The 72,089-nt window shown below is 34.4% G+C and overlaps 4 protein-coding genes and 3 pseudogenes across 4 annotated transcripts; all 7 read right to left on the reverse strand.

Annotated features, from left to right (window-relative positions):
• Positions 1-27,130: 27,130 nt before the first annotated feature.
• Positions 27,131-28,111, reverse strand: LOC138895079 (uncharacterized). The gene has a single exon (XM_070179810.1). The coding sequence runs from the start codon at positions 28,109-28,111 to the stop codon at positions 27,131-27,133; it is 981 nt and encodes a 326-aa protein (XP_070035911.1).
• A 7,669-nt stretch (positions 28,112-35,780) lies between these two features.
• Positions 35,781-36,923, reverse strand: LOC138895080 (uncharacterized). Its single transcript, XM_070179811.1, has one exon. The coding sequence runs from the start codon at positions 36,921-36,923 to the stop codon at positions 35,781-35,783; it is 1,143 nt and encodes a 380-aa protein (XP_070035912.1).
• Positions 36,924-40,122: 3,199 nt separating this feature from the next.
• On the reverse strand, positions 40,123-41,798 carry LOC138895081 (uncharacterized). The gene is made up of 2 exons (XM_070179812.1): positions 40,516-41,798; positions 40,123-40,235 (listed from the first exon to the last, which is right to left on the reverse strand). The coding sequence occupies exons 1-2, from the start codon at positions 41,786-41,788 to the stop codon at positions 40,123-40,125; spliced, it is 1,386 nt and encodes a 461-aa protein (XP_070035913.1). The 5' UTR covers positions 41,789-41,798.
• Positions 41,799-43,767: 1,969 nt separating this feature from the next.
• On the reverse strand, positions 43,768-44,910 carry LOC138895082 (uncharacterized; annotated as a pseudogene).
• A 3,715-nt stretch (positions 44,911-48,625) lies between these two features.
• Positions 48,626-49,861, reverse strand: LOC138895083 (uncharacterized; annotated as a pseudogene).
• A 1,892-nt stretch (positions 49,862-51,753) lies between these two features.
• On the reverse strand, positions 51,754-52,896 carry LOC138895084 (uncharacterized). The gene has a single exon (XM_070179813.1). It carries the CDS (start codon positions 52,894-52,896, stop codon positions 51,754-51,756), a length of 1,143 nt encoding a protein of 380 aa, XP_070035914.1.
• Positions 52,897-56,611: 3,715 nt separating this feature from the next.
• Positions 56,612-57,958, reverse strand: LOC138896396 (uncharacterized; annotated as a pseudogene).
• Between the last annotated feature and the right edge of the window lie 14,131 nt (positions 57,959-72,089).

Raw genomic sequence — 72,089 nt, forward strand, 5'->3', positions numbered from 1 at the left:
TTAACGATATATGTCTAATTTATTAGTTTGTTTGCCTAGCTATGGTGTTAGGTGCCATCACGACCTATAGGTGAAATTGGGTCGTGACAGTTATACAACTCGAGATTAAGATTGTTTCCGGGTAAGCTGAAATCTAGATGGTCAGGACCATTTAGAGTTGTGCAAGTGTTCTCAAGTGGAGCAGTAGAAATTGACTCCGAAGATGGAACGAATAGGTTTAAAGTGAATGGGCAAAGGTTGAAACATTACCTTGGAATGGTGAAAGAAAAAGGGGAGAAAGTTGTGATGTCTTTGGAAGAGCCTCAATATGTGAGCGAAGTGCAATCATGAAAGCCTGCGTCGTGCCGCGACGTTAAATCAGGCGCTTCCTGGGAGGCAACCCATGAATTTTCTGTAATTCATCGTGCCGCGACGTTAAATCAGGCGCTTCTTGGGAGGCAACCCAATATTTTTTCCTTGTTCTTATTTTCACGGTGAAAGTATAGACAGGTCTATTAATGTGCAGGGATAAAATTGTGCGCGATGGAAGGACTCGGGGTGAGGAAATCCATCCGGAGATAGGTAAAATGTGGCTAAATAAGGAAATATTTCGAAGGACAAACGTGCGCGGCCGCGCACCGACCGCGCATGGACCGTGCAATTTTCGAGATCCACTTCCCCATGTTCACGACCGCGCATGGACCGCGCACTGGGCGCCGTTTTTAGGTTATTTCCTTGGTTAATTTTTTTTTAATTATTTCCTTACTAATAATCGACCCCCCCCCCCCCCACTCCCCCTAAAATCTAAATAACAACAAAACAAACCCTCCTCTCTCACAACAAACACACTCCCAAAACCCTCCCTTCTCCCCAATTTCAAAAGCTAAAACCTACTTCCCTTTCCCCCTCTTCCCTACTCAATCACTCCCCAATCTCTATTCCTCACAAGCTTCTTCAGGTAAGTGCCATGGCTTTTATTTTCCCTTTCCTTCAGTTTTTTTCTCTTTTCTTCTTCTCTTTTAATTGTATGGTAGTAGAAGTTGTTGTTGTTATTTTCTTTGCTTGGTATTACTAAGTATACTATTGGTATGTGAGGATAGTGGAATTTCATCTTGTTGGGTTGGATTAAACATTGTTAATATTATGGTGGAATTGAGGTATAATTGGGTGTTTGGGGAAATTGGGGTGAATTTGCACATCAAGTGTTTGTTTAAATGCCACGTTGAGTTCGTGAATGTAATTTGTGACCAATTGTGCGAGTGAAGTCTAAGTAACCGCTATTGGTTCACACATCCCGCCTTGTACTGATAGTGGTATTTGTTTTGTAGGTACTATAATACCCTCAAAGAAAAGACGAACTAATGGTGCCTCTTCTAGTGGTCATGCAGGCTCGTCCCGGGCACGGGCCTCGACCAATGCACCTCAGTGTGGCAGCACAAGGTTTGTATCAAGCTCAGCCCAAGAATGTTTTAGTTAGAAGGCTCCTAAGAAGCCCATACTGTAACGAGGTATTGATAGGGGGTCCATCCAGGTTGATTTCCCCAATATGTATCAGGAGTTGGTTCGGCGCAGGATGGATATTTTCTTTGAAGAACCTGAGGAGGCCAACTTGATGGTTGTACGGGAGTTCTACGCGAACTGCCCTGATCATGAGGACCATATATACAATGTGCGACAAAAGAGTGTTGATGCATCCATAGACGCCCTTAGGAGGGCGTATCGGCTGCCAGTATTTTATGGGGAGGAGGACTATTATGATACGTATAGGCGAGAACCAACCTCCTGGAATCTGTTTTTCAGAATAATCTGTGTGCCAAACAAATACATAGTGTGGGTCACGCCGGGGCGGAAGCTTCATTCAGCCTCACTCACCTTTGGAGGGAAGTATTGGGTTTATATCATCAATAGCCGCCTGCTGCTTTCTTCCAACACCACTGAGGTGAACGGTCCCAGAGCTGCATTGATCTGGTGCTTCATGAATGACCATGATTTTGATATGGCTAAGGTTATTCACGACGAGATGCTCATCTATTGTCCATTGCAGAGGTATGGGTTCTTCTTCCCTTTACTAGTCACTAAACTATGTCGGGCAGCACGGGTGCCGGAGAACAAGAATGTGGATGTAAGAGTAAAAAGAAGAACCAAAGTTCCGGGCAGATAAAGTGACCATTGGAAAGGATCATGTGGTACCTGGCAGAGCTAATAGTGATGAGTCTGATACACAAGAGGAGGGAGATGAAGGGCAGGCTGAGGCCGAGGGAATATCTGTGGTCATAAGGTAGATGCGGATGACAGCCCTAGAACATGAAATGGTAGGGTTACGCACTTCTGTCATGGATTTGGGGACTCGAGTTGATGCACTGGCCACCCAAAATGCAAAATCTGAGAAGAAAATCATGGCTTGGTTGTGTGGGCTGGGGAGAGCGTGTCTTCTCGACCCCAGCACTGTCTCCGATCATGATTGATGTACCAGGGAAGTTCTTTACCTCGTATTTTTTATTTTGTGGCATGGGGACATGTCACCATTTTAAGTGTGGGGTGGGGGATATTTTGTATGTATGTTGTATGTATAGAGTTATGTAGAGTAGTGTAGTTTCGTTAGTTAACATATATAAAAAAAATCAATTTGTCCCAATGATGGATATCATTCGATGGGTTTCTTGAGGGATTCAAGTCAAAGAAAAAAAAACACAAAAAACATTTCTTTTGTTAGGAGTGTATCAATTCCCTCTTGGTTTTTCTTTGGGCCACGGTTCTTTTCCAAGGGTTTCGTTTGAACCGGGTGTAGTTAGTTATTTTTTAAATTTTTTTTTTAGTTAGGAACCCTTGGGCTATGAGCTGAATTGGAAATAGGATCTCTTAACGACGTTATGCCTTGAATATAGTGGGCACTTTAGTGTGACGCTTAGGCTCAATTGTTGATTCTTGTAAGAGTGCCTTAAATTGAATGTTCTTAACTTGGCTTAAGTACCCTGACTAGAGTGTTTTGATGATCCAATCTGGAGTGACTCTTGTTCCATGTGTGTGTGAGGCTTGGTGTATTCTGTGCACTGCATTTGATGCTTAGAACTTGCCCTATGTGTTTGCAAAGCGAAATAATAGTCTTGTTCAGTCTTGGAAGTGATATAGGCACTTCTTTGTTAAGTCATGTATATATTCCACCCACCTAATTATTATGTATCGTAGTTAACCCCTTTGATCATGTAATCCTGTTTCTTTGGCAACCACATTACAAGCCTTCCCCTTTGTTTGAATTAACCATCTATTTGAACCTATTAACCTCTCATGAGCACTTGAATTATTATGAACTGTGTAAAAGTTAAAGTGTGGGGTGGTTGGTTTGGCTTTTGAGTGGAACTAATGAAATAAGGAGAAAGGTGCACTGTTTTGAAAAAGTGAGAGCCACTTGAATTAAAAAAAAATAAAAAATAATAATAATATTCCTTGATAAGTGGTGACTCTTGATGTAATTGTGCTTAAAGAAGTATGGGGTAATATACGTTGATGTGAAGGTGGAGTGTTGGTTTGACATAAGTATGGACTTGAATGTTAAAGTATATGTATTAAAGTGCTTAGGGAGGTGTAGTCACCCTTATATCCAAATATATCTTACCCGACCCGCAGCCTACATTACAACCAAATAAAGTCCTACTTGATCCTAGATTGAATGAGCTCGATTAGTAGAGTAGTACACTACGTGCAAGCCTCTGGAGCATCTTTTGTGGCACAAGAATATCGTTTTTGAGAGTGAGTGAATTCTGTCTATTTTGAAGTCCTTCATTCTGCGTGAATTTTATTGATTGTAGAATGAGTCTATATTGTTGTGAGCAGGCACTTGATTCATGAAGGAAAGGTAATTCTTGACCTCTGCATTGGAGTAAGTTAGGAATATTGCGTGGTGCGTGGGAGTCAACTCTTGAGGTGAAGATGTTACACCATGTGCGCAATCATGTGAAATATTATTGGTGTGATGAGTTAGGGAAGTCGCTTAGTAAAGTTAGGCCTCTGTAGAGTGTGGTTTGATTGCTCGAGGATGAGCAATGGTTTAAGTGTGGGGTATTGATAATAGGCGATAAGTATGTAGTTTAGCTACTATTTGCACTCTAACTTAGCTGCACTTTATTGATATTTGAATGTTAAATGATAACAAATTCCTCTAATTAAGAACTTTATGCTTTGCAGGAGTAATTCCGGGTTATGAGGACGTTAAAGAGTGTTTTGGAGCTAATATGGAGCATTGAAGTCCAATTGGATCATGAAAGAAAAATTCTGCAGAAAATCCTCCAGGTGCGCGGTCTACGCGCGGCCGTGCACTGGCTGCGCATGTCAGACAGAAACTGGCCAAAGTGCGCGGTCAGTGCGCGGCCGCGCACGTGCTTCCGAGAATTTTTGTCCAAGGCCAATTTTGTAATTTGAGAGGCGACTAACCTTGACCTATATGAAGCCCAACTCGCCCAAAAATAGGGTATCACTGTTTTTAGAAGAATTTTGGAGGCAAGAACAAAACGAGAGCAAGACGGAGAATTCTCCTACGAGTTTTTCATCTTCATCTTCTTAATTCCATTGTTGGTTATGACTTTTTATATTGTAATCTTTCATAGTAGTATGAGTAGCTAAACCCATCATCTAGGGTTGATGGAACTAATTGTTGGATGAAGTCTTGATTACGTTTTGATATAATTGAGCCGTTTTTATTCTATAATTGTTCAACTATGTGTTTCTTGTGATTAATTGAAAGTGCCCTTGATTAATCGTGTCTAGTTGTCTAGTGTTGCTTGAGAAAGAATACTTGGTTAGATTGTTGTTGAACAACGCCACTTTCGAGTAAGTTAAGAGATTAATTACTTGAATTTAAAAGCGGGATTAGAGATAACGAAGCTTTGGTATGATATTTATGAGTTGAACAAATTGTCAACTAGAGTAGTTCGAGAGAATGCTTCTAGTAAATTATCGTAATTGATCGAGAGATAAGCACGGTATGCAAGAACTCATCATCTTTATAGAGTGTTACGACAAGATTATAGCTAACGTGTCAGGAATTAATCTGACAATTGGGGAAATCAATAACCCTAGATTCTTTTACTCTTGAATTCAACTTCATTCTTGCTTATTGATAGTTTTTATTGTCAATTTTCCTTAGTAAAATAATTTATGTTAATTATCAAATAAAATCTTGAACTCTGAAAATTGTCTGAGCTTATCATTAGCGATACTAAAAGTTGTAGCAAATAGGTTAGTTCTATGTGGAATTCGACTCCGGACTCTTGAACCAGATTATTTTTGCAGTGACCGCTTAGTTCTTTTTATAAGGCGTAGCTGGGCGTGATCAACATGCAACCATCTTCACAACAATCAATTCTCATTGACGAAAGTCCTAACTTAGAAACCAATCTCTTTGCCTTATAGAAATCACCAGGTAAGTTGATATTAGGGTCAACTAGTTCACTCATAAGGTTAATGAAAGAGTCCATGGCTGCTTGAGAAATATTCCAATCAGATTTGATACTTAGTAATCTAACTGCAACAGACAGCTCAGAGGGCGGACTTCCTTCACGTAGTGGACGACTAGCTTCCTCTAACTATTCATAAAAACATTTTGCGTCATCATTAGGAGTTTGTTCAGCATTTTCATTGGGCTCACCCCCGAAGTGCATCCCAAAAGCATCCGCAACCATATCCTGAATTCTAGAATCAAGATTTGTATTCTCCACGGACCAACTACTTTTACCAACAACCATGTTATGAAATATCCCACGGCTACCATCGATCTCTCTATGATTAGTCCACACAAAGTAATTCTCTATAAACCCCTTACTATAAAGATGAAGCTTAACTTTCTCTAGTTTTTTAAACTTCATACAATCGCACCTGACACAATGGCACCTAATTACTCATTCACTTTGGTATGGTAGAAATGACATTGCATGTCTAATAAAGTTATCAACCCCTTCTACAAAATCATCCTGCAATCCCCGCCGATTAGGATGATTCCTATTGTACATCCACGTACGATGTTCCATCTATACAAATAAAACAAGAATAAATTAATTTATTCTACAATTATAAATTAATTAAATCTTTTTAGTTAATTAAAGATAATTATTTTTCCTAATTACACCAAAAATTAAATTATATTAAATATAATTAATTATAAACTAAAAGTTCAATTTATATCCTAAAAAGTTCAATTCATATCCAAAAGGTTCAATTTATATCCTAAAAGTTCAATTTATATCCTAAAAAGTTCAATTCACATCCAAAAGGTTCAATTTATATCCTAAAAGTTCAATTTATATCCTAAAAGTTCAATTTATATCCTAAAAGTTCAATTCATATCCAAAAGGTCCAATTTATATCCTACAAGTTCAATTAGTATCCAAAAAGTTCAATTCATATTCTAAAAGTTCAATTCACAAGAACAAATCCTAAAAACTAAAAGTTCAATTCATATCCTACGAGTTTAAACATAAACTAAAAGTTCAATTTATATCCTAAAAATTCAACTGATACCCTAAAGGTTCAATTTATATCCTACAAGTTCAATTCATATCCAAAAAGTTTAATACATATCCTTAAAGTTCAATTCACAAGAACAAATCCTAAAAACTAAAAGTTCAATTCATATCCTACGAGTTTAAACATAAACTAAATGTTAAATTTATATCCTAAAAATTCAACCCATACCCTAAAAGTTCGATTCACAAGAACAAATCCTAAACCCTAGATTCTAACTAAACTATTCAAGACAATACAAAGTTAATAATTCAATTCTAAATAAACTATTCAAGACAATACAAATTCAAAATTGAAACGCTCATCAATTAAAACTAATTCATAACTAATTAACTAATTAACAAAACTAATTAAAACAAGACTTAAACCCTAGATTTCAATAAAATGCAATTAAAACTAATTCATAACTAATTAACAAATCCTAGAATTAACAAAGAAATAAGTTGTAATTCAAACCTAGAATTTTTAGGAGGTGGAGAAGGAGGCAGCGCAGCAGTGGCAGCGGCGATGGCGGTAGCTGGGCGGTGGCGACGCGGGGTGGGGAATGGGATTTGTGTGAGGGAAATAGAGAAGGAGAGGGGAAGGTATTGAGTGAGGAGTTAGGGGAAATTTGGAGAAGAAAGGTAAGAGAAATGGGGGGGAATCCCGTATTTCAATTCTGATTTCAGAATTACCGACTAAAATTGGTCGGTAATTTTGTTCGGTACATTAAGTATTGACCGTTTGACCAAAAACCGACCAACTTTGGTAGGTTTTTAAAAAAAAATAAAACTAAATTGTTTTTGTTTTGTGTTTTTTTCCTTAAAATATTATAAAATATAAAAACAATATTATAAACTATAAGCATTTATTTTATTTAACTATACAATTATTATAAATAATTATAAACTATAAGCATAATCTTTATAAATAATTATATTAACTATTTACTTTTAATAAATTATAATAGCATCTATCTAAGTAAATTTTCTAAGTTATAATTAAGTATATGAGTAATTTCTCTGTCACACACACATATACTATATTGTAATTGATACTAATAACTTCTTTATTCATTCGTTCATCACTAATAATGCATGACATAGATTAATCGATATAGGTCGAGACATTTTGTTTTTACTATTAGTCGATATAGGTCAAACATTTTATTTTTAATATTCATCGATGTATCTAAGAAAGTTATAAGTCGATGAATCAATTTACAAATAGATATATTTGATGATAAATTATATATACTAATTAGGATCTTGTCACGACCCGAAATTCCCACCTTCGGACCGTGATAGCCCCTAATATTTCACTTGCTAGGCAAGCCAACGTTAGAATAATATTAGCCATTTTTAAACAATTTTTAAATTTATTAATAACAGAGAAATAAATGCGGAAGTAATGTCTGAAATGTAGTGAATAATCCATATAAAAAATATAACGGAGTCTAAATACCATCCCAAAATTTGTGTCACAAATGCACGAGCTTTTAGAATAATACCACTAAAGGTATGAATAAAATAAAGCTATCAGAAAGCAAACACACAACTAAAATAAGGTAGACGGGGACTTCAGATCTGCGGACGCCGTGCAGTTATACCTCAAGTCTCCTCTGGTAGCTGAAATCCGAGCAAGTCTATGGTACGCCGCTGGGACCAACTCTGAAATCTGCACAGGAAGTACAAAGTGTAGTATCAGTACAACCAACCCCATGTACTGGTAAGTGTCGAGCCTAACCTCGACGAAGTAGTGACGAGGCTAAGGCAAGTAACTTACATTACCATGCACGCAATAATATTAATAACCACAATAATAGAAATAAATCTGGTAACTCATTCTTATAGTTGAAGTCAACTCAGCAATCATATCCAATTAGTATTTCAATCAATTCTCGTTGCAACGTGCAACCCGCTCCCACAATATATTCATATGCAATTCTGTTGCGGCGTGCAACCCGCTCCTCCAATATATTTATTTTAATCAAGTTTGTTGCGGCGTACAACCCGATCCACCTATATATATATATATCGACTTTTAAGCAAATCTGTTGCGGCGTGCAACCCGATCCACCAATATGGACTTTTAATCAAGTCTATTGTGGCGTACAACTCGATCCCCCAATATGGACTTTTAATAAGTCTGTTGCGGCGTGCAGCCCGATCCCCCAATATAGACTTTTAATAAGTCTGTTGCGGCATGCAACCCGATCCCCCAATATATTCATTTCAATCAATTTTGTTGCGGCGTGCAACCCGCTCCTCCAATATATTCATTTACCAATTCTTATAGAAGAAATTGCCCAAATAAATGCAACGATTAATATAAAATTATAAGACAACAAGCATACAATAATTATGATTTAATTATGAAACAAACAATGACAAATAGTAATTTATTATGGAAATCAGGGAGAAAATAGGCAGTTTAATATTTAATATTTTAAATGTCAAGTAGCAATTAATGCACATAAATCAAATAAGCATGTAGCAATTATTGGAGGAATTCAAGAACTAATATTTGATAAAGAATAGGATAGAAACAATATTTATAACAATTAATTCGTGTATTACAACAATTTAGGATTTTAAAATAATTATGCAAACAATTAATTTGATCACGTATAGACACTCGTCACCTCGCTTATACGTCGTTCATATGCTTTTCACATAACAAATAATTTAAGGGTTTTATTCCCTCAAGTCAAGGTTAATCACGACACTTACCTCGCTTTGCAAATTCCAATAAATTATTCGACCACAGCCTTTTCTTTTGAATTTGTCTCCAAAAGCATCAAATCTATTCACAAACAATTCGATATACTCAATACGAATCATAGGAATTAATTCCATATGAATTTACTAATTTTTCGGATATAAATCTGAAATTTATTTAAATATTCGACAGTGGGACCCACGTCTCAAATCCCAAAAAAACTCACGAAATCCGAACACACGTTCCGCTATGAGTTCAACCATACAAAAATTATCCGATTCCGATGTTAAATGGACCTTCAAATCTTATATTTTCGTTTTTGGAAGATTTTATAAAAATCTGATTTTTCTTCCAAATTTCATGGATTCATGATATAAATGAGTATGGAATCATGAAATATAAATAATATAGGATAAGTAACACTTACCCCAATGTTTTTCCGTAAAAATCGCCCAAGAATCGCCTTACCCGAGCTCAAAAATGGAAAAGAGTTGAAAATGGGACGAATCCCATTTTATAGAACTCAAGTTCTGTTTCTGGGATTTTTTACCCTTCGCGAATGCGGTCAGTGCCTCGCGTTCGCGAAGCACAAATTTCTACTGACCAATTTTACTCTTCGCAAGCTGAGAGAAATAGCTGAGAGAACTGATCCCAGATAAGTACAGGCGATCTAACTAGTCTAGTCAATGTATAATACCTCCACCACCTCCTGGCGGAACCCGTCATCTGAAATACAACAAAATCAACCCCATTAGTCTCAATTATACCCATGTTCCGCAGCACCTCATGGCAGCGTTCAAGATAATCATGTGGGTCCTTAGAAGGTGTACCACTGAAGTGAGCTGGAAAGAGCTTGGTAAACTTATCCAGTCTCAATAAGGCCTCAAAAGACATGACGGGCCTATCACCGGTCCGTGCCGCAACAACTGGATGAACTACCCCAACTGGCGGGGATGCTGGAGCCTGATTCTGGGGAGCCATCTGCTACGGAGCGGGAGAAGTGGGAGTTTCTGCTCCTCCCCCAGCCTATGAGATGGCCGGCGCCACTGGAAATGTACCATTTTGGGCCACGCCCTCCATAAAGACTCACCAACCGGACTAGAGCGTCCTGAAGCACTGGAGTGGCTATGAATCCTTCCGGAACCTGAACTGGTCCAACTGGTACATTCTGAACTGGAACTTCCTCCTGAAGATCCACCTGAGGTTCTACAACAGGTGCAACTGCTCGAGCTCTGGACTGAGCTCTACCTCGGCCTCTAGCACGACCTCGGCCTCGACCTCTACACCTGGCCATAGTTGCCACCGAGGGTTCTGGTCCCTGTCCATCAGTAAAGGTATTACGTGTTCTCACCATCTGCGAGAGAATAAGAGTAGAATGGTTCAATCATCGATGAGAGAATAAAATCACACGACAAAATAAGAAAGAAGTGATATTATTCCTAAACCTCATAGCCTATGAGAGATAAGTACAGACGTCTCTGTACCGATCCTTCAGACTGTACTAAGCTTGCTCGTGACTCGTGAGACCTATGTAACCTAGTTCTCTGATACCAACTGTCACGACCCGAAATTCCCACCTTCGGACCGTGATGGCGCCTAACATTTCACTTGCTAGGCAAGCCAACGTTAGAATAATATTTTCCATTTTAAAACAATATTTAAATTTATTAATAACAGAGAAACAAATGCAGGAGTAAAGTCTGAAATGTAGTGAATAATCCATATAAAACAATATAACAGAGTCTAAATACCATCCTAGAATTGATGTCACAAGTGCACGAGCTTCTTGAATAATACAAATAAAGGTCTGAATAAAATAGAGTTGTCTTAAAGCAAACACACAACTAAAATAAGGTAGACGGGGAATTCAGAACTGCAGACGCCGTGTAGTTATACCTCAAATCTCCTCTGGTAGCTGAAATCCGAGCAAGTCTATGGTACGTTGCTGGGACCAACTCCGAAAACTGCACAAGAAGTGTAGAGTATAGTATCAGTACAACCGATCCCATGTATTGGTAAGTGCCATGTCACGACCCAAAATCCAACTAGTCGTGATGGCACCTAACCCAACCCGTTAGGTAAGCCAACTATTCACTATCCAATTCCAATGTAATTTAACAAGACAATTATTAAAGAAAATATATGAAACCATTACATTTCCCCAAGAACTAGTAGTATAAATCATGAGCTTCTAAGAATAGAGTTTACAAAGCTGATATGAAGTAAATACATCTTCTGTTTGAAAAGTACATAAATAGAGTTTTTATAATCTAAGGCTACCATGAACAAGAGGCAGCAACCATAAGAACGCAGGTACATCTTCAAATTTGGCAACCATCGAGCACAGCAACAACAACAGCCAACATCTGCACGCAATGTGCAGAAGTGTAGTATCAATACAACCGACCCCATGTACTGAGTAAGTAACAAACCTAACCTTAGGTTGAAGGCAGTGACGAGCGTTTACAAGGTCGGGTCCAAAAACCAATAGTCCACAACAGTTCATAACCACGTAAAGCAAATATTACAAGAAATAACTCAGAAATAAAATGCTCACCTAACTCATGATTTCAAAAATATTTCTTCCTTTCAAGTACATCAGTGAAAACCCAAATCATTTACCGAAGTTGCCGAAAGTATGAATAAGTTTGAAAATAATAATTTTTCCCAAAAATCCTTTCAATAATAAAAGAGATATTTCATTTTCTTTCCAGATGTCCCGTGTAAAATAAATGCATCACTATGCCCATCTGTCAAAATGTGTGAGAAAATTATGAATGATGTGATGTTGTACAGCATGAGAAAAATACATCTCTATGCTTGTATGTCATGTGTGCATGCCAATGCGATGAAACTTAGTGATAAAATCATAAATAGCCCCTCGGGCAGACCTCACAACACGCGTATACAGCCCCTCGGGCATACCTCACAATCACTCGTAAACAGCCCATCGGGCATACCTCACCATCACTCATGCCTCCCAGTCACTCAGCATTCGGCACTCGCACTCAGTAGGTACTTGCGCTCACTGGGGGGTGTACAGACTCCGGAGGGGCTCCTACAGCCCAAGCACTATAATCTGCACTGACAACTCACGTGCTACACGGACAACTCGCGTGTTATAATATCATATCAAAATCCGCACGGATAACTCACGTGCCATAATAAGCCAATAAGGCATGCTGCAGGCGGGCAACCCCAATCCATATAATTGTAATAATATATATAAAGCCAAGATGGCCTGCTGCGCCGTGCAGCCCGATCCCAAAAATATCCTCACAATCAGGCCCTCGGCCTCCCTCAGTCATCAATCTCTCCAGTCTCTCTCTCTCATGGGCTCACAATGTCATGAGAATAGCCCAAAATAATGATATGATGTATCAATAAATAACAACAGAGACTGAGATATGAAATGTAATGAAATGAATATGACTGAGTATGAATTTTCAATTCAAAATAAATAACTCACAACAATATGACCTTTGTGGGTCCCAAAATACTAGCACATAGCCTCAACATAATTTTTAATATGCTTTTCAGCTCAATTTCCTTAACACATAAAACCGCATGAAAATGCCAAGATTATTTAACTACAAAATTCCACATAAACAATTATGTCACAATTTCTATAGTGCACGCCCACACGCCCGTCACCTAGCATGTGCGTCACCTCTCAAAAAATCATATAATACATACATTCAGGGTTCATACCCTCAACTCCAAGATTAGAAGAGTTACTTATCTTGAACAAGCCAAATCAAATGCCGAGCAAGCTAAACAGTGCTCCAGAAATCCCATTCTGCGCGTATCAACTTGTGAATGGCTCGAATCTAGTCACAATTAATTTGATTCAGCACACAAAATTTATAGGAATTAATTCCATATCAAAATACTAATATTTTCCATAAAATTTGAAATTATGCCCCAAAAATACCCAAGGGGCTCACGTCTCGAAATCCGATGAAACTCAAAAAATAAGATAACCCATCCAATTACAAGTTCAACCATACTAATTTCACTCAAATCTGACTCCAAATTGATATTCAAACTTGAAAATTTTGTTTTATGACATTATAGAAATTTCCTTCTATTTCTCTTGAATATTAATTAATCTTACACCAAAAATGAAGATTAATTCATGAAATATAACTACAAGGGAGTCAAGAACACTTACCCCAAGTTGTGTGGAAAAATTCCTCTCCAAAATCGTGCAAACCGTGCTCCAAAATCTGAAAAAATGGGTGAAAATGTCGAACCCTCGAACTTAAAGGATTATGTCCAGTCGATCAGCACCTGTGAACAAGATTTGTGCACCTGCGCCTCCGCTTGTACAAGCAAAACGTCGCATTTGCGGACTTCACTCGCCTGCCCAGTTTTCGATAATGCGCGCATGTTCCCGCATCTGCGATCACGCAGGTGCAGAATTTTTCCTCGCACCTGCGACCAATGCCTCACAGCCCTCTGTCCCCATCTGCGCTCCTTCTCGTGCAGGTGCGATTCCGCACCTGCACACCTCACTTCAGCTCACCCCTACTCGCACTTGCGAGCTTGCACCTGCGACTACTTTTCCGCAGGTGCGATTACACCAGAAGGCTTCAGTTCCAACAGTCTTCCAAATTCAAAAATCAATCCGTTAACCATCTGAAACTCACCTGAGGCCCCCGGAACCTCAACCGATTATGTCAACAAGTCCCATAACATAACACGGACCTACTCGAGGCCTCAAAACACACATAACAACATCGAAACAATGAATCACACCTCAATTCGAAATCATTGAACTTTGAAACTTCAAATTCTATATCTTGTGCCGAAACACATCAAATCACGTCCGATTGACCTCAAATTTTGCACACAAGTCACATTCACATTACGGACCTATTCAAATTTCCAGAATCGGATTCCGACCCTGATATCAAAAAGTCAACCCCCCGGTCAAACTTCCCAAAAATTCAACTTTCGGCATTTAAAGCCTAATTCCACTACGGACCTCCATAAAATTTTCCGGACACGCTCCTATGTCCAAAATCACCATACGGAGCTATTGCAATTATCAAAAATCCATTCCGGGGTAGTTTACATATAAGTCGACACACGGTCACCATTTTAACTTAAACTTTAAACCTTGGAACTAAGTGTTCTAAATCATTCCAAAACCTCACCGGGCCCGAACCAATTAACCCCGACAATTCACATAAAAACTGTAAGATACAATTTGTGGAGTAAATTGGGAAGCGAGGTTGTAATACTCAAAACGACCGGTTGGGTCGTTACATGTCGAGCCTAACCTTGATGAAGTAGTGATGAGGCTAAGACAGATCACTTACATTATCCTGTACGCAATAATAGTAATAACCACAATAATAGAAATAATCTGATAACTCATTCATATAGTTGAAGTCAACTCAGCAATCATATCCAATTAGTATTTCAATCAGTTCCCGTTGCAGCGTGCAAACCGCTCCCAAAATATATTCATATGCAATTCTGTTGCGGCGTGCAACCCGCTCCTCTAATATATTTATTTTAATCAAGTCTGTTGCGGCGTGCAATCCGATCCACCAATATATATATATATATATATATCGACTTTTAAGCAAGTCTGTTGAGGCGTGCAACCTAATCCACCAATATAAACTTTTAATCAAGTTTGTTGCGGCGTGCAACCCGATCCCCCAATATGGACTTTTAATAAGTCTGTTGCGATGTGCAACCCGATCCCCCAATATGGATTTTAATAAGTCTGTTACGGCGTGCAACCTGATTCCCCAATATATTCATTTCGATCAATTCCTGTAACGACCAGGCCGGTCGTTTTGAGTATTATAACTCTGTCTCCCTATTTAATGCTCAAATTGTACTTTACAGTTGTTGTGTGAATTACCAGGGTAATTAGTTTGGGTCCGGTGAGGTTTTGGAATGAATTGGAACACTTAGTTCCAAGGTTTAAAACTTAAGTTAAAATAGTGACCGGATGTCGACTTATGTGTAAACGACCTCGGAATGGAGTTTCGATAATTTCAATAGCTCTGTATGGTGATTTTGGATTTAAGAGCGTGTCCGAAAAATTATTTGTAGGTACGTAGAGGAATTTGGCTTGAAATGCCGAAAGTTAAATTTTTGGAAAGTTTGACCGGGGGTTTATCTTTTTGATATCGAGGTCGGAATCCAATTCTGGAAATTGGAATAGCTTTGTTATGTCATTTATGACTTGTGTGCAAAATTTGAAGTCATTTCGGATTGATTTGATGTATTTCGGCACAAGATATAGAATTTGAAAGTTCAAAGTTCATTAGGCTTGAATTGAGGTATGATTCATGTTTTTAGCGTTGTTTGATGTGATTCGAGGCTTCGACTAAGTTCGTATGATATTTTAGGACTTTTTGGTATATTTGGTTGAGGTCCCGAGTGGCTCAGGTGAGTTTCGGAGTGGTTTCGGACTATTTCTAGGCCATTTTAAATTGTTGGATTTAGTCCACAGAGGTGTGAATCGCGATTGCGAACATCAGGTCGCGTTCGCGAAGAGTAAACAGCAGTTTGAGGCGTTGTGAATCGTGATCACGGAAGCTATTTCGTGATCGCGTAGAACAAACCTCTGTTGCACTGACCCGACTTTAAAAGGTTATATCTCGCAACATATAAGGAATTTTAAGATGATTAAAAAATGAAAGTTGTAGTCCTTTGTATCTAGTTTTCAGAAAGGTAAAATATTTGTCATTTGGAGTTGTGTACAAAACGTTATGATGGATACACTCTTGGCTATCTGGGAAGAGTTTGTAAATTCTTTGTTACACAGGGCTGACTTTGGAAGCTTATAGCTCGGAATATATAAGGAATTGGGAGATGAGCAACAAATAAAAGTTATATCCCTTGGTGTCTAGTTTTCAGAAAGCTAAACCAATTGCAATTTGGAGTTTTGTACAAAAGGTTATGACCATTATACTAGAGGTTGTCTGGAAGTGCTGGAAATTTGTTCTTCGCGATCGCGAAAGGAAAATTTTGGGCTGGAATTTTTTGTGCTTCGCGATCGGGAAAAGTAAATGACTGGACAGAAAATAAAATCGTGGGTTTTGGTTTTTTCTTCATTTTCGGATTTTGGAGCTCGGATTGGGCGACTTTGGAGAGGAAATTTTCCATAAAACTTGGGGTAAGTGTTCTTGACTCCCTTGTAATTATATTCCATGAATTAATCTTCGTTTTTGGAGTTAGATTATTGATTTTTCAAGAGAAATTGGAGGAATTTCTACAATTTCATAAAAATGAATTTTCGAGATTTGAACACCGATTCAGAGCCGTGAAATTAGTATGGTTGGACTTGTAATTGGATGGGTTATCGGATTTTGTGAGTTTCGTCGGATTTCGAGACGTGGGCCCCACGGTCGATTTTTGAGCTAAATTTTGGATTTTTGTGAAAAATTAGCATTTTCTTATGGAATTAATTCCAATAAATTTAATTGACTGAATCGAATTAATTGTGGCTAGATTTGAGGCGTTTGGAGGCAAAGGCATATCGGATTAAAGAATTACACGGTTTGAAGTAAGTAACACTTCTAAACTTGGTTCTGAGGGTATGAATCCCCAAATTTGGTATGATATAAATTGTTGAAGGTGACTCACACGATAGGTGACGAACATGTAGACGTGCACCACAGAAATTGTGTCTTGAATAAATCCTGTAAAGTTGTAAAATTAAAGAATCATGTTATTATCTGAACATGTGGCACGTGTTAGAGGAATTTAGCTGAGGCTAGTGATAAAGATCATGTTTAGGCTATGTGCCGATATTTTAGGACCCATGGGGTCGTGATGCTGTTGAATTAATTGTTCTAAATTATACATTTCACACTCAGTAATAATTGTCCAGTGTAAGGATATTTATGGGATTGAGCTGTGCAACGCAGCAGGCCATTTGGCTTTATATATGTTACTATTTTATGGATCGGGGCTGCCCGCCTACAGCAGGCCTTATTGGCTTTACTATTTTATGGATCGGGGCTGCCCGCCTACAGCAGGCCTTATTGGCTTTACTATTTTATGGATCATGACTGCCCACCTGCAGCAGGCCTTATAGGCTTACTATTTTATGGATCGGGGATGCCCGCCTGCAACAGGCCTTATTAACTTTATTATTAAATGGATCGGGGTTGCCCGCCTGCAGCAGGCCTCATTGGCTTTATTATTATACAGATGGACTGCCCGCCTGCAGTAGGCCATATTGGCTTTATATCACGTTTGGGCTGAAGGAGCCCCTCCGAGAGTCTGTACACCCCCCCAGTGAGAGCGGTCGAAATATAGCGCTTGGGCTGAAGGAGCCCCTCCGAAGTCTGTACACCCAAATGAGCGTAGATGATTATATATATTCGGGATGGATTTCCCAAGGCATGGATTTGCCTTACTTACTGCTTATATATATGTTTGGGATAGATTTTCCCAGGGCATGGACTTGTCTTACTTGTTTATATTGTAATGAATTACCTAGATATGGATCTTGTCCGTATCATTTGCATTTGGGGATAAATTATTCAAGGGCTGGATTGGCCTTATACGGTACTGAATGACTGACTGTCAGTCGATGTGTATATATATATACGGGTTGAAACACCCTAGGGTTGGACTGGCCATAAACTGTACCGAGTGATCGAATAATTGGTGACCAGTATCTACAGGAAGTCTTGCTAGTGAGATGTCATATCTCTTATATCATGCAATATTTATCTATTTCACTTGTACTGAGTTTATCTGTTGAACTTGAAAGCATGCCTACATTTCTGTACCATTATTTTTACTGGACTGTACCTGCGGAGCTCAAAATATCCTTAAAATATTGATCAAATTTTATGCCCTTAATTATTTGTTTAACGAAGCAAGTTAAAGGTGAATATAATTGTAATTAATCTATTGAAAACTTTAGATCGAAGTGTAGTTGAAGAATCCGTGTTTGCCAAGAATACGTTTTGCTAATGAGTCTCAATTCTAATAGGAATCCATTGCATCGTTGATGATTTTCTCTATTCCTACTAACAAATTTCATTTTTAGCTTTTAAAACGCTATCTCCCACAAATTGTTCAAGACTCAAATACATCGACGAAGTTTCTTTTTCATCTTCATGATCTTTATCTCCTGCAGGATGGCGTTTTAATCTTCAGGTTATTAAAGCTATTTCTCTATCTTGGATTTTGCCTTTTAACTTTTATTTTTTATTATAAAAAAATCATGTTTTAAATCTTTAGATAATAAAGCAATGTCTATACATTGATTAGTTCCCTCTTTATTTTCCTTGATGCACGATGTGTCATGCACTACTAGAAATTCGCTAAAAACCGACAAAAAGTTTTCGACAACGTTGGTCGGTCAAAAAAGCGACCAAAAACCGTCCAGGTTAGACGGAAACTGAAAAAAATATTTTATATTTTTTTAAAAATAAATACCGACCAAAGTTGGCCGGTAAATTGGTCAACAAGTTGACCCAGCTGGTCAGACTTGCTTAGTCAAAGAAACTTTTGGATTACCGACCAACTTTGGTCGGTAATGTGGACCCAATTTTTTAAATTTTAATAATTATTTTATTATTTAAAATATTTTATAAAATTTAAGAATTTATATTTAAAATTACCGACCAACGTTGGTCGGTTAATGCAGGGGAAGCATTTACCGACCAACTTTGGTCGGTATATTTTATTTTCTGGAAAATAACCGACCAAAGTTGGTCGGTTATTAGGTCAACATTGGTCAAACTTTTGAATAACTTTTATATTTACTATCTAAATAATATAAATGTAATACGTTATCACTTTTGTAATACAAATAATGAATACACATCAACATTTAACGTGAGATATTCGTGCTTTTATAATAATATAGAATATAAATAGATATAAACTAGTCTCTATGTACGCTTTGCACGTAAATATTTAATCAATTATTTATATGAATATTTTAATATAGCAATTGAAGTGAAAAAACGAAGAAGCAAAAATCGTTTAATACTTGAAGTCAAAATGCAAATATAAGTAATTTAGTTGAGTTAATTAGGTAGTATATCTATTTATATCATAGAAATATGTAGTGAGATCATATCTTATCTAACACTTTCTTTATAGATAATATTTTGGGTTTATTTTTCCTTTTGATTCCTTGGTTACTCCATCTTGATCTATTTACGACAATAATATCTCTCTTGACAGTCAAATATATAGTCATTCGTGTGAGAAAATATATAGTGATAAATACAATCCAATATTTGGGATTGTTAGCCCCTGTGCTTTAATATTTATTATTTAAACACAAGCGTACTGAGATTTATTTTTGCGAAAATTATTACAGTAATTTTATTTCATTACCCTAGAATTGCGGTAGCTCTCGATCGTTTCCCCTGAGCATCTCTTTACATCTTACTCTTTGCCTTAGTATTGCTAAGTTTCTAATGTTCTCAATAATTTCTCGCAAGCCCACCTTTTTCTCACTATCCTAAAAGACTCTTTGGAGTCCAAATTTGTCACGAACCGAAATTTTCCACCGACGGGATCGTGATGGAACTTAACATTTCACTTGCTAGGCAAGCCAGCGTTAGAGAATCATTAAACCAATTCCTTATTTCCATTCCGTAATTAACAATAATTAACTAAAATAAAATAAGATAAGTGCGGAATATCATAAAACTGTATTAATTACTACCACCCGGATCTGGAGTCACAATTCACGAGCATTCTAGAATTTACTACAAGTAATAATCTGAAAGCAATACAACTGTCTGAATGAAAGAAATAGTAGAATAGAAAAGATAGGCGGGGACTTCAAGGTCTGTGAACGCCGACAAATCTACCTCGAGTCTCCGGACAGCGGACCAATAGCAAAATCTCGATTAACCCGAACCGGTATCAAAGTCTGCACAGAAAGTGCAGAGTGCAGCATCAGTACAACCGACCCTATGTACTGGTAAGTGTCGAGCCTAACCTCGGCGAAGTAGTGACGAGGCTAGGACAAGACACCCACATATAACCTGAACAGTATAATTATGCTAGTGGCAAAAACAGTAAATAAAGAAATAATGCAGAAATAATGGGAAAGGAACATACAGTGGGGGAATACAACATAAAGAGTGAGAATAATGAAAAGACAGAATTAAACAGTAAATCCTTAAACGAATTGAGCAATTAAAACAACAAGGAAATCTGCACGGCATCACCCTTCGTACTTTTACTCTCTTCCTCACAATATAATTAATTCACGCACGACATCACCCTTCGTGCTTTACACTCTTCCTCACCATATAAATAAATCACATACGGCATCACCCTTCGTGATTTACACTCTTCCTCACAATAGAAATAAATTATGCACGACATCACCCTCCGTGCTTTACACTCTTCCTCACGATATAAATAAATCATGCACGGCATCACCCTTTGTGTTTTACACTCTTCCTCACAATTCACAGAATCAATAACAACGGATAGAGAGAAGTTTCACAAAGAGATCAATATTTCATCAATGATTACTTTCACAATTTAACATTTCAACCTCGAATCAATATTCACAATTTTATCAACCTTGGTGGAACCGGATACAAGTCTCCCAACATTTCAACAACAACAATAAGCATGGATAACAAGATTTAAGACTACAAATTTGCAAGAATAAAATTTCACTCGCATGCTATGACTCGACCACAACGCATAGATGCTCGTCACCTCAACTATACATCATATTCAATAACAAAACATGTAGAAAATACTCACAAAATACCTATTCCCTCAAGCCAAAGTTAGACATGACACTTACCTTATTTCGAAGGCCACTTAATTCTCAATCACAACTTTTCCTTTGGAATTCACCTCCAAATCACTCGTATCTATTCAAAATAACTCAATAATATCAAACATTGCTAAAGGAATCAAGTTTAATGAATAATTACAGATTTCCCAAATATTTCCTCCAAAAAGTCGAAAATCGACCCCGGGCCCGCTTGGTCAAAACCCAAGGTTCGGACCAAAATCTATTTACTCATTCACCCCCGAGCCCGAATATGTAATTAGTTTTGGAATCTGACCTCAAATTGGGGTATAAATTCTCAAATTTCCGAAATCCCTAGTTTCTACCCTAACTCCTAATTCTACCATGAAAACTCTAGATTTTAGGTTGATAATTCATAAAATGTAATGGGTAATTGAAAGAAAATGGTTTAGAATCACTTACCAACAATTTGGAGAAGAAATGGCTCATGAAAAATTGCCTCTCACCGTTTGGTTTTTGAGAAAAATGAATTTTTGGCTAAAATCCCGTTTTGGATTCTGTTAAGTGCTGGGCGACAGTGTTCATCGCGTTCGCGAGAGCACTGTCACGTTCACGAAGGGTACTGGCTTCCAAGCCTACGCTTTCGTGATGGTTACTCCCCCCTGGCCTTCACATTCACGAGTTATTGCTCGCGTTTGCGATGAAGGAACGCCTGACTCCCCCTCCCCAACGCCTAACACTACGCGTTCGCAATGGACTTGTCGCGTTCGCGAAGGGTAACGCCCCCATTGTTTCGCGTTTGCGAAGAAGAAATCTTTAGCTGCCCAGTTTAATCTTCGCATTCGTGAGAGTACCTTCGCGAACGCGAAGAAGAACATGCCAGAACACTTGCTGCAGCAAAATACCAGATTTCCAAAGTCCAAAACATCCTGTGGCCTATCCGAAACTCATCCGAGCCCTAGGGGCTCCAAACCAAACATGCACACAAGTCCAAAACCATCATAAGAACTTGCTCGCATGATCAAATCGCCAAAATAACACCTAGAACTACGAATTTAGCACCAAATCAAATGAAATTCTCAAGAACACTTTAAAATTTCTATTTTCTCAACTGGACGTCCGAATCACGTCAAATCAACTCTGTTTCTCACCAAATTTCACAGACAAGTCTTAAACATCATAATGAACTTGTACTGGGCTCCGGAACCAGAATACAGACCCAGCACTAACAATGCCAAACAACAATCAATTCTTAAAAATAATTAATTTTTAAACTTTTAATTTTCATCAAAAATTCATAACTTGAGCTAGGGACCTCCGAATTCGATACCGGGCATACGACAAGGTCCCATAATTCGATACGGACCCACCAGGACTGTCAAAACATGGATCCGGGCCCGTTTATCAAAAATATTGACTGAAGTCAACAAAAATCAACTTTTAAGGCATAAATTTTTATTTTCATCAATTTTCAACATAAAAGCTTTCTGGAAACCTGCCCGGACTGTGCACGCAAATCGAGGAGGGTAAAAATGAGATTTTTAAGGATTAAGAGCGCAGATTCGAGTTTTAAAACATAAGATGACCTTTTGGGTCATCACATTCTCCACCTCTAAAACAATTGTTCATCCTCGAACGGACATAGAAAAGTACCTGGGCTGGTGAAAAGGTGGAGATATCTACTCCGCATATCGAACTCGGACTCCCAAGTGGCTGCCTCAATAGGATGACCTCTCCACTACACCCGAACTGAAGGGTAACTCTTTGATCTCAATTGGCGAACTTGCCGGGCTAAAATTGCCACCGGCTCCTCCTCGTAAGTCAAATCCTTGTCCAACTGGACAGAGCTGAAATCTAACACGTGGGATGGGTCACCATGATATTTCTGGAGCATAGACACATGGAATACCGGATGAACTGAGGATAACCCTAGAGGCAATGCAAGTCTATAAGCTACCTTCCCCACTCTCTCGAGGATCTCAAATGGCCCGATATACCTAGGGCTCAACTTGCCCTTCTTCCCAAATCTCATAACACCTTTCATGGGCGATACCCGAAGAAATATTCTTTCTCCAACCATGAATGCAATATCACGAACTTTACAGTCGTCATAACTCTTTTGCCTAGACTGAGCTGTGCGAAGTCGATCTTGAATAATCTTGACCTTATCCAAGGCATCTTGTACCAAATCGATACCCAATAATCGAGCCTCTCCCGGTTCAAACCAGCCAACTAGCGAACGACATCACCTTCCATATAATGCCTTATATGAAGACATCTGAATGCTCGACTAGTAGCTGTTATTACAGGCAAACTCCGCTAACGGCAAGAACTGATCCCAAGAACCTCCAAAGTCTATAACACAAGCGCGAAGCATATCTTCCAATATCTGAATAGTGCGCTCTGATTGTCCGTCTGTCTGTGGATGAAATGTTGTACTCAACTCCACTCGCGTGCCTAACTCACGTTGTACAGCCCCCTGAAATGGGAGGTAAACTGCGTACCTCGATCTGAAATAATAGACACGGGCACACCTTGAAGACGGACAATCTCACGAATGTAAGTTTCAGCTAACCTCACTAAAGAATAGGTAACTGTCACTGGAATGAAATGTGCTGACTTGGTCAACCTGTTCACAATGACCCAAACTGCGCCAAATTTTCTCTGAGTCCATGGGAGCCCAACAACAAAATCCATAGTGATACGCTCCCACTTCCACTCAGGAATTTCTAACTTATGAAGCAAACCACCAGCTCTTTGATGCTCGTACTTAACTTGCTGACAATTCAGACACCGAGCTACATATGCAACTATATCTTTTTTCATTCTCCTCCACCAATAATATTGCCGCAAATCTTGATACATTTTGGCGGTACTTGGATGAATAGAATACCCGGAACTATGTATCTCTTTAAGAATTAATTCACGAAGCCCATCCACATTAGGCACACAAATACGACACTGCATTCGCAGAACCCCATCTTCCCTCACAGCAACCTGTTTGGCATCATCGTGCCGCACCGTGTCCTTAAGGACAAGTAATTGAAGATCATCATATTGCCTCTCTCTCTGATGCTCTCATATAAGGAAGACCGAGCGACTATGCAAGCTAGAACCCGACTGGGTTCCGAAACATCTAACCTCACGAACTGATTAGCCAAAGTCTGAACATATGCAGCTAATGGCCTCTCACCAACCGGAATATACGCAAGACTGCCCATACTCACAGCCTTTCTACTCAAAGCATCGGCCACCACATTGGCCTTCCCGGGGGGATACAAAATGGTGCTATCATAGTCTTTCAACAACTCCAATCATCTTCTCTCCCTCAAATTAAGATCTTTTTATTTGAACAGGTACTGAAGGCAACGATGATCAGTAAATACCTCACACGAAACACCGTAGAGGTAATGCCTCCAATGAATTAATAATATTTGCTATAAATAAGATAAAAATAATTCAAGACAAATTAGAATCATTATATAATGAAAATCCCCTTCAAGGATGGGATAAACATAAAACGAAAGTAAAAATAGAATTAATAGATGAAAATAGTATAATAACACAGAAACCATTAAAATATAATTTTAATGATCTAGAAGAATTCAAAATGCATATAAAAGAACTATTAAAAAATAATTATATACAGGAAAGTAATAGTAAACATAATAGCCCAGCATTTATAGTAAATAAACATAATGAGCAAAAAAGAGGTAAAAGTAGAATGGTAATAGATTATAGGAATTTAAATGCAAAAACAAAAACATATAATTACCCGATACCAAATAAAATATTAAAAATAAGGCAAGTACAAGGATATAATTACTTCAGTAAATTCGATTGTAAATCAGGATTTTATCACCTAAAATTAGAAGAAAATTCTTCTTTATTCATATTTTATGTTTAATCTTAAGTTGTAAGATATACTTATATTCTAGTTTTGACATTTTGTTTATTAATTTGTCCTTTTTCGTGGTTTTATATTCTTTATATAATTCCTGTAATTTTGTTATTGTTTTCTTTTCTTTTTTAGGATTTTTACTTGTTAATTTTTTATTATTTTTATCAATTATAATTGGTATATTATATTTATTTGTTATGGCTCTGATACCATTTTGGGGGGTTTGTGGGTCGGATTTAGCTCCGATTAGCTTTTGTTCATAAATCTTCATAAGTCTGAATATTCTTCTACCAAATCGTATGTATTTTGTGGGTCTTCTACTTCTTTTTCGTATTTAAGTATTTTTTCCCAAATATCTATTTTTATGTCAGTAGGTTTTAATTCTTTGATAAAATATAGGACTAGTATTTTATATTTTTCTAGCATTCTTTTTGTCATGTAAGTAGTTATTCTGTATTTTTCTATCATTCTTTAAAAGTGGTTCAGATTATATTTTTGTTTAGTCTTTAGTGGATTTGTTGTATTTATGACTATTTTTATATTGTAAATATTTTATTGTAATATTCTGTTTGTAACGGTTTTATTTTTAATATTTCCGTTATGTCTTGTTGTATATTTATCAGAAGGTCTATATCCTTTGTTATTAAGTAAGTATTGATTGTTAATTTTAGTTGTTGTTCTAAAGCTTCTATTTTTTCCGTAATTTCTATCCAGTATGATAAATATTCTTGATTTATCATGCTTAATCATAATATTCTCTTATTATAGATTCTAATTTTGATATTTCTATTTTACAATTTGTTATATATTCTACATATTCTATTTCTCCTGTTTCTATATATTCGTTTATATTAATTTTTTGGAGTTGGAAGAATGTTATTAATTTGTTTATATTTAGTTTTTCTAGTTTATCCTTATTATGTAGTTCTTTTAATTGTTTTATATTATCTCTTATATGTTCTAAAAAGATTAGATCTTTAGATTCTTGATATAATTGCATATTTTGATGTAATCTATGTTCTTGTAATTCTATTATTTTTCGGGTTTCTGTTAGGTTCATCTAGTCTGAATATATATCCTCTGTAAGTATATCAAATTCAGATAGGCTTATTGTATTCTCTTCTTCTAAGTCAGATAATTCTGCTAAATCATACCATTGTTGGGTCATTAGTTCTAGTATTTCGTTCATAAGTAATTTGTCAAATATTATATTTTTGATATCATTATTTAGTGATCTAAGTATGTGTAAAATGGTTATTTTATATTCATCAGTGTTATCTAAGATGTAAGGATGATCCATTTTTGTTTGATGTTTTGGCTAAAAATATTCCTTTAATCTCTTCGTTTATCATGTTTATCGTCATCCTATAACAAGTTATTAAGAACAATTCTTTTAGTCACTACCATGATTTTTTGCTTCAATCGTTTTACCCTAACAGCGCCTCAACTCTGGTTACTTCCCTACCACGGCCTTCTGCCTTACTGGTTTCACCCTTAGGATGGCATAGTCTGGGCTTAAACTAACCAGAAGAAGCACCCATTACAAGAGCTATTAGAGGAGAATTTATTTCTCAAAACTTAATGACAAGATACTGCAAACAAATTAGTCCAATCTACTCAGAGCACATATGTTCGAAATGTCAAGGAGAGAAAAACATAGTTCCAGAAATCAAATTTGAAGAAGAAGAAAACTAAAAAGATACGCAACAAAATATCAAGAAAGAGACAAAGGAATCTTACAACAAAAGCTACAAGACAAAAACAAAAGGACAGCTAGCAGGATCGGCAGGACCCAAGAAGAAGCAGAAAATGACATAAAGAAAAAAGCTATGTAATTATTAAAGCAACTTTTGACTTTATGTAAATTATTTTCCGTCTTTTAGTTTTTAAGTTGTTGTTGTGAGTCCCACTTTATCACTACCACTGTCAGTGGAAAAACTGTTGGGAACGCGTCTTTTACTTTAATTTTAGACCGTCCAAGTGTAAAGTTAGGAGGACGATGTTTGGATTAGTTTCCGTTATAAATAGACAGCCCTTAAGGCTTAGAGGGACACACCTTACCTTACCCCTTTCACATCCTTCTGAAAAAACTCTCTTGTAACCTCTCTTGTAAAAATCTATTCAGTGAAATAAATTAACATCTTTAATCTATGGAGCAATCCAAACCTATGAAAGAAGAAATCCCCGATATACAGTATCAAGTAAGTTTTTTTTTTAAAATATGTATAGCTAAATACATATATTCCTGAAATCTCTAGATTATCATAATTGTTATCATGTTATAACTGTTATTTAGAATAATTTTAGTAAGTTTGCCATGAATAATTATGCTGAGAGTAGTTTAAGCCCAGACTATGCCATCCTAGGTTTTTTGAATGGGTGTAGATCATCGTGTGTTCTCGGGATTGGTATCCCCAAATAGGTTTTTCTTCTACATAATTGTTGACTAGTTCACTTAGAATGGTTGATAGTCCTATAATTCTTTTGTTTGAGTAGAATGCTGGTATATCAGGTTTGGGTATTTCTGGTTGTATTTGTACATTTTCTGGGATAATCATTTCTCTAGTTAGTCCTAATTTAATAACTTGGATTATTGGTTTTATCTCGTTATAGAGTATCTCTGCTGGTGCTACATAAAATTTTATATAAAATAGGTCTCCTTTGGTGATTCTCTTGTAGGTAGTAAAGGCACTATATAGCTCTGGTATTGTAGCTATTTCTTGTCCGGTTTGTGTGTACACTGTACTTAATAGTCCGTAATTGTAACATGTTTTAACTAAATTTGCATTCGTCCCTGGTTGGGCAATCAGTCGGTTGTATCCTTGTAATGGTTGTGTTATATAGTCTGTTTTTGGGTTTTGGATTGTTTTTGATCTCGGATTTAGGTTTAAAAAGGTTTGAATCTTGTGGATATTTTGTATATAGCTGTTGGTAATATAATCGTAGGTTTGTTTTTCCTGGTTTAAGCTTTCTCTATAGCTAGTTGTTTGTGGTGATGGTGTCAAAGGATTTTGGGATTTTGGGGTATATGGCTTGTTGAACATGGCGTTCATATTTGTATTTGTATGTTTTCCTTTTCTTATTGCTGATGTTGATGTACCTGCAGCTGTATGTAAAATAGTGTTAGTTTGTAGGTTTTGGGTTTTTAGGTGTTTCCCAACGTCACCTCCTAGGTCCGCATGTTTTGAGCCATGCTGCTGGCTTAGTTCCGCATGTTTTGAGCCATGCTGCTGGCTTAGGTTTTTTGCTTCTATAATCTGCAACCTCTTTTCTACTTCCGTCATTTGTAGTGATAGTGTAGTAAGTATTGAAAATAGGTCTTGTGTAGTTTCTTCTTCATTTGTTTGTGTACTTTTGTCTTGATAAGTAATCTGCAATCACATTCTTGTCAGTAGGAATTATTTCTATTGTAAATGTGAAATTTAGTATATTTAATACGAGTCTTCGTATTTCTTTCGTTGTAACTGAGTCTTGTACCTTTTTGGTTATCCACCATTTAACTTGTGTGTTATCTGTTCTAACAATAAATTTGTTATATACTATATATGGTTCAAACGATAATAAACACTTATATAAAGCTAATAATTCTTTTCTATTTATTTCCCATTTTAACTGTGGTTCCGTAAATGATCCTGAATAATATCTACAGTGATGTTCTATTTTTTCATCCTTATATTTGTATTTAAGTACTCCTCCATAACTATGGTTACTTGAGTCTGTCTCTACTATATATATAAATTCTCTATTTTCATCTGGAAAATATAGTTTTGGTAATTTTTTACACATATCTTTTATTTTTTGTATATATGTTTTGTCTTTTTCATCAAAGTGATATTCTATATCTTTCTTTAATTTTTTCTGTAAAGGTTTTAAATTTTCTGCCAATTTAGGTATATATTCTCTAACTTGGTTAACTAATCCTAAGAATGATTGTAATTTCTTTTTTGTATCTAGGGTTTCATTTAAATTTATTATTTTTTGTACTATATGTGTTTGCATTTTAATTCCATTTTTATCTATTTGAATTCCTAAGAATTCCACCTGATTTTTAAGTATTTCTGCCTTATTTTTACTAAGGCTAATTCCTGAGGATTCTATTATATGTATGAATTTTTCTAATAATTTTATATGTTGATCTTGTGTCCTTGAGTATAGTAGTATATCGTCTATGTAGATTATACAGTTTTCTAATTGATTAAAATAGCTATCCATAAAATGTTGGTATCTTCCTGGTGCATTTTTATATCCAAATGGTAAAACGTTCCATTCATAAAATCCTTGTGGTACTGTAAAAGCTGTTAATTTACCATTTTGGGGGGTTTGTGGGTCGGATTTAGCTCCGATTAGCTTTTGTTCATAAATCTTCATAAGTCTGAATATTCTTCTACCAAATCGTATGTATTTTGTGGGTCTTCTACTTCTTTTTCGTATTTAAGTATTTTTTCCCAAATATCTATTTTTATGTCAGTAGGTTTTAATTCTTTGATAAAATATAGGACTAGTATTTTATATTTTTCTAGCATTCTTTTTGTCATGTAAGTAGTTATTCTGTATTTTTCTATCATTCTTTAAAAGTGGTTCAGATTATATTTTTGTTTAGTCTTTAGTGGATTTGTTGTATTTATGACTATTTTTATATTGTAAATATTTTATTGTAATATTCTGTTTGTAACGGTTTTATTTTTAATATTTCCGTTATGTCTTGTTGTATATTTATCAGAAGGTCTATATCCTTTGTTATTAAGTAAGTATTGATTGTTAATTTTAGTTGTTGTTCTAAAGCTTCTATTTTTTCCGTAATTTCTATCCAGTATGATAAATATTCTTGATTTATCATGCTTAATCATAATATTCTCTTATTATAGATTCTAATTTTGATATTTCTATTTTACAATTTGTTATATATTCTACATATTCTATTTCTCCTGTTTCTATATATTCATTTATATTAATTTTTTGGAGTTGGAAGAATGTTATTAATTTGTTTATATTTAGTTTTTCTAGTTTATCCTTATTATGTAGTTCTTTTAATTGTTTTATATTATCTCTTATATGTTCTAAAAAGATTAGATCTTTAGATTCTTGATATAATTGCATATTTTGATGTAATCTATGTTCTTGTAATTCTATTATTTTTCGGGTTTCTGTTAGGTTCATCTAGTCTGAATATATATCCTCTGTAAGTATATCAAATTCAGATAGGCTTATTGTATTCTCTTCTTCTAAGTCAGATAATTCTGCTAAATCATACCATTGTTGGGTCATTAGTTCTAGTATTTCGTTCATAAGTAATTTGTCAAATATTATATTTTTGATATCATTATTTAGTGATCTAAGTATGTGTAAAATGGTTATTTTATATTCATCAGTGTTATCTAAGATGTAAGGATGATCCATTTTTGTTTGATGTTTTGGCTAAAAATATTCCTTTAATCTCTTCGTTTATCATGTTTATCGTCATCCTATAACAAGTTATTAAGAACAATTCTTTTAGTCACTACCATGATTTTTTGCTTCAATCGTTTTACCCTAACAGCGCCTCAACTCTGGTTACTTCCCTACCACGGCCTTCTGCCTTACTGGTTTCACCCTTAGGATGGCATAGTCTGGGCTTAAACTACTCTCAGCATAATTATTCATGGCAAACTTACTAAAATTATTCTAAATAACAGTTATAACATGATAACAATTATGATAATCTAGAGATTTCAGGAATATATGTATTTAGCTATACATATTTTAAAAAAAAACTTACTTGATACTGTATATCGGGGATTTCTTCTTTCATAGGTTTGGATTGCTCCATAGATTAAAGATGTTAATTTATTTCACTGAATAGATTTTTACAAGAGAGGTTACAAGAGAGTTTTTTCAGAAGGATGTGAAAGGGGTAAGGTAAGGTGTGTCCCTCTAAGCCTTAAGGGCTGTCTATTTATAACGGAAACTAATCCAAACATCGTCCTCCTAACTTTACACTTGGACGGTCTAAAATTAAAGTAAAAGACGCGTTCCCAACAGTTTTTCCACTGACAGTGGTAGTGATAAAGTGGGACTCACAACAACAACTTAAAAACTAAAAGACGGAAAATAATTTACATAAAGTCAAAAGTTGCTTTAATAATTACATAGCTTTTTTCTTTATGTCATTTTCTGCTTCTTCTTGGGTCCTGCCGATCCTGCTAGCTGTCCTTTTGTTTTTGTCTTGTAGCTTTTGTTGTAAGATTCCTTTGTCTCTTTCTTGATATTTTGTTGCGTATCTTTTTAGTTTTCTTCTTCTTCAAATTTGATTTCTGGAACTATGTTTTTCTCTCCTTGACATTTCGAACATATGTGCTCTGAGTAGATTGGACTAATTTATTTGCAGTATCTTGTCATTAAGTTTTGAGAAATAAATTCTCCTCTAATTGCTCTTGTAATGGGTGCTTCTTCTGGTTGGATTAATGTTTTAATCCATCTCCGTATCTCTTCCATGTCGTTTTCCCTTAGGTTTTTTGAATGGGTGTAGATCATCGTGTGTTCTCGGGATTGGTATCCCAGCCCAGGATTACCTTAGGAATAAAATGGTTAGCTCTGATACCATTTTGGGGGGTTTGTGGGTCGGATTTAGCTCCGATTAGCTTTTGTTCATAAATCTTCATAAGTCTGAATATTCTTCTACCAAATCGTATGTATTTTGTGGGTCTTCTACTTCTTTTTCGTATTTAAGTATTTTTTCCCAAATATCTATTTTTATGTCAGTAGGTTTTAATTCTTTGATAAAATATAGGACTAGTATTTTATATTTTTCTAGCATTCTTTTTGTCATGTAAGTAGTTATTCTGTATTTTTCTATCATTCTTTAAAAGTGGTTCAGATTATATTTTTGTTTAGTCTTTAGTGGATTTGTTGTATTTATGACTATTTTTATATTGTAAATATTTTATTGTAATATTCTGTTTGTAACGGTTTTATTTTTAATATTTCCGTTATGTCTTGTTGTATATTTATCAGAAGGTCTATATCCTTTGTTATTAAGTAAGTATTGATTGTTAATTTTAGTTGTTGTTCTAAAGCTTCTATTTTTTCCGTAATTTCTATCCAGTATGATAAATATTCTTGATTTATCATGCTTAATCATAATATTCTCTTATTATAGATTCTAATTTTGATATTTCTATTTTACAATTTGTTATATATTCTACATATTCTATTTCTCCTGTTTCTATATATTCGTTTATATTAATTTTTTGGAGTTGGAAGAATGTTATTAATTTGTTTATATTTAGTTTTTCTAGTTTATCCTTATTATGTAGTTCTTTTAATTGTTTTATATTATCTCTTATATGTTCTAAAAAGATTAGATCTTTAGATTCTTGATATAATTGCATATTTTGATGTAATCTATGTTCTTGTAATTCTATTATTTTTCGGGTTTCTGTTAGGTTCATCTAGTCTGAATATATATCCTCTGTAAGTATATCAAATTCAGATAGGCTTATTGTATTCTCTTCTTCTAAGTCAGATAATTCTGCTAAATCATACCATTGTTGGGTCATTAGTTCTAGTATTTCGTTCATAAGTAATTTGTCAAATATTATATTTTTGATATCATTATTTAGTGATCTAAGTATGTGTAAAATGGTTATTTTATATTCATCAGTGTTATCTAAGATGTAAGGATGATCCATTTTTGTTTGATGTTTTGGCTAAAAATATTCCTTTAATCTCTTCGTTTATCATGTTTATCGTCATCCTATAACAAGTTATTAAGAACAATTCTTTTAGTCACTACCATGATTTTTTGCTTCAATCGTTTTACCCTAACAGCGCCTCAACTCTGGTTACTTCCCTACCACGGCCTTCTGCCTTACTGGTTTCACCCTTAGGATGGCATAGTCTGGGCTTAAACTACTCTCAGCATAATTATTCATGGCAAACTTACTAAAATTATTCTAAATAACAGTTATAACATGATAACAATTATGATAATCTAGAGATTTCAGGAATATATGTATTTAGCTATACATATTTTAAAAAAAACTTACTTGATACTGTATATCGGGGATTTCTTCTTTCATAGGTTTGGATTGCTCCATAGATTAAAGATGTTAATTTATTTCACTGAATAGATTTTTACAAGAGAGGTTACAAGAGAGTTTTTTCAGAAGGATGTGAAAGGGGTAAGGTAAGGTGTGTCCCTCTAAGCCTTAAGGGCTGTCTATTTATAACGGAAACTAATCCAAACATCGTCCTCCTAACTTTACACTTGGACGGTCTAAAATTAAAGTAAAAGACGCGTTCCCAACAGTTTTTCCACTGACAGTGGTAGTGATAAAGTGGGACTCACAACAACAACTTAAAAACTAAAAGACGGAAAATAATTTACATAAAGTCAAAAGTTGCTTTAATAATTACATAGCTTTTTTCTTTATGTCATTTTCTGCTTCTTCTTGGGTCCTGCCGATCCTGCTAGCTGTCCTTTTGTTTTTGTCTTGTAGCTTTTGTTGTAAGATTCCTTTGTCTCTTTCTTGATATTTTGTTGCGTATCTTTTTAGTTTTCTTCTTCTTCAAATTTGATTTCTGGAACTATGTTTTTCTCTCCTTGACATTTCGAACATATGTGCTCTGAGTAGATTGGACTAATTTGTTTGCAGTATCTTGTCATTAAGTTTTGAGAAATAAATTCTCCTCTAATTGCTCTTGTAATGGGTGCTTCTTCTGGTTGGATTAATGTTTTAATCCATCTCCGTATCTCTTCCATGTCGTTTTCCCTTAGGTTTTTTGAATGGGTGTAGATCATCGTGTGTTCTCGGGATTGGTATCCCCAAATAGGTTTTTCTTCTACATAATTGTTGACTAGTTCACTTAGAATGGTTGATAGTCCTATAATTCTTTTGTTTGAGTAGAATGCTGGTATATCAGGTTTGGGTATTTCTGGTTGTATTTGTACATTTTCTGGGATAATCATTTCTCTAGTTAGTCCTAATTTAATAACTTGGATTATTGGTTTTATCTCGTTATAGAGTATCTCTGCTGGTGCTACATAAAATTTTATATAAAATAGGTCTCCTTTGGTGATTCTCTTGTAGGTAGTAAAGGCACTATATAGCTCTGGTATTGTAGCTATTCTACTTCTTTTTCGTATTTAAGTATTTTTTCCCAAATATCTATTTTTATGTCAGTAGGTTTTAATTCTTTGATAAAATATAGGACTAGTATTTTATATTTTTCTAGCATTCTTTTTGTCATGTAAGTAGTTATTCTGTATTTTTCTATCATTCTTTAAAAGTGGTTCAGATTATATTTTTGTTTAGTCTTTAGTGGATTTGTTGTATTTATGACTATTTTTATATTGTAAATATTTTATTGTAATATTCTGTTTGTAACGGTTTTATTTTTAATATTTCCGTTATGTCTTGTTGTATATTTATCAGAAGGTCTATATCCTTTGTTATTAAGTAAGTATTGATTGTTAATTTTAGTTGTTGTTCTAAAGCTTCTATTTTTTCCGTAATTTCTATCCAGTATGATAAATATTCTTGATTTATCATGCTTAATCATAATATTCTCTTATTATAGATTCTAATTTTGATATTTCTATTTTACAATTTGTTATATATTCTACATATTCTATTTCTCCTGTTTCTATATATTCGTTTATATTAATTTTTTGGAGTTGGAAGAATGTTATTAATTTGTTTATATTTAGTTTTTCTAGTTTATCCTTATTATGTAGTTCTTTTAATTGTTTTATATTATCTCTTATATGTTCTAAAAAGATTAGATCTTTAGATTCTTGATATAATTGCATATTTTGATGTAATCTATGTTCTTGTAATTCTATTATTTTTCGGGTTTCTGTTAGGTTCATCTAGTCTGAATATATATCCTCTGTAAGTATATCAAATTCAGATAGGCTTATTGTATTCTCTTCTTCTAAGTCAGATAATTCTGCTAAATCATACCATTGTTGGGTCATTAGTTCTAGTATTTCGTTCATAAGTAATTTGTCAAATATTATATTTTTGATATCATTATTTAGTGATCTAAGTATGTGTAAAATGGTTATTTTATATTCATCAGTGTTATCTAAGATGTAAGGATGATCCATTTTTGTTTGATGTTTTGGCTAAAAATATTCCTTTAATCTCTTCGTTTATCATGTTTATCGTCATCCTATAACAAGTTATTAAGAACAATTCTTTTAGTCACTACCATGATTTTTTGCTTCAATCGTTTTACCCTAACAGCGCCTCAACTCTGGTTACTTCCCTACCACGGCCTTCTGCCTTACTGGTTTCACCCTTAGGATGGCATAGTCTGGGCTTAAACTACTCTCAGCATAATTATTCATGGCAAACTTACTAAAATTATTCTAAATAACAGTTATAACATGATAACAATTATGATAATCTAGAGATTTCAGGAATATATGTATTTAGCTATACATATTTTAAAAAAAACTTACTTGATACTGTATATCGGGGATTTCTTCTTTCATAGGTTTGGATTGCTCCATAGATTAAAGATGTTAATTTATTTCACTGAATAGATTTTTACAAGAGAGGTTACAAGAGAGTTTTTTCAGAAGGATGTGAAAGGGGTAAGGTAAGGTGTGTCCCTCTAAGCCTTAAGGGCTGTCTATTTATAACGGAAACTAATCCAAACATCGTCCTCCTAACTTTACACTTGGACGGTCTAAAATTAAAGTAAAAGACGCGTTCCCAACAGTTTTTCCACTGACAGTGGTAGTGATAAAGTGGGACTCACAACAACAACTTAAAAACTAAAAGACGGAAAATAATTTACATAAAGTCAAAAGTTGCTTTAATAATTACATAGCTTTTTTCTTTATGTCATTTTCTGCTTCTTCTTGGGTCCTGCCGATCCTGCTAGCTGTCCTTTTGTTTTTGTCTTGTAGCTTTTGTTGTAAGATTCCTTTGTCTCTTTCTTGATATTTTGTTGCGTATCTTTTTAGTTTTCTTCTTCTTCAAATTTGATTTCTGGAACTATGTTTTTCTCTCCTTGACATTTCGAACATATGTGCTCTGAGTAGATTGGACTAATTTGTTTGCAGTATCTTGTCATTAAGTTTTGAGAAATAAATTCTCCTCTAATTGCTCTTGTAATGGGTGCTTCTTCTGGTTGGATTAATGTTTTAATCCATCTCCGTATCTCTTCCATGTCGTTTTCCCTTAGGTTTTTTGAATGGGTGTAGATCATCGTGTGTTCTCGGGATTGGTATCCCCAAATAGGTTTTTCTTCTACATAATTGTTGACTAGTTCACTTAGAATGGTTGATAGTCCTATAATTCTTTTGTTTGAGTAGAATGCTGGTATATCAGGTTTGGGTATTTCTGGTTGTATTTGTACATTTTCTGGGATAATCATTTCTCTAGTTAGTCCTAATTTAATAACTTGGATTATTGGTTTTATCTCGTTATAGAGTATCTCTGCTGGTGCTACATAAAATTTTATATAAAATAGGTCTCCTTTGGTGATTCTCTTGTAGGTAGTAAAGGCACTATATAGCTCTGGTATTGTAGCTATTTCTTGTCCGGTTTGTGTGTACACTGTACTTAATAGTCCGTAATTGTAACATGTTTTAACTAAATTTGCATTCGTCCCTGGTTGGGCAATCAGTCGGTTGTATCCTTGTAATGGTTGTGTTATATAGTCTGTTTTTGGGTTTTGGATTGTTTTTGATCTCGGATTTAGGTTTAAAAAGGTTTGAATCTTGTGGATATTTTGTATATAGCTGTTGGTAATATAATCGTAGGTTTGTTTTTCCTGGTTTAAGCTTTCTCTATAGCTAGTTGTTTGTGGTGATGGTGTCAAAGGATTTTGGGATTTTGGGGTATATGGCTTGTTGAACATGGCGTTCATATTTGTATTTGTATGTTTTCCTTTTCTTATTGCTGATGTTGATGTACCTGCAGCTGTATGTAAAATAGTGTTAGTTTGTAGGTTTTGGGTTTTTAGGTGTTTCCCAACGTCACCTCCTAGGTCCGCATGTTTTGAGCCATGCTGCTGGCTTAGTTCCGCATGTTTTGAGCCATGCTGCTGGCTTAGGTTTTTTGCTTCTATAATCTGCAACCTCTTTTCTACTTCCGTCATTTGTAGTGATAGTGTAGTAAGTATTGAAAATAGGTCTTGTGTAGTTTCTTCTTCATTTGTTTGTGTACTTTTGTCTTGATAAGTAATCTGCAATCACATTCTTGTCAGTAGGAATTATTTCTATTGTAAATGTGAAATTTAGTATATTTAATACGAGTCTTCGTATTTCTTTCGTTGTAACTGAGTCTTGTACCTTTTTGGTTATCCACCATTTAACTTGTGTGTTATCTGTTCTAACAATAAATTTGTTATATACTATATATGGTTCAAACGATAATAAACACTTATATAAAGCTAATAATTCTTTTCTATTTATTTCCCATTTTAACTGTGGTTCCGTAAATGATCCTGAATAATATCTACAGTGATGTTCTATTTTTTCATCCTTATATTTGTATTTAAGTACTCCTCCATAACTATGGTTACTTGAGTCTGTCTCTACTATATATATAAATTCTCTATTTTCATCTGGAAAATATAGTTTTGGTAATTTTTTACACATATCTTTTATTTTTTGTATATATGTTTTGTCTTTTTCATCAAAGTGATATTCTATATCTTTCTTTAATTTTTTCTGTAAAGGTTTTAAATTTTCTGCCAATTTAGGTATATATTCTCTAACTTGGTTAACTAATCCTAAGAATGATTGTAATTTCTTTTTTGTATCTAGGGTTTCATTTAAATTTATTATTTTTTGTACTATATGTGTTTGCATTTTAATTCCATTTTTATCTATTTGAATTCCTAAGAATTCCACCTGATTTTTAAGTATTTCTGCCTTATTTTTACTAAGGCTAATTCCTGAGGATTCTATTATATGTATGAATTTTTCTAATAATTTTATATGTTGATCTTGTGTCCTTGAGTATAGTAGTATATCGTCTATGTAGATTATACAGTTTTCTAATTGATTAAAATAGCTATCCATAAAATGTTGGTATCTTCCTGGTGCATTTTTATATCCAAATGGTAAAACGTTCCATTCATAAAATCCTTGTGGTACTGTAAAAGCTGTTAATTTTTTAGATTCTTCTTCTAATTTTAGGTGATAAAATCCTGATTTACAATCGAATTTACTGAAGTAATTATATCCTTGTACTTGCCTTATTTTTAATATTTTATTTGGTATCGGGTAATTATATGTTTTTGTTTTTGCATTTAAATTCCTATAATCTATTACCATTCTACTTTTACCTCTTTTTTGCTCATTATGTTTATTTACTATAAATGCTGGGCTATTATGTTTACTATTACTTTCCTGTATATAATTATTTTTTAATAGTTCTTTTATATGCATTTTGAATTCTTCTAGATCATTAAAATTATATTTTAATGGTTTCTGTGTTATTATACTATTTTCATCTATTAATTCTATTTTTACTTTCGTTTTATGTTTATCCCATCCTTGAAGGGGATTTTCATTATATAATGATTCTAATTTGTCTTGAATTATTTTTATCTTATTTATAGCAAATATTATTAATTCTATTTGTTGCTCATTTATTTTTTTATTTTCTAATTTTTGGGTTACCTTTTCACTTCCTTTAATCCACGGTGTTGTTTTTCTTATTTTATTTCTTACTCTTTTTGCTCCTATTTTTTGTTTGCATGGTGTAGTAAACCACCAATGAGTTTTTGTTATTATATGTGGGTATAATTTATCTAAAAAGGGCATTCCTATTAATATATCTTTATTTGTAAATTCATAACTATATATTTCATCCATAGTTAGTATTTTATCCCATATTTGTATTTTTATATTTTTTGCTTTTTGCGTTATCAAGCTTCCTTCATTGTTAAATCCTGTTACCACAATAGGTGTTAATAATTTTTCCCATTTATCTTCAGGTAAACAGTTATGTCTGCATACATTTACTCCTGCTCCTGTATCTATCATGGGTGTATAATATCTGCTGTAATATCCTTCTATTATTATTTTTGCTAGTATATATATTTTTGTCATGTTAAGGTTCTTTCAATTGTTATTTTCTTATTTTTATATGTTATTATAAGATGTCTATCTCCTAGGTTATATGGTTTAACTGTTTCTAACCATTTTATTCCTAAGGTAATATTTTCATTTCCTTGGTAAATATTAAATTCTATTTCTACTGGGATTCCTCCAATAATTAGTTCCTTCTTTGTTATTTCTTCTGTTCCTACCAAATTTTTAGGTAATCCTGGGCATATTGTTTCTGTAGTTATTATTTCACTTTCTTTAACTAGTTCTTTAGTTATATAATTGTCTTCTTGTCCAGTATTTATCATTATTAGGTATTTTCTTTGATCTATTACTCCTGTTATATAATAGTTGTGTAACTCCGGTTCTTTTATTAATCTTTGTGGGTTTGTATATTCTAATCTTCTCGAGGTACTTGCTCTTGAAGATGTAGTTTGTGGGGATTCATAATTTATTCTTTTAGATGTGCTTAGTCTTTCTCTTACTATTTCTAAATCTCCTTCCATATCTATATCTTTGTAACTATAATCATTATTGTCTATGACTGATATTATACTATCAAATGGGTTTTCTATCTTTATTTTTTCAATCTTATTTCGTGCTGTTATTTTGTGATTGGTTGTTAATATATATAAATTTTTACATTTTGCTGTAAATATTTTACTTCCTGGTGCCAGCTCTATTCCTGACATTTTCCAGTACAATACTAGTGATTTATCTATATTAGCATCTTTTAATGCTACTGTATAGTTAGCACTAATTATAAATTTAAATTTTTGGTATATCAAATTTCCTTTTATTGCACAAATTATACTCTTTTCTATAGGTTGTACTATTCTATCATCTGCTAAATATATTTCTATTGGTGTATCTATCCCTTCTCTAAAACAGGCTTTTATAAGTATTTCTGTTCCTCCTAAGTGTACATATTTGATCGGATTTTTTGCTTTTATATTCTGAATTTCTTTATTTATTGTTCTTTTATTTATTATAGGTATTTTAGCTTTTCCTCTAGTATATTTACAATCTATTATATGTTCTTTTTGACTTATTACATAATATTCTTCTTTTTTAATTTTGAACCAGTTTTTTATTGTTGGTACTTCTAATATTTTACCGATGCTTAAATCTAAATCTTTTCCTTTTATTTTTTCAAAAATATCATTATCAAATATTACTTTTTGTTCACTTGATTCTTCATCCTTATATTCTTCTCTGCTTATTATTTGTATATCGTTTTCAGTCATTTTCCTCTATATCTGATAGTTCTTTTTCTGATTCTATTTCTGTTTCTAATTCAGGTTCTAATTCATAAATACTATCTTCACTATCTAATTCATAATCTATATAGTCTAGTTGCATGTATTCTTCATTATCAGTGTTAATTTCTGTTATTTGTTTCTTTTTAGGGTCTCTAGGTAATTTACAATCTTTGGCTAGGTGTCCTAATTTTCCACAATTGTAACAAGTACATTCGGATAACTTTTTCTTAATTCTATATGGTCTTTTTCTTTTGTAATCTTTTATATAATATCTTTTTCCTCGGGTTTTTATACTTATATTTTAACTTATTTCTTCTATATTTTTTATATTTTCTTTTATAATTTTTCTTTTTATAATAATTATCTGTACATCCAAACTGGGGTGCAGTTTTAATTTTACAACATGTAAGGTTTTTTATCAGTGTTTTTTCCATTTTAATTTCTTCTTTATGTTTTTCACATAATTCTATAAACCAATTCTTTAAATATCTAATTCTAGCTCCTAAGGTATCTTCTAATCCTGCTTTTTCCCAATCTCTTATTATTTTAGAACTAAAAGGTTCTGGTAATTTTGTAAAGTATATTTTTCTGATTTCTTTTCCTTCTTCAACACTATATGTTCCTTTATAGTAATATTCTTTAAATGCACACGTATATTCGTCTATGTAACACATGTTACATATAGCTAGTTTGTTCATTAGATTTCTACTTACTGTTTTTTCTTTTTGTTGCTCTTCTATTTCTGTTGTCATACTACTAAATTCATTTCTTATAGCTAATTCATATTTTATTAATATGTCTATAGTTGTTGTAGCTGATTCACCATCGAATTTTTTATTACTTCTTAATGCTTTTATACTTTCATCATTTAGATTTTGTATCCATAATTTTACTGTTCCTATTATTGTCCTTTCTATATATCCTGGTGCTTCTGGAATTGGTATTTTATTATCTATTAATTGTTTTGATATATATCCTACCCATAGTTGTATTATTTTATTAACGTCTTCTACGCAATCTAAGTCCAAAAAGTTATATTGTTCATTTATTGTTTTTGGTGTCCATTTTCTGTTTAATCTTTTATCCCATAATACTTTACTTCTGTCACTTCGTTCATAATTATTATTGTAATATGTTGGTATTGTTTGTTTGTATTTTCTTTCTTTTGATGTACTTGGTTTTTCGCTTATATCTCCGGCATATATTTCTGGATTTATTATGTTATTTGTTTTAGTTATAAGTTCTGTATATGTTTCACTTATTTCTGAATCTTCTGAACTTTCTGTATTCTGTTCATTTTCATTATTAGTTTCATTTATTTCTTCAAGTTTTACTTCTATGTCCTCTTTTAATTTTTCCCTAAATTTTTCTATTTCTTCCTTCAATCTTTCTTCTTGCTCTAATTCTTTTTTCTTTTCTCTTTCTCTCTGTTTGTTTTCATACAATTCTTTTAATATTGCTAATTCTTTTTCTAATTCCATTATCCTGGTGTTTTTGTTTTCTTCCACTTGCTGTAATTCTTTTTTAGCTTGTTGCCTAATTTTTTCAATTTCATTTTTCCTATCAATTTCTTCATTTTCTTTTATTATTCTTGTCATTGCTGTTAAACTATCTTCTAATCTTGCAGTTTCTTTTTCTAACATTAAATATATGTTTTCTCCTACTTTACCATTTTGGGGGGTTTGTGGGTCGGATTTAGCTCCGATTAGCTTTTGTTCATAAATCTTCATAAGTCTGAATATTCTTCTACCAAATCGTATGTATTTTGTGGGTCTTCTACTTCTTTTTCGTATTTAAGTATTTTTTCCCAAATATCTATTTTTATGTCAGTAGGTTTTAATTCTTTGATAAAATATAGGACTAGTATTTTATATTTTTCTAGCATTCTTTTTGTCATGTAAGTAGTTATTCTGTATTTTTCTATCATTCTTTAAAAGTGGTTCAGATTATATTTTTGTTTAGTCTTTAGTGGATTTGTTGTATTTATGACTATTTTTATATTGTAAATATTTTATTGTAATATTCTGTTTGTAACGGTTTTATTTTTAATATTTCCGTTATGTCTTGTTGTATATTTATCAGAAGGTCTATATCCTTTGTTATTAAGTAAGTATTGATTGTTAATTTTAGTTGTTGTTCTAAAGCTTCTATTTTTTCCGTAATTTCTATCCAGTATGATAAATATTCTTGATTTATCATGCTTAATCATAATATTCTCTTATTATAGATTCTAATTTTGATATTTCTATTTTACAATTTGTTATATATTCTACATATTCTATTTCTCCTGTTTCTATATATTCGTTTATATTAATTTTTTGGAGTTGGAAGAATGTTATTAATTTGTTTATATTTAGTTTTTCTAGTTTATCCTTATTATGTAGTTCTTTTAATTGTTTTATATTATCTCTTATATGTTCTAAAAAGATTAGATCTTTAGATTCTTGATATAATTGCATATTTTGATGTAATCTATGTTCTTGTAATTCTATTATTTTTCGGGTTTCTGTTAGGTTCATCTAGTCTGAATATATATCCTCTGTAAGTATATCAAATTCAGATAGGCTTATTGTATTCTCTTCTTCTAAGTCAGATAATTCTGCTAAATCATACCATTGTTGGGTCATTAGTTCTAGTATTTCGTTCATAAGTAATTTGTCAAATATTATATTTTTGATATCATTATTTAGTGATCTAAGTATGTGTAAAATGGTTATTTTATATTCATCAGTGTTATCTAAGATGTAAGGATGATCCATTTTTGTTTGATGTTTTGGCTAAAAATATTCCTTTAATCTCTTCGTTTATCATGTTTATCGTCATCCTATAACAAGTTATTAAGAACAATTCTTTTAGTCACTACCATGATTTTTTGCTTCAATCGTTTTACCCTAACAGCGCCTCAACTCTGGTTACTTCCCTACCACGGCCTTCTGCCTTACTGGTTTCACCCTTAGGATAGCATAGTCTGGGCTTAAACTACTCTCAGCATAATTATTCATGGCAAACTTACTAAAATTATTCTAAATAACAGTTATAACATGATAACAATTATGATAATCTAGAGATTTCAGGAATATATGTATTTAGCTATACATATTTTAAAAAAAACTTACTTGATACTGTATATCGGGGATTTCTTCTTTCATAGGTTTGGATTGCTCCATAGATTAAAGATGTTAATTTATTTCACTGAATAGATTTTTACAAGAGAGGTTACAAGAGAGTTTTTTCAGAAGGATGTGAAAGGGGTAAGGTAAGGTGTGTCCCTCTAAGCCTTAAGGGCTGTCTATTTATAACGGAAACTAATCCAAACATCGTCCTCCTAACTTTACACTTGGACGGTCTAAAATTAAAGTAAAAGACGCGTTCCCAACAGTTTTTCCACTGACAGTGGTAGTGATAAAGTGGGACTCACAACAACAACTTAAAAACTAAAAGACGGAAAATAATTTACATAAAGTCAAAAGTTGCTTTAATAATTACATAGCTTTTTTCTTTATGTCATTTTCTGCTTCTTCTTGGGTCCTGCCGATCCTGCTAGCTGTCCTTTTGTTTTTGTCTTGTAGCTTTTGTTGTAAGATTCCTTTGTCTCTTTCTTGATATTTTGTTGCGTATCTTTTTAGTTTTCTTCTTCTTCAAATTTGATTTCTGGAACTATGTTTTTCTCTCCTTGACATTTCGAACATATGTGCTCTGAGTAGATTGGACTAATTTGTTTGCAGTATCTTGTCATTAAGTTTTGAGAAATAAATTCTCCTCTAATTGCTCTTGTAATGGGTGCTTCTTCTGGTTGGATTAATGTTTTAATCCATCTCCGTATCTCTTCCATGTCGTTTTCCCTTAGGTTTTTTGAATGGGTGTAGATCATCGTGTGTTCTCGGGATTGGTATCCCCAAATAGGTTTTTCTTCTACATAATTGTTGACTAGTTCACTTAGAATGGTTGATAGTCCTATAATTCTTTTGTTTGAGTAGAATGCTGGTATATCAGGTTTGGGTATTTCTGGTTGTATTTGTACATTTTCTGGGATAATCATTTCTCTAGTTAGTCCTAATTTAATAACTTGGATTATTGGTTTTATCTCGTTATAGAGTATCTCTGCTGGTGCTACATAAAATTTTATATAAAATAGGTCTCCTTTGGTGATTCTCTTGTAGGTAGTAAAGGCACTATATAGCTCTGGTATTGTAGCTATTTCTTGTCCGGTTTGTGTGTACACTGTACTTAATAGTCCGTAATTGTAACATGTTTTAACTAAATTTGCATTCGTCCCTGGTTGGGCAATCAGTCGGTTGTATCCTTGTAATGGTTGTGTTATATAGTCTGTTTTTGGGTTTTGGATTGTTTTTGATCTCGGATTTAGGTTTTAAAAGGTTTGAATCTTGTGGATATTTTGTATATAGCTGTTGGTAATATAATCGTAGGTTTGTTTTTCCTGGTTTAAGCTTTCTCTATAGCTAGTTGTTTGTGGTGATGGTGTCAAAGGATTTTGGGATTTTGGGGTATATGGCTTGTTGAACATGGCGTTCATATTTGTATTTGTATGTTTTCCTTTTCTTATTGCTGATGTTGATGTACCTGCAGCTGTATGTAAAATAGTGTTAGTTTGTAGGTTTTGGGTTTTTAGGTGTTTCCCAACGTCACCTCCTAGGTCCGCATGTTTTGAGCCATGCTGCTGGCTTAGTTCCGCATGTTTTGAGCCATGCTGCTGGCTTAGGTTTTTTGCTTCTATAATCTGCAACCTCTTTTCTACTTCCGTCATTTGTAGTGATAGTGTAGTAAGTATTGAAAATAGGTCTTGTGTAGTTTCTTCTTCATTTGTTTGTGTACTTTTGTCTTGATAAGTAATCTGCAATCACATTCTTGTCAGTAGGAATTATTTCTATTGTAAATGTGAAATTTAGTATATTTAATACGAGTCTTCGTATTTCTTTCGTTGTAACTGAGTCTTGTACCTTTTTGGTTATCCACCATTTAACTTGTGTGTTATCTGTTCTAACAATAAATTTGTTATATACTATATATGGTTCAAACGATAATAAACACTTATATAAAGCTAATAATTCTTTTCTATTTATTTCCCATTTTAACTGTGGTTCCGTAAATGATCCTGAATAATATCTACAGTGATGTTCTATTTTTTCATCCTTATATTTGTATTTAAGTACTCCTCCATAACTATGGTTACTTGAGTCTGTCTCTACTATATATATAAATTCTCTATTTTCATCTGGAAAATATAGTTTTGGTAATTTTTTACACATATCTTTTATTTTTTGTATATATGTTTTGTCTTTTTCATCAAAGTGATATTCTATATCTTTCTTTAATTTTTTCTGTAAAGGTTTTAAATTTTCTGCCAATTTAGGTATATATTCTCTAACTTGGTTAACTAATCCTAAGAATGATTGTAATTTCTTTTTTGTATCTAGGGTTTCATTTAAATTTATTATTTTTTGTACTATATGTGTTTGCATTTTAATTCCATTTTTATCTATTTGAATTCCTAAGAATTCCACCTGATTTTTAAGTATTTCTGCCTTATTTTTACTAAGGCTAATTCCTGAGGATTCTATTATATGTATGAATTTTTCTAATAATTTTATATGTTGATCTTGTGTCCTTGAGTATAGTAGTATATCGTCTATGTAGATTATACAGTTTTCTAATTGATTAAAATAGCTATCCATAAAATGTTGGTATCTTCCTGGTGCATTTTTATATCCAAATGGTAAAACGTTCCATTCATAAAATCCTTGTGGTACTGTAAAAGCTGTTAATTTTTTAGATTCTTCTTCTAATTTTAGGTGATAAAATCCTGATTTACAATCGAATTTACTGAAGTAATTATATCCTTGTACTTGCCTTATTTTTAATATTTTATTTGGTATCGGGTAATTATATGTTTTTGTTTTTGCATTTAAATTCCTATAATCTATTACCATTCTACTTTTACCTCTTTTTTGCTCATTATGTTTATTTACTATAAATGCTGGGCTATTATGTTTACTATTACTTTCCTGTATATAATTATTTTTTAATAGTTCTTTTATATGCATTTTGAATTCTTCTAGATCATTAAAATTATATTTTAATGGTTTCTGTGTTATTATACTATTTTCATCTATTAATTCTATTTTTACTTTCGTTTTATGTTTATCCCATCCTTGAAGGGGATTTTCATTATATAATGATTCTAATTTGTCTTGAATTATTTTTATCTTATTTATAGCAAATATTATTAATTCTATTTGTTGCTCATTTATTTTTTCATTTTCTAATTTTTGGGTTACCTTTTCACTTCCTTTAATCCACGGTGTTGTTTTTCTTATTTTATTTCTTACTCTTTTTGCTCCTATTTTTTGTTTGCATGGTGTAGTAAACCACCAATGAGTTTTTGTTATTATATGTGGGTATAATTTATCTAAAAAGGGCATTCCTATTAATATATCTTTATTTGTAAATTCATAACTATATATTTCATCCATAGTTAGTATTTTATCCCATATTTGTATTTTTATATTTTTTGCTTTTTGCGTTATCAAGCTTCCTTCATTGTTAAATCCTGTTACCACAATAGGTGTTAATAATTTTTCCCATTTATCTTCAGGTAAACAGTTATGTCTGCATACATTTACTCCTGCTCCTGTATCTATCATGGGTGTATAATATCTGCTGTAATATCCTTCTATTATTATTTTTGCTAGTATATATATTTTTGTCATGTTAAGGTTCTTTCAATTGTTATTTTCTTATTTTTATATGTTATTATAAGATGTCTATCTCCTAGGTTATATGGTTTAACTGTTTCTAACCATTTTATTCCTAAGGTAATATTTTCATTTCCTTGGTAAATATTAAATTCTATTTCTACTGGGATTCCTCCAATAATTAGTTCCTTCTTTGTTATTTCTTCTGTTCCTACCAAATTTTTAGGTAATCCTGGGCATATTGTTTCTGTAGTTATTATTTCACTTTCTTTAACTAGTTCTTTAGTTATATAATTGTCTTCTTGTCCAGTATTTATCATTATTAGGTATTTTCTTTGATCTATTACTCCTGTTATATAATAGTTGTGTAACTCCGGTTCTTTTATTAATCTTTGTGGGTTTGTATATTCTAATCTTCTCGAGGTACTTGCTCTTGAAGATGTAGTTTGTGGGGATTCATAATTTATTCTTTTAGATGTGCTTAGTCTTTCTCTTACTATTTCTAAATCTCCTTCCATATCTATATCTTTGTAACTATAATCATTATTGTCTATGACTGATATTATACTATCAAATGGGTTTTCTATCTTTATTTTTTCAATCTTATTTCGTGCTGTTATTTTGTGATTGGTTGTTAATATATATAAATTTTTACATTTTGCTGTAAATATTTTACTTCCTGGTGCCAGCTCTATTCCTGACATTTTCCAGTACAATACTAGTGATTTATCTATATTAGCATCTTTTAATGCTACTGTATAGTTAGCACTAATTATAAATTTAAATTTTTGGTATATCAAATTTCCTTTTATTGCACAAATTATACTCTTTTCTATAGGTTGTACTATTCTATCATCTGCTAAATATATTTCTATTGGTGTATCTATCCCTTCTCTAAAACAGGCTTTTATAAGTATTTCTGTTCCTCCTAAGTGTACATATTTGATCGGATTTTTTGCTTTTATATTCTGAATTTCTTTATTTATTGTTCTTTTATTTATTATAGGTATTTTAGCTTTTCCTCTAGTATATTTACAATCTATTATATGTTCTTTTTGACTTATTACATAATATTCTTCTTTTTTAATTTTGAACCAGTTTTTTATTGTTGGTACTTCTAATATTTTACCGATGCTTAAATCTAAATCTTTTCCTTTTATTTTTTCAAAAATATCATTATCAAATATTACTTTTTGTTCACTTGATTCTTCATCCTTATATTCTTCTCTGCTTATTATTTGTATATCGTTTTCAGTCATTTTCCTCTATATCTGATAGTTCTTTTTCTGATTCTATTTCTGTTTCTAATTCAGGTTCTAATTCATAAATACTATCTTCACTATCTAATTCATAATCTATATAGTCTAGTTGCATGTATTCTTCATTATCAGTGTTAATTTCTGTTATTTGTTTCTTTTTAGGGTCTCTAGGTAATTTACAATCTTTGGCTAGGTGTCCTAATTTTCCACAATTGTAACAAGTACATTCGGATAACTTTTTCTTAATTCTATATGGTCTTTTTCTTTTGTAATCTTTTATATAATATCTTTTCCTCGGGTTTTTATACTTATATTTTAACTTATTTCTTCTATATTTTTTATATTTTCTTTTATAATTTTTCTTTTTATAATAATTATCTGTACATCCAAACTGGGGTGCAGTTTTAATTTTACAACATGTAAGGTTTTTTATCAGTGTTTTTTCCATTTTAATTTCTTCTTTATGTTTTTCACATAATTCTATAAACCAATTCTTTAAATATCTAATTCTAGCTCCTAAGGTATCTTCTAATCCTGCTTTTTCCCAATCTCTTATTATTTTAGAACTAAAAGGTTCTGGTAATTTTGTAAAGTATATTTTTCTGATTTCTTTTCCTTCTTCAACACTATATGTTCCTTTATAGTAATATTCTTTAAATGCACACGTATATTCGTCTATGTAACACATGTTACATATAGCTAGTTTGTTCATTAGATTTCTACTTACTGTTTTTTCTTTTTGTTGCTCTTCTATTTCTGTTGTCATACTACTAAATTCATTTCTTATAGCTAATTCATATTTTATTAATATGTCTATAGTTGTTGTAGCTGATTCACCATCGAATTTTTTATTACTTCTTAATGCTTTTATACTTTCATCATTTAGATTTTGTATCCATAATTTTACTGTTCCTATTATTGTCCTTTCTATATATCCTGGTGCTTCTGGAATTGGTATTTTATTATCTATTAATTGTTTTGATATATATCCTACCCATAGTTGTATTATTTTATTAACGTCTTCTACGCAATCTAAGTCCAAAAAGTTATATTGTTCATTTATTGTTTTTGGTGTCCATTTTCTGTTTAATCTTTTATCCCATAATACTTTACTTCTGTCACTTCGTTCATAATTATTATTGTAATATGTTGGTATTGTTTGTTTGTATTTTCTTTCTTTTGATGTACTTGGTTTTTCGCTTATATCTCCGGCATATATTTCTGGATTTATTATGTTATTTGTTTTAGTTATAAGTTCTGTATATGTTTCACTTATTTCTGAATCTTCTGAACTTTCTGTATTCTGTTCATTTTCATTATTAGTTTCATTTATTTCTTCAAGTTTTACTTCTATGTCCTCTTTTAATTTTTCCCTAAATTTTTCTATTTCTTCCTTCAATCTTTCTTCTTGCTCTAATTCTTTTTTCTTTTCTCTTTCTCTCTGTTTGTTTTCATACAATTCTTTTAATATTGCTAATTCTTTTTCTAATTCCATTATCCTGGTGTTTTTGTTTTCTTCCACTTGCTGTAATTCTTTTTTAGCTTGTTGCCTAATTTTTTCAATTTCATTTTTCCTATCAATTTCTTCATTTTCTTTTATTATTCTTGTCATTGCTGTTAAACTATCTTCTAATCTTGCAGTTTCTTTTTCTAACATTAAATATATGTTTTCTCCTACTTTACCATTTTGGGGGGTTTGTGGGTCGGATTTAGCTCCGATTAGCTTTTGTTCATAAATCTTCATAAGTCTGAATATTCTTCTACCAAATCGTATGTATTTTGTGGGTCTTCTACTTCTTTTTCGTATTTAAGTATTTTTTCCCAAATATCTATTTTTATGTCAGTAGGTTTTAATTCTTTGATAAAATATAGGACTAGTATTTTATATTTTTCTAGCATTCTTTTTGTCATGTAAGTAGTTATTCTGTATTTTTCTATCATTCTTTAAAAGTGGTTCAGATTATATTTTTGTTTAGTCTTTAGTGGATTTGTTGTATTTATGACTATTTTTATATTGTAAATATTTTATTGTAATATTCTGTTTGTAACGGTTTTATTTTTAATATTTCCGTTATGTCTTGTTGTATATTTATCAGAAGGTCTATATCCTTTGTTATTAAGTAAGTATTGATTGTTAATTTTAGTTGTTGTTCTAAAGCTTCTATTTTTTCCGTAATTTCTATCCAGTATGATAAATATTCTTGATTTATCATGCTTAATCATAATATTCTCTTATTATAGATTCTAATTTTGATATTTCTATTTTACAATTTGTTATATATTCTACATATTCTATTTCTCCTGTTTCTATATATTCGTTTATATTAATTTTTTGGAGTTGGAAGAATGTTATTAATTTGTTTATATTTAGTTTTTCTAGTTTATCCTTATTATGTAGTTCTTTTAATTGTTTTATATTATCTCTTATATGTTCTAAAAAGATTAGATCTTTAGATTCTTGATATAATTGCATATTTTGATGTAATCTATGTTCTTGTAATTCTATTATTTTTCGGGTTTCTGTTAGGTTCATCTAGTCTGAATATATATCCTCTGTAAGTATATCAAATTCAGATAGGCTTATTGTATTCTCTTCTTCTAAGTCAGATAATTCTGCTAAATCATACCATTGTTGGGTCATTAGTTCTAGTATTTCGTTCATAAGTAATTTGTCAAATATTATATTTTTGATATCATTATTTAGTGATCTAAGTATGTGTAAAATGGTTATTTTATATTCATCAGTGTTATCTAAGATGTAAGGATGATCCATTTTTGTTTGATGTTTTGGCTAAAAATATTCCTTTAATCTCTTCGTTTATCATGTTTATCGTCATCCTATAACAAGTTATTAAGAATAATTCTTTTAGTCACTACCATGATTTTTTGCTTCAATCGTTTTACCCTAACAGCGCCTCAACTCTGGTTACTTCCCTACCACGGCCTTCTGCCTTACTGGTTTCACCCTTAGGATGGCATAGTCTGGGCTTAAACTACTCTCAGCATAATTATTCATGGCAAACTTACTAAAATTATTCTAAATAACAGTTATAACATGATAACAATTATGATAATCTAGAGATTTCAGGAATATATGTATTTAGCTATACATATTTTAAAAAAAACTTACTTGATACTGTATATCGGGGATTTCTTCTTTCATAGGTTTGGATTGCTCCATAGATTAAAGATGTTAATTTATTTCACTGAATAGATTTTTACAAGAGAGGTTACAAGAGAGTTTTTTCAGAAGGATGTGAAAGGGGTAAGGTAAGGTGTGTCCCTCTAAGCCTTAAGGGCTGTCTATTTATAACGGAAACTAATCCAAACATCGTCCTCCTAACTTTACACTTGGACGGTCTAAAATTAAAGTAAAAGACGCGTTCCCAACAGTTTTTCCACTGACAGTGGTAGTGATAAAGTGGGACTCACAACAACAACTTAAAAACTAAAAGACGGAAAATAATTTACATAAAGTCAAAAGTTGCTTTAATAATTACATAGCTTTTTTCTTTATGTCATTTTCTGCTTCTTCTTGGGTCCTGCCGATCCTGCTAGCTGTCCTTTTGTTTTTGTCTTGTAGCTTTTGTTGTAAGATTCCTTTGTCTCTTTCTTGATATTTTGTTGCGTATCTTTTTAGTTTTCTTCTTCTTCAAATTTGATTTCTGGAACTATGTTTTTCTCTCCTTGACATTTCGAACATATGTGCTCTGAGTAGATTGGACTAATTTGTTTGCAGTATCTTGTCATTAAGTTTTGAGAAATAAATTCTCCTCTAATTGCTCTTGTAATGGGTGCTTCTTCTGGTTGGATTAATGTTTTAATCCATCTCCGTATCTCTTCCATGTCGTTTTCCCTTAGGTTTTTTGAATGGGTGTAGATCATCGTGTGTTCTCGGGATTGGTATCCCCAAATAGGTTTTTCTTCTACATAATTGTTGACTAGTTCACTTAGAATGGTTGATAGTCCTATAATTCTTTTGTTTGAGTAGAATGCTGGTATATCAGGTTTGGGTATTTCTGGTTGTATTTGTACATTTTCTGGGATAATCATTTCTCTAGTTAGTCCTAATTTAATAACTTGGATTATTGGTTTTATCTCGTTATAGAGTATCTCTGCTGGTGCTACATAAAATTTTATATAAAATAGGTCTCCTTTGGTGATTCTCTTGTAGGTAGTAAAGGCACTATATAGCTCTGGTATTGTAGCTATTTCTTGTCCGGTTTGTGTGTACACTGTACTTAATAGTCCGTAATTGTAACATGTTTTAACTAAATTTGCATTCGTCCCTGGTTGGGCAATCAGTCGGTTGTATCCTTGTAATGGTTGTGTTATATAGTCTGTTTTTGGGTTTTGGATTGTTTTTGATCTCGGATTTAGGTTTAAAAAGGTTTGAATCTTGTGGATATTTTGTATATAGCTGTTGGTAATATAATCGTAGGTTTGTTTTTCCTGGTTTAAGCTTTCTCTATAGCTAGTTGTTTGTGGTGATGGTGTCAAAGGATTTTGGGATTTTGGGGTATATGGCTTGTTGAACATGGCGTTCATATTTGTATTTGTATGTTTTCCTTTTCTTATTGCTGATGTTGATGTACCTGCAGCTGTATGTAAAATAGTGTTAGTTTGTAGGTTTTGGGTTTTTAGGTGTTTCCCAACGTCACCTCCTAGGTCCGCATGTTTTGAGCCATGCTGCTGGCTTAGTTCCGCATGTTTTGAGCCATGCTGCTGGCTTAGGTTTTTTGCTTCTATAATCTGCAACCTCTTTTCTACTTCCGTCATTTGTAGTGATAGTGTAGTAAGTATTGAAAATAGGTCTTGTGTAGTTTCTTCTTCATTTGTTTGTGTACTTTTGTCTTGATAAGTAATCTGCAATCACATTCTTGTCAGTAGGAATTATTTCTATTGTAAATGTGAAATTTAGTATATTTAATACGAGTCTTCGTATTTCTTTCGTTGTAACTGAGTCTTGTACCTTTTTGGTTATCCACCATTTAACTTGTGTGTTATCTGTTCTAACAATAAATTTGTTATATACTATATATGGTTCAAACGATAATAAACACTTATATAAAGCTAATAATTCTTTTCTATTTATTTCCCATTTTAACTGTGGTTCCGTAAATGATCCTGAATAATATCTACAGTGATGTTCTATTTTTTCATCCTTATATTTGTATTTAAGTACTCCTCCATAACTATGGTTACTTGAGTCTGTCTCTACTATATATATAAATTCTCTATTTTCATCTGGAAAATATAGTTTTGGTAATTTTTTACACATATCTTTTATTTTTTGTATATATGTTTTGTCTTTTTCATCAAAGTGATATTCTATATCTTTCTTTAATTTTTTCTGTAAAGGTTTTAAATTTTCTGCCAATTTAGGTATATATTCTCTAACTTGGTTAACTAATTCTAAGAATGATTGTAATTTCTTTTTTGTATCTAGGGTTTCATTTAAATTTATTATTTTTTGTACTATATGTGTTTGCATTTTAATTCCATTTTTATCTATTTGAATTCCTAAGAATTCCACCTGATTTTTAAGTATTTCTGCCTTATTTTTACTAAGGCTAATTCCTGAGGATTCTATTATATGTATGAATTTTTCTAATAATTTTATATGTTGATCTTGTGTCCTTGAGTATAGTAGTATATCGTCTATGTAGATTATACAGTTTTCTAATTGATTAAAATAGCTATCCATAAAATGTTGGTATCTTCCTGGTGCATTTTTATATCCAAATGGTAAAACGTTCCATTCATAAAATCCTTGTGGTACTGTAAAAGCTGTTAATTTTTTAGATTCTTCTTCTAATTTTAGGTGATAAAATCCTGATTTACAATCGAATTTACTGAAGTAATTATATCCTTGTACTTGCCTTATTTTTAATATTTTATTTGGTATCGGGTAATTATATGTTTTTGTTTTTGCATTTAAATTCCTATAATCTATTACCATTCTACTTTTACCTCTTTTTTGCTCATTATGTTTATTTACTATAAATGCTGGGCTATTATGTTTACTATTACTTTCCTGTATATAATTATTTTTTAATAGTTCTTTTATATGCATTTTGAATTCTTCTAGATCATTAAAATTATATTTTAATGGTTTCTGTGTTATTATACTATTTTCATCTATTAATTCTATTTTTACTTTCGTTTTATGTTTATCCCATCCTTGAAGGGGATTTTCATTATATAATGATTCTAATTTGTCTTGAATTATTTTTATCTTATTTATAGCAAATATTATTAATTCTATTTGTTGCTCATTTATTTTTTCATTTTCTAATTTTTGGGTTACCTTTTCACTTCCTTTAATCCACGGTGTTGTTTTTCTTATTTTATTTCTTACTCTTTTTGCTCCTATTTTTTGTTTGCATGGTGTAGTAAACCACCAATGAGTTTTTGTTATTATATGTGGGTATAATTTATCTAAAAAGGGCATTCCTATTAATATATCTTTATTTGTAAATTCATAACTATATATTTCATCCATAGTTAGTATTTTATCCCATATTTGTATTTTTATATTTTTTGCTTTTTGCGTTATCAAGCTTCCTTCATTGTTAAATCCTGTTACCACAATAGGTGTTAATAATTTTTCCCATTTATCTTCAGGTAAACAGTTATGTCTGCATACATTTACTCCTGCTCCTGTATCTATCATGGGTGTATAATATCTGCTGTAATATCCTTCTATTATTATTTTTGCTAGTATATATATTTTTGTCATGTTAAGGTTCTTTCAATTGTTATTTTCTTATTTTTATATGTTATTATAAGATGTCTATCTCCTAGGTTATATGGTTTAACTGTTTCTAACCATTTTATTCCTAAGGTAATATTTTCATTTCCTTGGTAAATATTAAATTCTATTTCTACTGGGATTCCTCCAATAATTAGTTCCTTCTTTGTTATTTCTTCTGTTCCTACCAAATTTTTAGGTAATCCTGGGCATATTGTTTCTGTAGTTATTATTTCACTTTCTTTAACTAGTTCTTTAGTTATATAATTGTCTTCTTGTCCAGTATTTATCATTATTAGGTATTTTCTTTGATCTATTACTCCTGTTATATAATAGTTGTGTAACTCCGGTTCTTTTATTAATCTTTGTGGGTTTGTATATTCTAATCTTCTCGAGGTACTTGCTCTTGAAGATGTAGTTTGTGGGGATTCATAATTTATTCTTTTAGATGTGCTTAGTCTTTCTCTTACTATTTCTAAATCTCCTTCCATATCTATATCTTTGTAACTATAATCATTATTGTCTATGACTGATATTATACTATCAAATGGGTTTTCTATCTTTATTTTTTCAATCTTATTTCGTGCTGTTATTTTGTGATTGGTTGTTAATATATATAAATTTTTACATTTTGCTGTAAATATTTTACTTCCTGGTGCCAGCTCTATTCCTGACATTTTCCAGTACAATACTAGTGATTTATCTATATTAGCATCTTTTAATGCTACTGTATAGTTAGCACTAATTATAAATTTAAATTTTTGGTATATCAAATTTCCTTTTATTGCACAAATTATACTCTTTTCTATAGGTTGTACTATTCTATCATCTGCTAAATATATTTCTATTGGTGTATCTATCCCTTCTCTAAAACAGGCTTTTATAAGTATTTCTGTTCCTCCTAAGTGTACATATTTGATCGGATTTTTTGCTTTTATATTCTGAATTTCTTTATTTATTGTTCTTTTATTTATTATAGGTATTTTAGCTTTTCCTCTAGTATATTTACAATCTATTATATGTTCTTTTTGACTTATTACATAATATTCTTCTTTTTTAATTTTGAACCAGTTTTTTATTGTTGGTACTTCTAATATTTTACCGATGCTTAAATCTAAATCTTTTCCTTTTATTTTTTCAAAAATATCATTATCAAATATTACTTTTTGTTCACTTGATTCTTCATCCTTATATTCTTCTCTGCTTATTATTTGTATATCGTTTTCAGTCATTTTCCTCTATATCTGATAGTTCTTTTTCTGATTCTATTTCTGTTTCTAATTCAGGTTCTAATTCATAAATACTATCTTCACTATCTAATTCATAATCTATATAGTCTAGTTGCATGTATTCTTCATTATCAGTGTTAATTTCTGTTATTTGTTTCTTTTTAGGGTCTCTAGGTAATTTACAATCTTTGGCTAGGTGTCCTAATTTTCCACAATTGTAACAAGTACATTCGGATAACTTTTTCTTAATTCTATATGGTCTTTTTCTTTTGTAATCTTTTATATAATATCTTTTCCTCGGGTTTTTATACTTATATTTTAACTTATTTCTTCTATATTTTTTATATTTTCTTTTATAATTTTTCTTTTTATAATAATTATCTGTACATCCAAACTGGGGTGCAGTTTTAATTTTACAACATGTAAGGTTTTTTATCAGTGTTTTTTCCATTTTAATTTCTTCTTTATGTTTTTCACATAATTCTATAAACCAATTCTTTAAATATCTAATTCTAGCTCCTAAGGTATCTTCTAATCCTGCTTTTTCCCAATCTCTTATTATTTTAGAACTAAAAGGTTCTGGTAATTTTGTAAAGTATATTTTTCTGATTTCTTTTCCTTCTTCAACACTATATGTTCCTTTATAGTAATATTCTTTAAATGCACACGTATATTCGTCTATGTAACACATGTTACATATAGCTAGTTTGTTCATTAGATTTCTACTTACTGTTTTTTCTTTTTGTTGCTCTTCTATTTCTGTTGTCATACTACTAAATTCATTTCTTATAGCTAATTCATATTTTATTAATATGTCTATAGTTGTTGTAGCTGATTCACCATCGAATTTTTTATTACTTCTTAATGCTTTTATACTTTCATCATTTAGATTTTGTATCCATAATTTTACTGTTCCTATTATTGTCCTTTCTATATATCCTGGTGCTTCTGGAATTGGTATTTTATTATCTATTAATTGTTTTGATATATATCCTACCCATAGTTGTATTATTTTATTAACGTCTTCTACGCAATCTAAGTCCAAAAAGTTATATTGTTCATTTATTATTTTTGGTGTCCATTTTCTGTTTAATCTTTTATCCCATAATACTTTACTTCTGTCACTTCGTTCATAATTATTATTGTAATATGTTGGTATTGTTTGTTTGTATTTTCTTTCTTTTGATGTACTTGGTTTTTCGCTTATATCTCCGGCATATATTTCTGGATTTATTATGTTATTTGTTTTAGTTATAAGTTCTGTATATGTTTCACTTATTTCTGAATCTTCTGAACTTTCTGTATTCTGTTCATTTTCATTATTAGTTTCATTTATTTCTTCAAGTTTTACTTCTATGTCCTCTTTTAATTTTTCCCTAAATTTTTCTATTTCTTCCTTCAATCTTTCTTCTTGCTCTAATTCTTTTTTCTTTTCTCTTTCTCTCTGTTTGTTTTCATACAATTCTTTTAATATTGCTAATTCTTTTTCTAATTCCATTATCCTGGTGTTTTTGTTTTCTTCCACTTGCTGTAATTCTTTTTTAGCTTGTTGCCTAATTTTTTCAATTTCATTTTTCCTATCAATTTCTTCATTTTCTTTTATTATTCTTGTCATTGCTGTTAAACTATCTTCTAATCTTGCAGTTTCTTTTTCTAACATTAAATATATGTTTTCTCCTACTTTCTTATATCTTCTTCCTATATTTGAAGTTATTATTTTTATTTTTAATCCATCCAAATTTTCGTATGTTTTTTCGTCTACCGCAAATTCTTCTTTATTCATATTTTATGTTTAATCTTAAGTTGTAAGATATACTTATATTCTAGTTTTGACATTTTGTTTATTAATTTGTCCTTTTTCGTGGTTTTATATTCTTTATATAATTCCTGTAATTTTGTTATTGTTTTCTTTTCTTTTTTAGGATTTTTACTTGTTATTTTTTTATTATTTTTATCAATTATAATTGGTATATTATATTTATTTGTTATGGCTCTGATACCATTTTATCAATTTAGCGCATGAACAATGACTGCTAGTTCTAAGTCATGAATAGGATAATTTTTCTCGTGAACTTTCAATTTCTGCGACTCATATGCAATTACCTTGCCATCTTGCATTAATACTACACCAAGCCCAATGTGAGAGGCATCACAATATACCGTATAAGATCCTGAACATGTGGGTAATACCAACACTAGCGTTGTAGTCAAAGCGGTCTTGAGCTTCTGAAAGCTTAACTCACACTCATCTGATCATCTAAATGGGGCACCCTTCTGGGTCAATATGGTCTTAATAATTGTTCATAATCAATTACAGAATTGCCAATTAACTTCATGTTAACAAAAATCTTGTTTCAAACCTTCACAATACTAATAACGAGATGCGAGGCATGAAGACCTCATAATTATTTACCCGAATTAACTAGTCACATTTAATGCCACCTGGGCGGGGCACCTACCTCGTAGGTTACAACTCAATATTACAACACGAATTTGGCAAGTACGCACAGAGAATTCCATACAAATATTTTTAAATAAGCCTAGCAGGCATGACTCCCTATTAGTACTATCGTACAAATTTAATTTCACAAGGGAGAATTTAAACACAAGAATTTTTATCACAAGGATCTCGTCCTTATATAACTTCCACCGCAGCTCATAGCCCGGTTTAAACATATTAATTTATTTTAAAAATACGAGGACCTCGGCCTCAGTTCTGAATCACAAGTAATATACACATCTTGCCAATCGAAACTTTCCATTTTCTCCTATTAAATAACTTTCGTTAAACAAAATCACAATACATAATGAACCCCACACCGGTAGGGCATATAATTCATAATTTGTAAATAATTATCCGGAAATACATCAAAACATACCGAAATAAGTACCAGAAAGGCACCTTTAGCCTCACAGATCTTATTAGAGTCCATCATGGAATAATAGGTGTAGTTATCTCCATAAAACCTCCCCATAGAAGTAGACACATAAGTAGATTATAGAATTACAAAGCTCACTCATAAGTGGAGCACAATAGGAGGACTCGTCTTTATACTCAGAACCGAATCAAGTTAATGAAATTATTCCTTTATTTTAAATCGAGGTTGTACCTATAACGACACCATCTTATGTAACGACCTCCACCATACCATAAAACAAATATAACAACGGTTGGGTCTCCACCTCTAGGACGCCTTCTACCCGCATGTCCTCCACCCCTAACTGATCGTGTGGGTGGTGTGGTAATTGCAATGGGGAACTTAGCCTGAGTGATTTGATGAAATATATCTCTCCCAAGTTTGGGACAATTTTCTCTTGATGTGCCTAGTATCACCACATTCATAACAACCCATTTATCGGGTTTGGCTGCTCATACTAAGTCTGTGCCAGATAACTAGAATAACCATTGTAGGACACTTATGTCAGTGGTGCATTAAAAAACTTACTGGAGCACCTCGATTAATTCGATGTGCGAACTGGGTTGGCCGACTACCCGAGCCCCCGCCATAATGATTTATACTCGCAGAGTAGAATCCACTAAATCCCCCAGAACCTCGAGACGTCTTGGTCTCCTTAGTTTCATTTTTACTCACCCCGAACACGTTCTAATATCTTGGAAATTTCTACCACTAGTTGAAATGAAGTATCAGCCTGTAGCTCCCGAGTCATACAAAATTTTACGATCATAATTAAGTTCTTTAATGAGTCTGTGGACTCGCTCTCTGGTTGTAGGAAGCAAAGTAGGAATATGATGGGTTAACTTATTGAACCTGATGGCATATTATGACACCATCATGGTGACCTGACGCAATCGTTCAAACCCTATGCTCTATGAATTACGGAGAGTCCGGGAACAAACTCTTTCAAAAGCGTTTCTGAGAACTGAGCCAAGTGGGTAGTGTTGCATTGGCTGGTCTGCCCTCTTCATAGGCTTGCCACAGACACCTATGGAGAATTATCTCTCCCAAGGCCAATTTCTTCTTTTGTTATGCTGACTCAACACTGTTGAGCTGACCCATTTCTTAACATACTCTTCGATTCTTCTCAAAGGTAACCCTTACCCCTATTTATACACAACAATCACAAAAGTAGATCTCCATACAGACAAATCTTGGCACAAACCACATAGTCCAGAATCTCGTCAACCACTATACTTCCTCCGAAGCATCCCAAAATCTGAAACCATGACGTGCACGCTGAGTAGATCTTCAGTAAATTTAAAGTTGTTTCTCTAACTCCTTTGGTACTTAAGTATAGGGTTATTAAGTAGGCGGACATACCGCAAGTACCAACCTTATCATCTACAAAATCTCAGGCCTTAAACATGTGTAAACTTTTGGAGAACCTTTCAGTACCACATATATACATTTCAGGCCAACACTGATATAGCACATGACCCCGCAATCCATTCATTGGTAGTGGACTGCCCCACTCGGCGCGAAGTCATAGTTCACCATGTCTGATGGTCCACAATACTAACCTTCACAACTCGTATAAATCAACCAGATGCCAAGGTACGTTGCACCCCCACATTATTCACTAGGTGATCTCTTTATACGTCCGCATCTTCAGTCGGAATCACACGTTGAGGCATTGTTTGAGCATCTCTGGCTCCCTCGTAGTTCATTTGCAGAATCACGAACCGTCGACGCACAACTGATACCGAGTGCGCAATGTCATACACGAGTGGATACAAAAGAATACGAGATATATGTTTCAAGCAAAAATCAATGTCGCATGATAAGGAATGAAAGAAGTGATATTGTTCCTAAACTTCATAGCCTCTGAGAGATAAGTACAGACGACTCTGTACCGATCCTCCAGACTCTACTAAGTTTGCTCGTGACTCGTGAGACCTATGTAACCTAGGGCTCTGATACCAACTATCACGACCCAAAATTTCCCACTGACGGGACCGTGATGGCGCCTAACATTTCACTTGCTAGGCAAGCCAACGTTAGAGAATCATTAAACCAATTCATTATTTTTATTCAGTAATTAATACTAATTAACTAAGATGAAATATAATAAGTACGGAATATCATAAAACTGTATTAATTATGTCACGACCCAAAAATCCTAACCTGTCATGATGGCGCCTATCTCAGTACTAGGCAAGCCGACAACATCAATAACCCACGATTTCCTTTAAATTTAAAAATGTAACATTTAATACAACACCCAAAATCTAGCAATTTCCGATACAACACTCCCAAAACCTGGCGTCACTTAGTACATAAGCATCTAATATGAGTACAAGTCTGGAAAATACGATCTATAATAGTTTGAGACCCAATACCGTTACACAAGGATATAGAGAAGGAGAGACAAGGTCTGCGAAACACGGCAGCTACCTCAAAATCTCCTGAAAATTAACTGCGCAAAATGATCAACACCCGCTATGACCGGGAACACCTGGATCTGTACACGAAGTGCAGGGTGTAGTATGAGTACAACCAACTCAGCAAGTAACAAAAATAACTAAGGAACTGAAGATAATGACGAACTACACAGTTATAGTTCACTTTCAGTAATCCCAGCAAAGAATAGACATGCTTTCGAATCCGGCAGTTTAAGTCAAATAAATTTTATACATTTCAATTTCAAGTAATCCGGATATAAATTCATTAGGGATTTCACAATAATGACAGATAGCAACCAAGTGCAACAACAAATGCAAAGCAAGTACAGCCTCTCAGGCAACAGTCACTCAGCTCATCACAACAGCTCAACCACTCGACTCTCAGCCCTCAACACTCACACTCAATGGGTACCCGCGCTCACTAGGGGTGTATACAGACTCCGGAGGAGCTCCTACATCCCAAGCGCCATAATCTGCACGGACAACTCATGTGTTGCACGGACAACTCACGTGCTATAATATCCTGCACGGAAAGCTCATTATCTCACTAACAGGCCCTCGTCCTTACTCAGTCCTTCACCTCTCTAGTCTCTCGGGCTCTCAGAAAACACAAAGATCATCCCAAACAAAGATAACATAGTGCATCAATAAATATCAAGAAAGACTGAGGTATGATTCTCTAATAAAATCAAGACTGAGCACAAGATAGCAATTAGAAAATAATTCAACAAGTTTGTGACCTATGTGGGTCTTAACAGTACTATCACATAGCCTAAGCATGATTTTTAACATGATTTACAGTCAAATTTCTTCAACACAAAGAGAGCTTATAGCTAACAACAGGTTATTCAACTTTACAGTTTCACGGGACGGACCAAGTCACAATCTCTTTGGTGCACGCCCACACGCCCGTCACCTAGAATGTGCGTCACCTCCAAAATAATCACATGACATAAAATCCGGGGTTTCATACCCTCGGGACCAGATTTATAACTGTTACTTACCTCAACCTGAGTAATTATTTATTCCGATATGCCCTTGCCATGAGAATTGGTCTCTGAAAGCCTCGTATTTAGCCACAATTAATTCGAATCAGTCAATACAAATTATTGTAATTAATTCCATAAGGAAATACTAATTTTCCCAATAAAATCAGAAATTAACTCAAAAATCGCCCGTAGGGCCCACGTCTCGGAACCCGACAAAAGTTACAGAATATGAACTCCCATCCAACCACGAGCCCAACCATATAAATTTCACCAAAATCTGACACCAACTCAACCCTCAAATCTTCAATTAAATTCGGCACCACCTAACCTTAATTTCCTTAGCAAAAATTTTCCGAGGTCGTTACACATAAGTTAACATCCGGTCAACCTTTTCAACTTAAATTCTAAACCTTGGAACTAAGCGCTCTAAATCATTTCAAAACCTCACTGAACCCAAACCAATTACCCCGGCAAGCCAAATAACAACTATAATTCACAATTTGAGCAGTAAATGGGGGAACGGGATTGCAATAGTCAAAACGACCGGCCGAGTCGTTACAATCTCCCCCTCTTAAACAAACGTTCGTCCTCGAACGAGCTTAGAATCATACCTGGGGTCTCAAATAGATGTGTATATTTTCTCCGCATCTCCTGCTCAATCTCCCAATTAGCTTCTCCGACTGGCTGGCCTCTCCACTGCACCTTTACCGAAGCTATGTTCTTTGATCTCAACTTTCGAACCTGCCGATCTAAAATGGCCACCGGCTCCACATCATAAGTCAAATTACCGTCCAACTGCACTGTACTGAAATCCAAAATATGAGACGGATCCCCGACATACTTTCGGAGCATAGATACATGGAACACTGGATGAACACCTGATATACTAGGTGACAAGGCAAGTTCATAAGCCACATTTCTAATTTTCTTAAGTATCTCAAAAGGACCAATATACCGAGGGCTCAACTTGCCCTTCTTCCCGAACCTCAACACACCCTTCATGGGTGAAATCATGAGCAGAACCTTCTCCCCAACCATGTGAACAACATCACGAACCTTCCTGTCGGCATAACTCTTCTGTCTAGACTGTGCCGTGCGAAGCCGTTCCTGAATTACTTTAACCTTCTCTAAAGCATCCTGAACCAAGTCAGTACCCAATAGTCTAACCTCACTCGGCTCAAACTAACCCACCGGAGACCGACATTGTCTCCTATATAAAGCTTCATACGGAGCCATCTGAATGCTTGACTAATAGCTATTATTGTAAGCAAACACCGCGAGTGGTAGAAATTGATCCCAAGAACCCCTAAAATCAATGACACAAGCGCGTAGCATATCCTCCAATATCTGAATAGTGCGCTCGGACTGTTCGTCCGTCTAAGGGTGAAATATTGTACTCAACTGAACCCGTGTGCCCAATTCTCGCCGCACTGCCCTCCAAAACTATGAGGTAAACTACGTACCCCGATCTGAAATAATGGACACCGGCACGCCATGTAGGCGAACAATATCGCGAATATAAATCCCACCCAACCGCTCCGAAGAATAATTAGTACCAACTGGAATTAAATGCGCAGATTTGGTTAGTCGATCTACAATCACCCAAATAGCATCAAACCTTCTCAATGTCCGTGGGAGCCCAACTACGAAGTCCATGGTAATACGCTCCCATTTCCACTTCGGAATTTTAAGTCTTTGTAGCAATCCGCCCGGTCTATGATGCTCGTACTTTACCTGTTGACAATTTAAACACCGAGATACAAACCCAACTATATCTTTCTTCATCCGTCTCCACCAATAGTGTTGTCACAAATCCTGATACATCTTTGCGGCGCCTGGATGAATAGAGTACTGTGAACTGTGAGCTTCCTGGAGAATCAGCTCACGCAAACCATCTACATTAGGCACACATAGCCTGCCCTGCATCCGTAATACACCGTCATCTCCAATAGTGACTTCCTTGGCATGATCATGCTGAACCGTGTCCTTAAGGACAAGCAGATGTGGATCATCATATTGGCGCTCTCTGATGCGATCATATAAAGAAGACTGAGAAACTACACAGGCCAAAACTCGATTCGGCTCGGAAACATCAAATCTAACAAATTGATTAGCCAAGGCCTGAACATCCAAGGCTAAAGGCCTCTCTGCTACTGGTAAGTATGATAAGCCGCCCAAACTCTCTGCCTTACGACTCAAGGCATCGGCCACTACATTGGCCTTCTCGGGATTATAGAGAATGGTATTATCGTAATCCTTTAGCAACTCCAACCACCTTCGTTGCTGCAAGTTAAGATCCTTCTATTTAAAAAAATATTGTAGACTCTAATGATCGGTATAAACATCACACTGGACAACGTACAAGTAATGCCGCCAAATTTTTAAGGCATGAACAATAACTGCTAACTCAAGATCATGGACTGGATAATTCTTCTCATGTACCTTTAGCTGTCGGGACACATAGGCAATCACCATACCGTCTTGCATCAGCACTGCATCGAGACCAATACGCAACGCATCACAATACACAGTATAAGACTCTAAACCTCTAGGCAACACTAATACCAGAGTTGTAGTCAAAGCTGTCTTGAGCTTCTGAAAGTTCTTTTCACATTCATCCGACCACCTAAACTGAATACCTTTCTAGGTCAATTTAGTCATAGGAGATGCAATAGACGAGAATATCATCAATAGCCTCTGTAATACAATACCCCAAGTGTCGTGCATGCTCCTCCTGGTTATATGAGTACACCAGAATATCATCAATAAATACCACGACAAATAAATCAAAAATGGCTGGAATACACTATTCATCAAATGCATAAATATTGCTGGGGCATTGGTTAGCCCAAAAGACATCACAAGAAATTCATAGTGACCATAACGAGTTCTGAATGCCGTCTTCAGAATATCCGAGTCCCGAATCTTCAACTGGTGATACCCAAACCTCAAATTAATTTTGGAGAACATCCTCACTCCCTGAAGCTGGTCAAATAAATCATCAATACGTGGCAAGGGATATTTATTTTCGATTGTAACTTTGTTCAACTGCCTATAATCGATGCACATCCACATAGTACCATCTTTCTTTTTCACAAATAGAACCGGTGCACCCCAAGGTGACACACTAGGCCTAATAAACCCCTTTTCAAGGAGTTCATGAAGTTGCTTTTTCAATTCTTTTAACTCAGATGGTGACATACGATACGGAGGTACAGAAATGGGTTGAGTGCCCTGCACCAAGTCAATACCGAAATTGATATCCCTGTCGGACGGCATACCCGGCAGGTCTGTAGGAAATACATCAGAAAAATCTCTCACTACCGGTACTGAATCAATAGTAGGAGTATCTGCATCAACATCTCTCACAAAAGCCAAGTATGACAAACATCCCTTCCCAACCATACATTGGGCTTTCAAATAAGAAATTACCTTGCTAGGAACAAAATCTAAAGAACCTCTCCACTCAACCTTTGGCAAACCCGGCATGGTCAACGTCACAGTTTTTGTGTGACAGTCCAGAATAGCATGACATGGAAACAACTAATCCATACCCATGATTACATCGAAATCGACCATACCGAGTAATAAAAGATCAACCCTAGTCTCAAGTTCCCCAATAGTTACCACACACGACCGATACACACGGTCCACAGTAATAATATCTCCCACAAGTGTAGATACACTAACATGTGAAACTAAAGACTCACAGGGCATATCCAGATAATGAGCAAAATATGATAATACATATGAATAAGTAGAACCAGGGTCAAATAATATAGAAGCCTCCCTGTGTCACACTGAAACAATACATGTGATCACTGCATCTGAAGCAACAACATATGGCCTGGCAGGAAAAGCATAGAATCGGGCCTGATCGCGCACCCCCTCTTGGGCAACCCCTAGCTGCCTGACCCCCACCCCGAGCTGGTTGGACGGGTGGTGTAACTGCTGGCGCTGGTGCTGGTGCCGTTAGTCGAGAACTCTGCTGTGGAGCCCCACTCAACAGCCTAGGACAATCTATCTTGAAATGACCCTGTTAGTTTATAGATATGTATAGTATAGTCTTGTCCCACATTGGAAGAGGAGTAATATCTCCTTGTAGTGTATAGCTATAAATAGGGACCTCTTGTATTGTATTTATCATCCAATATCAATAACATATTTTCTCCCATGACTTCTCACATGGTATCAGAGCATTAGTGAGAAAAGATCGATGTGCGTCATTCCAGCGTTAACCGGGAAGAAAGAACTTAGTCATCGTGTAATTTTTCCGGTGACCTAAGGCTTGTCTAAGTGAAAGTCACTTAATGTCGGTGTTGTGCTAAAACCAACACCACCATGAGGTAGATCACCCTCCGACTACCAACCCCTGAAATTTTATCCGGCAGAAAAGCCGCCACGCTCCTCCACGCGCCGGCAATAACTTTTCCGGTGAGGGTTCCGGCCTCTTTTCGGCCATTTTTTCGCGAAGCTTCTTCAGGACAGTGTGTTCTCCTTAAAATTCCAAGCCTACCCATCTAATTTAAATCAAATTTCGGCCACTTTTATATTTTTCCGGCGTGAACAGTGACTTTTCTGGCCATTTTTTGAAAATATTTCTTCAGGACAGCTTGCTCACAAAGGAATTCCGAGTCTATCCATCCTGGTTACAACAAATTCCGACAACTTTGGAATTTTCCGGCGTGAACAGTGTTTCCGGCGTGAACAGTGTTTCGACGTGAACAGTGTTTCCGGCACAGAACAGTATTCTGTTTTCCTGCTGTAAACAGTGTTTTTCAAGCTATTTCTTCAGTTTTCTCACAGGAGTTACTTATTTCCACTATTTTAAGTTAACCCTACTACTACAAATTGTAGTGACATGGGAACCGATGCTTTGAATAGTCGGATGGTTTCTTTAGCAGAGTATATTGAGTTCCTTCAGTATAAAGCATGTAAGCAGACATCTTCTGAGATAGCTTCTGTTGTTCAAACAGGTAATAGCGTGACTTGTTTCTCCCAATCTTTATCCTCTGAATTTTGGGTCATTGATTCAGGTGCATCAGATCATATTTCTGGTAACAAATCTCTTTTCACTACTATTTCGTATTCTCAATCTCTTCCAAAAGTCACAATGGCCAATGGGTCTCAAACCATGGCAACTGCAATAGGTCAAGCAAGCCCACTTCCTTCCTTACCTTTAGATTCAGTCCTTTATGTTCCTAATAGTCCTTTTAATCTCATAGCTGTTAGTCGCTTAGCCAAATCACTTAAATGCGCTGTTTTATTTCTTGATGACCATGTTTTTATACAGGAACGCAGTACGGGGTGGATCATTGGTACCGGGCGTGAATCAAACGGACTTTATTACCTTATCCTTGCTAAATCACATGGACTCACATCTTGTCTTCCTTCTACAACTTGTCCTGTTACTGATTCACCAGATTTATTGCATAAACGGTTGGGACATCCCAGTTTGTCAAAACTTCAGAAAATGGTATCTTGTTTATCTCACGTGTCAGCTCTAGAGTGTGAGTCATGTCAGCTCGATAAGCATACCCGCTCCCATTTCCCTCGACGTCTTGATAATCGAGCAAAGTCACCTTTTACTTTAGTCCATTCAGATATTTAGGGTCCTAGTCGGGTCAGTTCCACCTTAGGATTCCGCTACTTTATTAGTTTCATTGATGATTTTTCCAGGTGCACTTGGATATTTTTGATAAAAAATCGATCTGAGCTGTTTTCTATTTTCCAGACCTTCCACGCTGAAATTCAAAATCAATTTGGGGTTTCTATTCGCACATTTCGTAGTGATAATGCTCGAGAGTATTTGTCTTTCCCATTTCAGTAGTTTATGAAATATCATGGGATTATTCATCAAACATCTTGTCCGTACACATCTCAACAAAATGGGGTAGCTGAAAGAAAGAATAGACATCTTATTGAAACTGCTCGTACCCTACTCATACAATCTCATGCTCCGTTGCATTTTTGGGGGATGTAGTTCTTACATCTTGCTATCTTATTAATCGTATGCCATCTTCAGCTATCCAGAACCAAGTTCCATTCTCTGTCTTATTTCCCCACTTACCTTTGTTCTCTCTTCCACCCCGTATCTTTGGAAGCACTTGTTTTGTCCATAACCTTACTCCAGGAACAGATAAGTTAGCTCCTCGTGCTCTTAAGTGCGTATTTCTGGGTTTCTCGAGAACACAAAAGGGGTATCGACGCTACTCTCCTGACCTCCAGCGGTACCTTATGTCCGCTGATGTTACCTTCTTTGAAACCCAATCATACTTTATAGGTTCAGGTCATCACTTAGATATTTCTGAGGTACTACCAGTTTCATCTTTTGGAGATTCAGTCATTCTAGCTCCACCACCTACAGCTCCAGTTGTAGCTCCACCACCTATAGCTCCAGTTGTAGCTCTACCACCTATAGCTCCAGTTCCACCACCTACAGCTCCGGTTGTACTCCACCACCTATAGCTCCAGTTCCTCCATATAATCCAGTTCAACCTTCTGCAGCTCCACCATTCTTGACTTATCATCGTCGTCCACATCCAGCATCAGGCCCAGGTGATTCACGCCCCGCATCAGATTTTGCACCTACTGTGGACTTGTCTCCTCTTAGTCAACCAATTGCACTCCGCAAAGGTGTACGATCCACACTTAATCCTAATCCCCACTATGTCGGTTTAAGTTATCATCGTCTGTCGTCACCACATTATCCTTTTATATCTTCTTTGCCACTGTTTCTATCCCTAAGTCTACAGGTGAGGCACTATCTCATCCAGGATGGCGACATGCTGACGAGATGTCTACTTTACATGCGAGTGACACTTGGGAGCTTGTTCCTCTTCCTGCAGGTAAGTCTACTGTTGGTTGTCGTTGGGTTTATGCAGTCAAAGTCGGCCCGGATGGCCAGATTGATCGGCTTAAGGCTCGTCTTGTTGCAAAAGGATATACTCAGATTTTTGGGCTTGATTATAGTGATACTTTCTCTCCCGTGGCTAAAGTAACATCTATTCGTCTCTTTTTGTCCATGGCTGTTGTACGTCATTGGCCTCTTTATCAATTAGACATTAAGAATGCTTTTCTCCACGGTGATCTTGAGGAAGAAGTTTATATGGAGCAACCACCTGGTTTTGTTGCTCAGGGGGAGTTTAATGGTTGTGTGTGTAGATTGCGCAAGTCACTATATGGTTTGAAACAGTCCCCTCGAGCTTGGTTTGGTAAGTTTAGCACAATTATTCAGGAGTTCAGCATGACTCGTAGTGAGGCTGATCACTCTGTGTTTTATCGGCATTTTGCTCCTAATCTGTGTATTTATCTAGTAGTTTATGTTGATGATATTGTTATTACTGGTAATGATCAGGATGGTATTACTAATCTGAAGGAACATCTCTTTCAGCACTTCCAGACTAAGGATCTGGGCAGATTGAAGTATTTTCTAGGTATTGAGGTCGCTTAGTCTAGCTCAGGTATTGTTATTTCACAGCGAAAGTATGCCTTAGACATTCTTGAGGAGACTGGAATGATGGGTTGCAGACCTATTGACTCTCCTATGGATTCGAATGCTAAGCTTCTGCCTGGACATGGGGAGCCTCTTAGAGACCCTACGAGATATAGGAGGTTGGTTGGCAAATTGAATTACCTCACAGTGACTAGACCTAACATTTCTTTTCCGGTGAGTGTTGTAAGTCAGTTTATGGATTCTCCATGTGATAGTCACTGGGATGCAGTTGTTCGCATTCTTCGGTATATAAAGTTAGCTCCAGGCAAAGGATTACTATTCGAGGATCGAGGCCACGAGCAGATTGTTGGATACACAGATGCTGATTGAGCAGGATCACCTTTTGATAGACGTTCTACGTCTGGATATTGTGTTCTAGTAGGAGGTAATTTGGTCTCGTGGAAGAGTAAGAAACAGAATGTAGTTGCTCGATCTAGCGCCGAAGCCGAATATCGAGCCATAGCTATGGCGACGTGTGAGTTAGTTTGGGTCAAGCAGTTGCTCAAGGAGTTAAAGTTCGGAGAAATCAGCAAGATGGAACTAGTGTGTGATAACCAAGCTGCTCTTTATATTGCATCAAATTCGGTGTTCCATGAGAGGACTAAACACATTGAGATCGACTGTCACTTTGTCAGAGAAAAAATACTTTCAGGAGATATTATTATAAAGTTTGTAAAGTTGAATGATCAACTAGCAGATATTTTCACTAAGTCTCTTACTGGTTCTCGTATTAGTTACATGTGTAACAAGCTCGGTACATATGATGTGTATGCACCGGCTTGAGGGGGAGTGTTAGTTTATAGATATGTATAGTGTAGTCTTGTCCCACATTGGAAGAGGAGTAATATCTACTTGTAGTGTATAGCTATAAATAGGGACCTCTTGTATTGTATTTATCATCCAATATCAATAACATATTTTCTCCCGTGCCTTCTCACAGACCCAATTCTCCACACTCAAAACAACCCCTCCTCTGATGGAACTGCTACTCCTGATAACCCGAAGAATTACCTGTAGAATCCTGAGTAGACGAGGCATGATAAGAACTTTGTGTTGGTAGTGCACTGAATGAAGACTAGCCTGAGTGAGCACTGTAAGAACCGTGGCTAGCTGATGCACCACGATGAACTGGACGACCCGCCTAAGCATGTCTGTAAAAACGGCCCCTACCACGGTAAAACTGACCCCCAGAAGGAACACCGCTGAAATCACCTGAACCACGAGGCCTCTTAGCCTCCCTTTTAACTCGTTCCTCACTATGAACCATCTCAATCAGACGAGCAATGTCAACATCCTCGTCGAAAGTAGTACCAGACACTTTCTCTCTAGTCATGATTAATCGCAGCTGAAAAGTGAGGCCATCTATGAACCTCTTTATCCTTTCCTTGTTTGTATGAATCAACCAAATAGCATGACGGTCCAATTCTGAAAATCTCATCTCATAATGTGTCACGGACATATCACCCTGACGAAGCTGCTCAAACTGCTTGCGCAGCTCCTCTATGCGGGACTGAGGTACGAACTTCTCCAGGAATAGACCGGGGAACTGCTGCCAGGTAAGGGGTGTTGCATCGACCAGCCTACACCTCTCATAAGACTCTCACCATCTGAAGGCAGCCCCAGAAAACTGAAAAGTAGTGAATGAGACCCCACTGGTCTCCAGAATACCCGTTGTCCGAAGCATCCGCTAACACTTATCCAGAAAACCCTGGGCATCCTCTGACTCAGCACCGCTAAAAGATGGAGGTCGAAGCCTCTCAAATCTCTCAAGTCTCCTATGCTCATCATCTGCCATAACAGGAACTACCAGGCCTGAGCAGCTGCAACCGGCTGGGCTGGTAGTTCCCCCGGTATCTGAAGTCCCTGTACTACCTGGTCTGGAGTACGGGCAACGGGGGTATGAGTACCTCCCCCTACCTGAGAAGCGGCATGTGCGGCCTGAGCCTAAACCACCTGAGCCAGACCAGTGCAAGCTGCCAATATCTGGGCCAAAGTCTCCTGAAGGCCTGGAATCTCAATGGGCACAGCTGGTGCCTGAGCTGATCCTGTCGGCTCAGCTATATCTGGAATCTGCTCCTAAGCTGGAGCAACTGGTGGTACTACAAGTGCTGGTCCAACTGTGGTACGAGTTACACCTCAACCT

This window comes from Nicotiana tomentosiformis, chromosome 7 (assembly GCF_000390325.3).
Source record: "Nicotiana tomentosiformis chromosome 7, ASM39032v3, whole genome shotgun sequence".
In the NCBI taxonomy this organism is placed as follows: Eukaryota; Viridiplantae; Streptophyta; class Magnoliopsida; order Solanales; family Solanaceae; genus Nicotiana; species Nicotiana tomentosiformis.

Bases quoted from the DNA above. Each gene is read 5' to 3' on its own strand.
- LOC138895079 (XM_070179810.1), bottom strand. From the start codon at position 28,111: ATGACGGAAGTAGAAAAGAGGTTGCAGATTATAGAAGCAAAAAACCTA.
- LOC138895080 (XM_070179811.1), bottom strand. From the start codon at position 36,923: ATGACGGAAGTAGAAAAGAGGTTGCAGATTATAGAAGCAAAAAACCTA.
- LOC138895081 (XM_070179812.1), bottom strand. From the start codon at position 41,788: ATGTTAGAAAAAGAAACTGCAAGATTAGAAGATAGTTTAACAGCAATG. The intron at 40,236-40,515 runs GTACAGATAATT...ACATGCAACTAG, and splicing joins AACTGCACCCCAGTTTGGAT to ACTATATAGATTATGAATTA.
- LOC138895084 (XM_070179813.1), bottom strand. From the start codon at position 52,896: ATGACGGAAGTAGAAAAGAGGTTGCAGATTATAGAAGCAAAAAACCTA.